Consider the following 72,089-nt stretch of genomic DNA (forward strand, 5'->3'; position numbering starts at 1 on the left):
CCTGCTAATTTCCATTGTGGGGGGGGGTGGCCTTCCGTGTTGTCCAGAGGCCGCCCATCACTTATCTTCGGATGTGCTTGAGCGGCTGACTGGCCCCACCCTCCAGTCCTTGGACCAGAAAAATCTCCACCATGCTGTCTGACTCCAGGGTTGGGGCGGGCCAAAGGCAGCAGTGAGAACTGACTCATTTCGTTTTTCCCTAAGGCCCAGCGTGGTTTCTTCCTTCCTAAATGATCTGTTTGGGATCGAGCCACAGTTGAGCTGTGAATTTATTCAGCGGAGTACCTGAGGTCCAGCCGGAAACTCAGAAATATATACCTGTGGCTGGTGATGGATAATTTGATAGGATGCACAGTTTTAAAATTATTGTATCCAAAGAAAAACTCGACATTGCAATACTGTTATTCTGTTACACATGTATGAGGGTGAGATTCAAAATAATGCCTATGAGCAGTCTAAGTGGACCCTGCAGCCAATCAGGATGGATGCCCGTGTAAACAACTGGACAATCAGGATAGCTGTAGCCATGGTGGGCTGGTGCATATTTAACAACTGACTACCACCCCCCTCCCCCGCAACATAAAATGAACCCACCTCCTAAGCCCTGACTCATAATGCATGCCGATTTATGGGGTGTAAATACTCCCACCATAGTCAATTTCAAGATACCAAGATATGTCCATTGGCTTGCACAATGCCTGCAGGTTTAATATTTAATAGTTAGCTGTTGCAGAGCCAGTCCAAGCCGGGTGCAGCACAGGACTGTCTGAAGCAGGTTCATACCGGTTTGATGTTATCCCTGCACACACATGCACACGGATATGCCTGCATCCGATAGATACTTTTCTGTCTCCCCAAAACGTGAAGTTGGAGACGACGCAGAGGGACAAGTCAGCTGGGAATGACGTGTCTGGAGGTGTTACCCGATGAGCCATCAGGGCTGTCAGGAGGAGAGCTGCAGTTTGATGGGTTTCTGCTTCTCCATTGTAGTGAAGCCACCACTCAAGCTTCGTTTTCAAAATGCATTTCTCACCAAAAAATCTTTTTAATGCATTTTGTCTGAGGGGAGCAAATACTTCTGTGCCCTGGCCAGCAGTGAAGCCAGCTCAAAAGTCACTGACTTTAAAGAACTGTGTTCAGATTTGGTATGTGGACGAAATAAGCAGAGCCTGTAATCAGGAACTTTGCTTAAGAGCAAATGGATTTGAGCTGGTTTTAACGCGGTGGGTAACGAATTCTATCACATTGCAGTGGGAATAATTCCTTGCAAGGCTTCTTGGGGCGGCTATGTTCTAAAAATGGTTGATGTGTCTATTAGGTCAGTGTTCTCTATTAATCCACGATCTATTTTAGAAGGAAAAACAATCCTATGTAGCCGGTGAGACTTTTGATTTGAGCACCTTGGTCAGAGGCCGATTATTTCTCTTTTATGAACAAGTCCAGAGTTGCTCCTTGCAAGTACAGTCCTTACAAAGAATTCTAATAGGCATCCTGCTGGGCGTTGTCTGTTCTTAAAGTCTCTTTTCATTTGAATTGGAGAGAAATAGCAGTCAGTTGAAATACTGGTCTCTTTGGCAGTGACCTTTGCAGAACGAAACAATACAAACCAACGTCCATCATTGCACATTACGACTAAATCATCTCAGTCAAGTTGCATGTAGCAGACGGGTGGTGATGTTTGTACTGTACAGCTTCTGACAAATATTTTCCCATCTATCCATAAACATCTCTATTGGTGCCTCTCTGGGTTCTGGAAAAGTGGTTCTGGCAAGGCACTGCTGTGAAGAAATTAAAGCCAGAGAAAACTTGTATTGTCCTTTTTGTCTTGATTTCTTTACGTGTGGAGATTACTTTCTGATTCCCACTTGGGAGAAAATAATACAGAAGCTCCGAGTGGAAAACCTGTCTTCAGTTATATTTAGCAGGGAAATGAGTCAAACTGTTGAGGGACTGCCAGCCCCCTCACTGTAGGATTACGCATTCTAATGGGACAGGAGGAGATCGAAGGCCTTCGGGCTGGACTGGTGCGTCACACAGGTTTTTTTCCCCCGAGTGTTTGGAGGCCTGAAACCTACCTAGGTTTTTTAAAGCCAGGTTGTGGGGTGACCTCTGTTTCTTCTTGCGTCGTTTTAGTCACTTGATCCTTCTTGCACTGCATCGTTTAGGATGAGAGAATCAACACCAGCAAATTCAATTCGAAGAGCACCTCTATTTTGGAAGCCTGACATGATGACTTAGCAGAGAAATGAATTTCCTCTTCTTTGGAGCTTGCTTAGATAATTCAGACTTGCACAAGGAGGAGTCGGGCTCTCTGTCTGGCAGCTCTTCGTTAGTACAGCTGGGATCAGGTCAGAGATCGCAGAGAGCCTGCCTGTGTTCATGGTCGTGTAAGGCTGATTTCCCAGAACTGCTGAAATGATGCTGTGATTTCGGGGGACTCACATTCTGAAAACTGATCTTGCTTGTACAAGTGCAATTTTTTTTTTGGAGGTCAAATTAACAAACAGGTATTCAGAAGTCTGTGACCTAGCTTTTATAGTTGTCTGTATGTCTTTCTTTGGGCTAAAATCTGTAAATGTGGGTGGCCCCTGGAGGGTGCTGAGGGGCTTTTTCATGTAGAGACTGCCCATGTTCTCAGGGGCCTTTCTGAGTGGTTTTTGTTTTTTTTGCAGGGGAGACATCTGTTTGCTGGCTTGGGCCTCAAAACCCATCTCTCCATTTTTGTATAAGGGTGTTTCCAAAGGACGTTCATTCCCTGGCAAAATATTTTTATTTTCAAGCTTCTAATGCTTAACTTATTTATATTTGAGAAATGTCAAAAAGAGTGAAAACGAAGTCTTCATTCCCAATGCATTGCCGTATGGACAAAGGATAAGGGAGAGGGGGTCCCTACCCCGACTCATACTGAATGCTAAGATTGTTTACTTTCCTGGGCCCTTACCGAGGAAAAAGGCAGTCTAGTGGGGTAGCGTCTGTGAACCATATTACTAATGGCATTGCATTTATTTTCTGTGAGGAAACTGTATTATTTATTCTAGAATAAAAAAAGGTGCGACTTTTTTCCCCTTTCCTCCTTCATGGGATGTGAAACAGAAGATAGAAGATGATCTTAGAAAACATTGCTGAAACCCGCAGGGAGGAAAAGCCCTTAAGAAAGTTTCAGAGAGGCCCTGGCAATGGTTCACAGGAAATAAATTTTTCCGAGGGAATTAAGTTCGCCAAAGAAATTCGCCCTAGTGTTCCTGTAGCTGGTGCCTTCCCCTGGTGGCTGCACAGTTCCGTGTTAGTTGTTCCAGTTGTTTTCTATCGATGTTTCCTGGAGGCCCTGTCTTAGAGTGACGTGAGACACAGCCTGTCTGGAACGACTCTTACAGAGCAGTTGTCTTTCTTTTTGATGAGCCACCTTTTTGGGCCACAAACATGAAGTAACTATAAAAAAGAAAAGAAATTACTATGAAATCAGAGACATCCCTGTGGATAGAAATAAGCACTTTAGAGAAAAGTAACGTATCCTCATAGTGCATTCAACTCATTCTGCAGCAATTTAATGGGAGGAAAACACTTTTTCTTGACCCCAAATGTCTGCCTTGAGTTATGAGTATCAATAACATTAGCCATAACAGCAGATAGAACTGTTACTTGTATGAACATATAATTCCATTAAAAATAAAGCTCACTAAGCTAATTGGAGCGAGTATCTATAGCAGCAAATTCCATAAGCTAATTGGGTTATGTTCAAAGCACTTCCTCAACCCATTTATTTTTTTCCTCTCTTTAATTTCATGGAGTGTTTCCTTGGTCTTGCATTGTGGCACCAGGTAACTACGAGTATCCATCTGGCATATTCATGAACCCTCATTTATTAATTACTTCATCTGTACTTTTTATCTTTCTTGACACCTCTCTGTTTTCTCAATGAAGTAACCCCGTCCCTGGGCAAACTGGGTCTTTTCTCAAATATGTGACCTCATCTCTGTTCTCTTTACTTTTCTGTTCCTCCTTTTTTAAAAAAAAAAAATCTGGAGTAATTTCTGTTCCTCTTCATCCATGGAAATCGTATTTAGCCTTACAGGTGGTGCTTACTTACATGCTACCTTGTCTGGGAAGTTCTTCAGCCTCTATCGGCTGGGTCATTTAATCTGGCCGAACCAGCAAATGCTTATTTCTTTTGTGTTTGTGAGTTCACTGACCAGATTGCGTATTCTCCGGAAAAAGGATTCAGAGTCTGCCCAAAGGACACACACTTGGCTTAATCAGTATTTGTTGTTTGAGTTGGTAAAGACCATTCTGATAACTTCGGAGACAGAGATAGGACATAAGGCTAATATAGGCCATAGCCTAATGATACATTTCTGTGTATTCTTCAGGGCTTTACAAAATTGCTGCCCAGGGTTTATTGGCACTTTTGATGGAGCCAGACTAAGGGTAGGTGTGCTCCTGAAGCTGTCCCCTGGAATGCTTACAGCTTTCCCTGAAGAAATGATCGCTTTTTCTGAACAAATTGAGACACAAAAATGGCAGGGAGAAAAGGTCTTTTGTTTTCTTTTTTTTTTTTGCTGTTTCTGATGCTTCCTTTCATCATGGATTGCTCAGTTTTATTAATTGTCTGATCCTTCTGGTTCAACCTCAAGTTCTAGCTGGAGAGGTGGAGCTGTTTTCACGAGGCCTAGGAGCCCTTAGACCAGTCTAGTGTAATCCCATGACGTCACAGGTAGAGAAAGCCAGGCCCAGGGGGTGGGGCCAGGCCCACTAACACTCCATCAGTCTACCAGGCACTCTCCTGTCATTAGCTACCTGCATTTTCCTACTTACTGTACTTCATTTGACGAATCATTAAAAATAGATAGCACAACACTTGTCTCAGGACTACTCTGAGCCGCCCCATTATTATTAGCTTCCCATGTGGAGAATGGGCCATTATTCCTGTGCTTTGTTCCCTCCTTCCCTAAGAAGCCTTTAATCAGGACAGAACTTGACCTTTCACCCTGCCATTCCGAATTGCCTGCCTGGCCTTAATAGCTTCCTACCAGAGAGACCTTCTCAACAGCCTTTAGAAAGAAAGTCCAAATGAATTTTGCCCACAGATTCCTTTTTATCTGCTGCTTTTAGCGCATGATTTTCACAAACACAAATTCAGGCTGGGGCACACGTTCGTCCCCGTAGGCACTTTGATAGGCTTTTCTGTGGACGGTGTTCTGTCCTCGGGCTTGAGTAGGGACAGATGTTCATCTGTGACTGGGCCTGGGCCGTGGCGTGCCGTGGCCAGCTTCAGAGTGAGAAACCCACCCACACCACGGGTCTCTCCATCTACAAGATGCCATGTAGCCAGTCTGACTGTGTGCTTTTTTAGAGATGGCCATTTTTGCGTTTGTGGTCACCGCTTCTTGTTTACGTCCTGTGAAAACTGGACTCCCCAAAGGCACCTCTGGTAGGAACCCTTTTCGGACGTCCATTTTTGTGTCTCTTTTCCTTCTTCACTCCCCGAAGCAAGTAGGAAGGAACTCGTCTACTTGGGGTTTCCCTCTACAACCTTTCACCATGGAGCCCAGCACTTTTGACATTCTTTTGTTGACCTAATGGGTTCACACCACCGGACACCGTACTTTCCTGCTGAGTGTGGAACCCAGCACCATGGCTCACATGCAGTGAGCACTCAGTCCATCCCTGCTGAATGGATGACTTCTGTATCCCCGGTGTCCAGCCTAGAGTTTGACTATAGCCAGACTTCCACAAACATTTAACATATGAATGAACAAATCAGTGAATCGCCGAGTGGCCATGGTTGAAGAAGGCATGGTTCCCAGCCAGTTGAGTGACCATAACTTACTTCCCTAACCTGTTCAAGCCTCATTTTTTGCATCTGTATAATGGGAATAATCATATTACCTACCTCATAGGATGATGGTGAGGATGTAGCTATAGGTGCTTAACATTTTGAGTTCACAGCTACAGTTTTTGAGATCTTTTAAATTTTTACTTGTGAATAGAAATGAATAGGCTTTCTTCTCTTCCCACGTGTGCACTCTGCAGAAATGAACGTGGGCTCTGCGGGAGGGTGGTGGAAACGGTAGGGACGTTTGTAGCCATAGCTGTATAGAACTAGCCCATGACGTGATGGCTTAATGAGTGCCTACTTTTTTCAGGTGACTATTAAAAATTAATTTCTAATTTCTGAGTTCTTGTAATGGGCCAGGCAAGTTGTACATGTGATCTCACTGAATTCTCAATGCCAGTCGTTAACGGTGGGCATTATTATTCCTGTTTCACAGATGATGAGATGGGAGCTCGAGCAGTCAAAGGCGAGATCCAGCATGAGTCAATGGCAGAGCCAGCGTGGACTTAATGTCTCGCCATGGTCCCCGTGGGCCAGTACGATCGGCTCCGCCTGATTTAAAAGACTCTGTTACAAAAACTGACATGGGAGGTTTTTTAAAAGTATTCTTAGATGAGTATTTGAGGACCAAGTTCATTTGCAGCGAAGGCCCCTCAACAGTCTAATGGTGCCTCTTTATTTTTGCTTCAAGAGGGGGCTAAGACTACTGGTTGTTGAAGGGACAGCCCATTAAGTGGCCATAAAAGTAAAGCATGCAGACTTGGCTAACTGGTTTAGAATCTTGATGCAGACCCCCTACTGGCTCAGCAGCTGCAGAAACGTGGTTGGCTCCTTTGGCACAGGTGCCTGTTTCTCTGTAGCCATGGCATGGCTGCCTCTGCCTATCCTAGACAGACCCCACTGTGGCAGATACATTCACAAGTGTCGTCACTTTGGCTGGGCCTGCGTGTCAGGAGAAACTGTGGTCTTCCAGAGCAAGACTGTTGAGAGCGTAATGATCCTGAGAATCATTCTGGAGTCTATGAAAAGAGGCAAGTTGAGCGGAGCCCCCAGCCCGCAAAAGTCGGAATGAAAAGGTTCAGAAGCTACTCCCTTGGCCAGGCCTCATGCTGGTCGGTGGCTCTCCACGTAGGCTAGAGTCCTTGGGTGTGAAGTGTCGTTTCCGAAGCTCAGGTGCAGAATGGATCCTTTCTGTCTGTCTCACACGGTCCAGTTTCCTCTGACCATGAGTGCCCAGGAAGGCCCCTGGCAGCCTAACCCACCAGTGAGCCGAACCTCAGGGAGGAGTCTCTGAGGTACTGTAGGCATTTTGGGCAGAACGATTCCTTGGGAGGCTGCCCTGTCCATTGCACTGTAGGATGTTCACCAGGATCCCTGGTATCTACCCACTAGATGCCAATAGTATGGCCTTAGTTGTGACAGCCTAAGTGTCTCTGACATCACTTAGTGTCCCCTGAGCAGACTCAGCCATGGGGGAGGCAGGGAACCCGTGCTGCAGGGTCACTGGCATGGGAAGCCTTGGTTTGGGCAGAGCCAGGCTGTGGAGACTTGGTATATGGACACACCTCACATCCCAGGTGAACTTCTGAATGTTCTGCAGCTAATGCGCGGTGCTCCTCTTGGACGGAGTTCTGCAGGACATTGGGAACCTCATGGCATGTCACGCCATGCATTTGCACTTTTGGGAATCAGAGGAGGCCATTTTCTTCAAGTGGCTACGCCTGGGATAGCAGATGCAGTCTGCCTGCCTCCTAATCCATGGTTTTGCTTTCCGTGGTTTTGATGGCTTGCTGTCAAATGCAGTCTGGAAATATTCAGTGAAAAATTACAGAAATAATTCACAAGTTTTAAACTGTGTGCTGTTCTGAGTAGCGTGATGATATCTCATGCCATCCTGCTCCGTCCTGCCTGGGACGTAAATCATTCCTTCGTCCAGCATCTCCATGGAGGTATTTTGAGAGAGAGAGACTACATTCACATACTCATGTAACTTTTATTAAAGTATATTGTTATAGTTGACCTATTTTATTATTAGTTACTGTTAGTATCTTACTGTGCTTCATTTATGAGTTAAACTTCATCATAGGTATGTATGTATGAGAAAAAATTATAGACTCCATAGGGTTTGGTACTATCTGTGGTTTCAGGCATCCGCCGAGGGTCTTGGAACCTCCAGTGGTTCCATGGATGAGGCTTATGGATGGGGGGGGGGGTGACTGCATGTGGTTCATAGACCCCCTGTCCCCCACACCTGCGCTCATGGCAGACATTGCAAATCCACCATGGCAGTCTCTACCCCTAACCTTAGTGACTTCTGCATGCTTTCAACATGGAAATAGCAAGCAAGACGTAATGTGTTCATCGTTTCTGGGCTTGACCCTCTGAGAGAAATTCAGAAGGAACTGCCAAAGGTAAAGACACTGGTGGGAAAAGGTCTTCTTGACATAGGAGGGCCCGAACCCTTGACTTTTAGTTTGATCCTATTTCTTTTCTTTCCTTTACACCCAAGGCCTCAGTTGTTCATTTTATAAACTGGAGTCAAACTTCACTGGCAGAGAAAGGAATGCAGTAGGAGGTGTTAATTATTCTTTGTGGATTCTTGGTGGTGGAATGGCAGGAGCCTTAGGGGTGGAAAGGATGCTGTCCACGGCATCATCATGTAAGTTAGCCGAGGAGACTGTTACTGCCACCACCCTGGGTTTCTAAGGTGAATTTTGAGGTTGGTTAATAATGGCTCTTGGTACATTTCATGGTAATCAGCTTAATAAACTTATGCTTTGTACCCAGGTAATGGACACACTTTTTCCTTGGAAATTAAAAACAAATAAAAAAATAAAGTATTATAACAGAAACTCTATTACCACCATCCAGAATGGATAATTGCTAATATTTTATCATATTTTCCTCAAATCTTTTTTTAATTAGAGAAGTAGATCTTCACAGATAGAATGAATTATTTAATCAGTCTCTCGTTTCACGTCCCTTGCAGTCGTTCCAGAGACACGTCTGCTACACATCTTACTGCTGTGTCGTTCACTCTGTCTCTGTCTATTTGGGGTCTGGCAAAAGTAACACCTGCTTCAGTGCGCTTGGTAGGGTTGTAATATGGGTGTGATAATTTATAGTTTTCATTTGAACATTTCACCTAAAATGTCATATGGTGTGCTTGAGTATGATATTGTTAGTGTTAGAGAATTACATGCTTATGATTTTGTAATAAAAGATTTTGTAATAAAAAGGGGGCATTATTTGTGCCCGATCCTGTATATATATGAATATGAGAAAGTATGTTCTATTGTTTTTTTAGGTGTTATTTAAAAATTTGTACACAAATTTTGTCATACTACTTGTACCCTTCTGGTCAACGTTCCCTGTTCACTCAGTATTATGCAGATTGATACGTACAGATCTAGTTAATCAGGAGTAGAAAATGTCCATTTGTATTTCATTGTATGAAAACATTTACTTACCCATAACTCTATTTATGAACAATTCTGTTTCCCATTTTCACCACTAGAAATAATCTTGCAATGAACAATCTTGCGATTTCTCCCAGAATTGCTTTAGTGTGTGTACCTAGCAGTGAACTTGGTGGTTTGTTTGGCGGACACATTTTGAAATTTACCACGTCGCAGATATTCTGTGAGGCTGGTGGCACCAGTGCGTACTCCCGCCCACACATTCTCAGATGGGCTGGATCGAAGCTGCCGTCTCTTGTTTGACTTCTGATTGACCAGTCCATTGGGTTGAAACATACCGGCTGGATCTTTTGCAATATGGGGATTCTTCTACTATAGAAACTGAGTAAACGTTCCAACTATGGGAGAATGTAACTTGTTTTCCAGTTCGCCACAGCAGGAAGCCCTTTAAACGGCAAATAACTGGGAAGGCTGTAAGGAATCCGAGATTACAGGCATCCTGTGCGCCCGGTTCTCTGGGGAGTGCCTCCTGCTTAGGCTGGAACGTGGCAGCGCCTTTGCGCGCTGTTTCATTGACTCGCCGTTCCCTTTGATGTCTCAATCTGAGCCGGGCCTCTCTTTCACATAATAAGGTTTTCCTCCCTTTCCTCTACTGCCTTATTCTCCGGTGTGAAAACTGATGTAAATACATTATTTAGTTTCCCTGCAATCTCCTTATCCTTTTGAATATCTCTTTTGTGCACTGCTTGTCTCGCCGATTCACTGATCCCTGGGCGGCAGTCTTATTTCTGATGTACTTAAAGAATTTAATATTATTTGTTGTGTTATCATTGGCTGTTTTCAAACACCATATTTAATCCTCTCTAATCTTCACTTTACATCTCACCTGCTAAAGTTTATTCTTCTATAAGCCTCGCACTGGAATGAATTTCAATTTTTTGGAAAGATTCTTTTTCTTTGGTCTCAATAAACTTCTGAATCTTGCTGGTTTTGCCACTGTTTTAATTTTTTGTTCCGATGTGACTTCTGTTCTGATTACAGATTAAAATTTAGAATTCCTGTTTTTCAGAGGACTTTTCATGATAGAATTTCTGGAAGAATGTGATGCATGGTTTTATTTTTGAGATAAAAGAGCAAACAAACTTAAAAAATATCCCAGGAGAGTAAATTTCCTTATGTTTTCACAAATCACTGTACTTCATACTGTCGTTTAAGTTCCAGTAAAAAAGTTAAGCTAGAGGTATTGATAGTGGGTCAACGAGGGACTTTTGCCTACTAAAAAAAAAAAATAAAGTTGCAACTCATTGGTGGCTGAATTTGTAAGAATAAGAGAAAGAGCAAAACCAAATATCAAAGCTGATTTTCTGATGAATGAGAAAATTAAAAGGATGTCTTCTATGTTGATTCTTTTTTCTGTGGAAACCCTTGTGTGCTACAGTGCTCTCGGGCACAGTCCTCGAACCCTTCCTCTTCTTTGTCTCCCTGGATGGTCTTATCTAGCATTTCTAATTATACACATGTTCCGTGTTTTGATATTGTCTCATAGGTCACCGAGGCCGTATTCATTTTTTTCTCTGTTCTTTAGATTGTATATTACCTATTGATCTATATTCAAGGTCATGGAATCATTCCTGTGTCATCTCTATTCTGCTGTTAAGCCCATCCAATGATAAAAAACAATCAGATATTCTATTTTTAGCTCCAGAAATTCCATTTGGTTTGTTTTTCTGTAGCATTATTTTTCTTCATGAAACATTGTATTTTGTAATTCATTACAAGTGTGTTTTTGTTGACCTCACTGAGCACATTTCTAGTAGTTGCCCTAAAATTATAATCCGTTGACTCCAGCACCTGGGTCGCCTTGTGGTTGTGCTCCATCAACTGTCTTCACTTTGATCCAACATCACACTGGCCTAGGTTTTTGTTGAGTAATTTTTGATCGTATCTCAGACGTTACATGTTTTATGCCATGGAGATTCTGGATCCTGTTGGTGTCCTCAACGAGTGCTGATAGTGTTTGTTTGAGTAATCAGTTAAATATGGTTGTACTCAGACAGAATAATCCATTTCTTGGGTGCCGGCAGCAGAAAACACAGGTCAGGTCTTTTATCTTTAGCGGAGCCTCTTTCAGTTGGCCCCATGCAAGGCTGGTTCAGGACCACGAAGATTTGCTGTCCTCTAATTCTGCAGGCCAAAAACATAGCGCTCCCCAAATACACTACAAATGATAAACTCACCTACACTGTCTTTTCCCAAATACTAATTTATTTCCAAAATATGCCTGCTTTTATTTATTTTCAGAGCCTTCATGGAGTTGCTTCGGTATTCTGTTTGGCGTTCACAGCTGTTATCTATGGGCCGGCAGTCTGATGGAAGCATCTTCCCAAGTCCGGGTTTTTCAATCCCATCTCCACACTTAGGGATCGCCATCTCCACATTTAAATCCCATTGCCACATTTTCAGCTGCAGCCCTGAGCACTGTCTCAAGCTCCATGTGTGTATTAATATGGAACCAGAGGCCTACTCATCATCGCCATTTGGATGCCCAACAGACATCTTAATAACAATATACCTAAAATGAATTCTTTTGGTTTCTCTTTGCAAAATATTCCTCCATTACTCTCAGTAGATGGAATAGCTTCCTCCCAGACGTGCACCTAGGAGTCACTCTTGACACTTTCCTCTCTCCTCCTCGTTCAGTCCATCAGCAAATCCTATTGGCTTCCCATGCAACATGTCTGTGTCTCTCCATCTCTATCATTACCACCTTTACCACTGTGATCTCTTTTCTGGCTAATGCAAAGGCCTTTCAATATTGGTCTTCATTTCATCTACCCTCCAACCCCTATAACCTAGTCATCATACACCAGCCAGAGTATTCTTCAAATATAAATCAGATTCTATGATTCTCTGGCTAAAAACTCTTCAGTGATTTATATTCTTTGCTCTTAGAGTAAAATCTCTTTTTAAAAAATAAATCATGTTTGTGGTAGCCATCTGTGGTCTGGTTCCTATTTACCTTTCTAGCCTCACCTTAGTCGCTTTCTCCGTAGGGCTCCAGCCACACTGTCCCCCTTTCTGTTTCTTGAATAGCTCCCAATTTTTCTTCCTTTTAAAAAAGTATTTTAATTTAATTTAATTTTTTTGGATTTTAGAGAGAGGGCAAGGCAGGGAGAAAGAGAGAAATGTCCATGTGAAAGAGAAACATGGACTGACTGCCTTCTGTAGGTCCATATGTGCCCCAACTGGGGACAGAGCCTTCAACCCAGGCATGTGCTCTGACTGGGAATCGAACCGGTGACCTTTTGGTTTCTGGGATGATGCCCAACCAGCCGAGCCACACCAACCAGGGCAGATCCTCATCTTTCTTGCTGGTGGGATTTTGTACTTAGAGTCCTTTTTTATCTGGAATCCTCGCCCTACTGCTTTTGCATGACTGGCTTCTTTTCTTTCTTCTGGTTAAATTCAAATGACATTTCCTTAATATGACTTTTCTGCGGCCGTCTTTAGAGTTACTTCCTATGTCACTACCTTATTTCCCTCATGGTGTGCATCACATCTATAATTATTTTGATTATTTATCAATTTGTAATCTTTCTTTTTCTTCCACATTGGAGTGTAAGCTCCTGGACAGCAAATTCCTTTCCTATCTTGATTGCTGTGCTCCTCAGTGCTTGGCATCGCATCTGGTATCTAAAAGGTACTCAGGGATGTTTGTTGAATGAATGAATGAAATCGGGAGTACTGAAAACATTAAGGAAATGTTCCTTTCCTTAATATACCAAACTCCTCAACTCACCTAAACCTTTTTCCTTTTCTTACAGTTTGTGCTCGAAGGTAGAAAGAAATCACTGATATGGCTGATTCTTTTTTCTATTTGTATCAATTTCCTTTGAGATTTTACTCTCATTCCACTGCCAGTTAGCTGGATGACCCTGGGTAAGTCTCCTGTCTCCTTGGGGCTCCATTATTTCCGTATGTGAAATGAGAAAGTAAAACGAGAATCAGTAGTTTACATTATGTTTTGTGAGGTTGTGAGAAAGAAAAAGCAGGAGGAGACCTTCCCCTCTTTTATTTTCCATGGAGTTTTATGCAGAACCTCCCATCACCCCCTACAACGTGAGGTGGAAGGCCCATAACCTTCTGCTCACTCTCACACTTCACCCCTGAGACATTGTGTGTTCAGCTCAAGCAGCCTCTGACTGTGTGTAACACAGTGAGTTTTTCTTAGATGAACTCCAGGTAAATAAATCCCTCCCTGTCCATGGGGTAAAGAGTATAATTAATCCCTGTGCACTACCTACATCAAAAAAACATGTGCACTTGTTAGAAAATTGAAGCAAGAAAATGTGACTCCAAACCCAGCAGACCAAGTAAAAGTTAACCTAATTTAAAGGTACTTCAGACAAGACATGCCTTCAGAGCTCCCTTCCTTTTTTTTTCTTCCTGAGGGAATAGCTGTACCCGCTCCTAGTTGGGAAAGGTAAGGGTTTGGGCATCAGAGCTCTGCAGGGAGGGTCTGTGTCCTCTCCTGCTCTGTAAAGCACGTTGCCCCGGAGAGCTACCTCCGTGGAGCTGCCTCGGGGTGTTCATTCCAGCAGGCAGTGCAGGCCAGTGGAAAGGACGGAGACTGGACCTGAGGGTGGCTTCCTGAGTCAGCTGGACTCTGGGTGTGTTAGTTAATGATCGACTTTGTCTTCTGAAGTGTCTCCTCTGCTGGCACTAAGTCAAGACTTCCTCATCCTCTTATTATACATACCTGCGCTTCTCAGATTATCCACCTTCACCAGCTTGTGCTACCTTTTTAGTCTTTAAAGTGCATCCCACAAACTCTTAACCTGCTCATTCTTTTGAACCAGGTCCAGGAGCAACATTGAATTGGTTGTAGCTTCTTGCTCGCCTCCCCTTATTTGCGGGGAGAGTGTAAGCTTCTTGAGGTCAAGTTGGGATATTATTAATAAAATTGCCTGAAATTCATGACAGTGCCTGGCACAACAACGCCAGGCAAACATCATATGCCTTTGACATTGTTCAATTCAAACAAATCTTTAGAAAAGTATATTTTCCTCTATGTGAAAGAATTACATATTTATGATAAAAAATTTAGTATAAGCAGAAAGGAAGTAGTGTATCCAAATGTCTGCTGGGAAGAGCTGCCTCCAAGGTCCAGACAGATGGGTTGAAACCCACTACACAACCTAGTGGTGACCCGACACCCTTTCCTGGCACCACTGCCTTTGGGCCATGGTGAGGCCTCATGGGTGTCTTTCTGCTTTGGACTGTGGAGACCTGGACATGAACCTTTTGTTCCCTGACTTGGTTTTCTCTCCTCCTTTTGGCAAGCAATTAAGTAAGTAGACAACCAGACCCACACCCATGCATGCAAGGCACTTGTATATATAGCAAACTTTACCAAACTTTTAAGGTTTGGGTGATGGAAGAGACTTAAGTGAGAACAAAACAAGTCACCCCAAATTGAATGTTATGTGCCTGTTCCTAAGAGCCATTTAAAAACCTTGCATTTTGCTTGGCCATTTTCTTTTTTCTTCTCTATCTAGTCCTACCCTCCTATTTTTCTCTTCCATGTGCCCAAATTTCTGTTTTTCCAATACAGAGTACATTGAACTAGTTTTCTTCCTATGTTCCTTACTATGGGTATGGTCTAAAATGGGTTTTTCAAAATGGAACCCATGAAATAAATTTGAATTATTTTTTGAGGCAGGGTAGGACGTGGATGGATGGCAAGTGTTTTTGAAACTTTTGTTTCAGGTGTGTGTGTGTGTCCCTGGCCACGGTACCGTCAGGACCCCAAGGGGAAACAGTGAGCCTCATTTTTGGGAGGAGCTGGTTCTTAAAAGGAAAAGCAATAGAATTTGAACTCTGGGCCGGCCTCTTGGTTTGCATAAGGATGATGCTGAAAGGACAGACTTATTGCTTGGGGCGGGTAGTGGTCAAAGAGGAAGCTTGTCCCTTCATTTCTGTTTATTTTTGTCATCAGAGGCAGTTACCGTCAAACTAAAACTGGTTGCCTGGTGATGATGGAGTTGGGGTGGGTGACAGGTGTGACCCAGTGACTGCGCCATCTCACGGTGCTGCCAGGTCTTGGGTATGTGTTGGAGGACCATTGCTGCTGTAGGCATACCCCACAGAAATAGAGCCAGGCCAAAGGCCTGGAAATGTACAGGTGACTTAATTTTTTTAAGCAAAAGAATTAAGTGGATTTTGGAACTCCTGCAAACCATCGAATATTCTATCAATGTTCAGAAAAATCCCTATAAAATTCTGGAGAATTAAATAGCTGGTGATTGAATATACAGAAAAAAAAGAAAGATCACTTAAGTCAATGAAAAGGAAGCCAAGCTAACCTCATTTCTTTTCTGGTGGACTGTTAGGCTGATCAATCAGGACATGCTGTAGGTAGTGTGGATATTGATCGCATCACTGTGTTTGACCAAGACCCTGAAGGTTATTTTTCTTTTGGTTGGGAGGTAATGGCTAAGGTGGAGAATGGGAGGGTGATATGTAGAAGAATTTACTGTTGATCAAGAACTATGTCACAGATTGCGATATGTCCAACTTTGGCCCCCAGGTCAAAAGTGGCCCCCAGGTGATCACCCTCACCCCATAAACTGTCTCTGGTTAATGTCATCCTTGTCCTTCTAGATGCTAACACTTAAAACCACAGAGGCATCTTCAGTGCAAGCTTCCTTCGTATTGTCTGCATTAAATCCTGTCAATTCCAGTTCTAAAATGTTTTGACTCTGCACTCTTCCACATCATTGCCACTATTCTGGTTTAGGCCCTGGTTCCTTTTTACCTAGATTAGTAGTCTTCTTGTTTTTAAGGCTGCTTCCCTCCTGTATTAGACTCAAGAGTGTTTTTGCCTTAGTACTGAGTTGATCACATCACACCCTTCCTTGAAAACACTTGCTGGCTTCCCACTCCCTACCATTTGGTTTATGCTCACCTTTCTATTGCTAATGCTAAGTCCTGATGACTCTTTTCTTATTCCTTTTTCCCCATTATTAACCTGAAAATACCAACCACTACTCAAAGTGGCACTACTGTGTGCCTCATCTTTGCATTATCATTCAGTCACTCATTGACTCATTCATTTGCCCATTGAGTTTTACTGAACATTGAATTAGATCTTGGGGAGATAATGATGATAGAATGTAATACTAGTTTCCAGAGATTCTGTAGCCAGATCTTAAATTTATTGACTGCTTTTGTGCTATAACAACAGAGCTGAGTAGTTGCAAGAGACTGTATGGCCCCCAAAGACTATAAACTTTTTACTATCAAGCCCTTTGCAGAAGAGGCTCGCCATCCTCTGGCCTAGACTGACATTCAGAATTTGCAGATAAGGGGACAAACATCTAAGGTTCACTATGTGATCCAAGGTCTTAGGGTCAATCTGTGACCCAGCCAAGAACCCATCGAATGTATTGACCTTGTTCTTTTTTTTTTAAAGCCATCTGTTCCTCTGCATTCTGTTTTCAACTTATGGGCACTATTCCTTACCTCTTCCATTTTTGGTGTCATTTAGATTTGTTTCCCATAGAGTAAGTTCATAGCTCTGATTTTGCTGTGCTCATCTCTTTTAGGCCACCTTCAAATTTTGTGCTACTTCAGGCAGCTAAATATCCTTTACATTTTGTATACCTGTTAGGTTTTGTATCTATCAAGGGCATGAGGACCCAGCCATCTCAATGATGATAATGGCCACGATCTTTTAAGCAGTGTTGAACACTGCGCTAGGCATGTAATGTACATTATCTACAATTCTCACTAACTTTGCATTGAAGATATTATTATTTATATTTTATAGATAGAGAACAGGATACCCACAGGGGTTAATTAATGTGCCTTGAGTCATGCAGATAGTGAGTGGTAAAGGCCAAATTAGAATCCAGTTCTGTTTTCCTCCAACATTCACATTCTTTCCACCCTATTACCCTGCTTCTTAGTGATAGCATAATGTATGTGTATTGCACTTTGGAGAATACATATTCTCTACACATGATTTGTTCCTCAAACAACCATTCTTGTGTATTATACTTAATTTGATTGATTTTAAGCCTCACAACAACCTACTAGAATATAAGCTTCAAGAGGCCAAGAACATTGTCTGACTTGTTCTCAGCCATTATCTTGGCATCGGGCCCAGTGTTTGACAGATAGTGGGTGCTTAATACCATTCTCTTGGTTGAGTGGGTCAGCTTACTCTCCCTCTCTACCCTGTTTTTATGATATTTCATTGATTGTGCTATTATAGTTGTCCCATTTTTTCTCCGCTTTTTTCCTCTTCTCCTTGTATCCCCCCACCCCCCACCTTAGTTCATGACCATGGGCCATGCATATAAGTTCTTTGGCTTTTCCACTTCCCATACTATTCTTAACCTCCCCTGTCTATTTCCTACCTACCATTTATGCTTCTTATTCCCTTCACCTTTCCCCCCCATTTTTCCCTATCCCCCTGTCCACTGATAACCCTCCATGTGACCGCCATTTCTGTGAATCTGCTCTTGTTCTAGTTGTTTGGTTAGTTCGTTTTTGTTTTTGTTTTTTAGGTTCAGTTGTTAATAGTTGTGAGTTTGTTGTCATTTTACTGTTCCTATTTTTTATCTTCCTTTTCTTAGACAAGTCCCTTTAAAAACCAATAACATGTGACTTTTGTGCAGGCCTTGCTTTATTGTTCCAACTCTGTACCATGTACACCTTCTTTACAACTAAGAAGACTCTGTCTCTCCATTTGCCAAGGGCAGTTCCAGGTTGCTTCTGTTGTTTTACCACACTTATTAATAGGACCCCTTTTTACTTTCAGAAGTGTCCTGATTTAGTTGATGAATTATGTGGTCATCCATGTAGAAGAACACTTAAAACATTGCTGAGCCCAGAAGGATCAATTTGGATGTCTCGTGAAGAGATGATTTTAAGTACAGATTCTGGAGTCAGACCCCCTGGGCTTGGATTGCAGCTCAGCCATATACTTGCTGTGCAAGTTGGACGAGTAACTTCACCTCTCTGAGCCTGCATTTCCTTATGAATATCAGGCTAAGACCTATCTCACAGGGTTACTAGTGAGGATTATACAAAGTACTTACAGCTGTGCCTGGGTCCTAGTGAACATCCGAGTTAAGAGCTATCAGGACTACTCTGTTCTTCAACAAGTTATAAAAAAAGTTTGGGGTCCATTATTGGAAATCTTTATTCTTTAACACTCACTAAAAGTTAAACAAAATGTATAAAGCTCCCCTCTCAAAAGGCTGCCCCATTGCAACAGAAACCGATAACCAGCAAGCATTTATTAGATAAAAATACCCTCACGCAGACATGAGCATTGTACAATACTTCAAGCTCTCCCGTCATTCCTGATAAGTCAGCTTGTCCTCTGGTTGATAGAATCTTCCAGAACAGAAACGTGTCTTTCCAGGTCCTCCTTCTATTTCAAGGGAGTTGGGATGGGAGCCTGTGGGAAGGTGTCCCATTTGAAGGTCTGCTAGTATAACTGATGGGTGTTCCCTATGCACATTTCATGTTGGGACTAACCCCACAACAAAAAGAATTTTGCGTGTGCATTTCCGCCCCCTGTCTGACATTTGCTTTTAAAGTGAAAGCATCTGAACAATATAGAATTCAGTTAAGCCTGAGTGAGGAGTCTCTGCTTTCAAAGGCCCCAGAAATGAACAGCAGCCAATTTCGGCCTTTTCCCCCTTCTTCTGTACAAGACTGTTTATTAGACCAGATGATGTACTCAACTCCAAAACATTCATATGGGGAAAAATGGTAGAATTGTGATTAAAATTGATTTTTTCCCCTTTGGGAAGTTGGAATCAAAAATGGTTACCTGCTCATTTATGAAACAGATTTATTCTGTTGACATGGAGGCTTGTTTGAAATGTAATTGAATTTCTGTTACCTAATGGAAAGTGACAGTTAACAGTATTTATTTTCCATTTGTGTCTCAGCAGATAACATAACACAATTTTGATTTGTAGTTAGCTTCGGAATTTGAGATTGTTCTATCTCTGTAATTGAAAAGATGGGAGTGTGATGGCCCCAATACAATCCTTTTTTGTTTTTGTACAACCGGTAAAGGTAGCCTGAATACAGTAAACAGCCTCTCTTCCATGATGCTAATGGTTATATTCAGATGTTCTGCGTGCAGCCTCGCTTTCTTATTAGGTTCCAACACATCTTTCGACGTTGATAATCTCTCCATTTAGAGTCACTTTTTTTCTTCTTTGTAACTAATTTCTGTAAATAACTCCTCCTCTGTCTTCTCCTCCTCCCTTTTGGGCAAAAAATAACTTCCGTCTCGGAAGCAAAGTGAAGATTCTCTGGGAGGATCTCAACTCCTGTCTAGCTGACATTCTGGTGGCCTGCGTGTGGGAGACAGCAGTTGTGGGGAAGGGAAGCTTTGGAATGCGGTGGTAGTTGAACACCGGGTGCAGGTGTTCCCGTGAGGGAACAGGACGCTCCCTCGAACTGGATGCTACCCTTTTTCTTTATCTGAGTCCAGGCCGAGGTACGAGAACATAATGACGTTCCAGGTAGACTGAAAGTGGGGAAGAATGTTCATTACGGTGGTTTTCTTCTTCAGTTAGAGAAGCTGAATTTGGGCGTTGAGCCTTTCTCCCCTGGCACAGATTCATTTGTCTCCCTCTAACTTTATTCCTCAGACCCTACTTTTCCAGAACCCTCTTTGGGTGGATAATTTCTGAGTGCCATCTGAGAAACACTGAGTATATATGACAAATGGTAGAAATGGAGGTTTCATGGCCACTGGACTCAATTGTGGGGTGCCCTGCTTGGCCCTTGGCTTTCTAAGTGACCACAGGAAGTCACTTCATTTGCCTGCTATAGATGAGGACCTCAAAGGCCTTCACGAGTGGGTGAATGAAAGGTCTTCACGGAAGCTACAGTGTTTGAATTCAATAAAACTAGTTCTCTGCCTCAGGGTCACCTCCATCAAACATCCTGTCACCGCGCCTGAGTTTAAGACAAATAGCCAAGATGGCCTTGGGGGCAGGGCCCAAGACAGAGTCTACCAGAGGCTGGCCATCTCCAGCAACAGCCTGACAGGGGAGGGCAGACATGGCAGCCCTCACTAAGTTAAAAGTTGCCCATCAGTCTTTGTGGGCAGTGGCGCCCTCCTCTTGAGATAGAACATTCCAGCAAAGAGATCACTGGGAACAATTTTCTTTTTTTGGTATATGATGTTTTGTAAACAGTTAGGCAGGCATGAAATCAAACCTTTTGGACATCAGCTATTAGAACCATCAGTTATTATTCTATTATCAAACTATCTTGTTGCTCATTCTGCAAATAAATCAGGAAGGAAGGTGGATTTTGGGAGGTGGCTTCAAGCTAAGAGTGCCAAGGAACTCGTGAGAGTGCTGGGTCTCTGTCCCAAGACGGACAGCTTTGTGGGGGAATGAAGAGAATCGGCCGTGACTGCTCCTAAGCAGGAGTACTGTTTCTTCAAAGTGAATGTTTAATTTCAGGAGCAGCGTGACCTATAGGATGATTTTAGAAAGTGGCTATTCAGTTGGTAAACATGTATTGGGCACCTATTCCCTGCCCAGCCCTGTGCCAAGCTAGGGGGCAAATGCTAAAAACACACCAGGCAGAATCTTTGTCTCTGAGGGAGCCAGAGGCTCTGAGAAGCAAAACACCTCAACTGCCTGCTTCAGAACACATGCACGCACCCTTTTTTTTGATGTGTGTGGGGAGGGTGCATTATAAGCTTTTCTTTAAATGCCGATCCTTAACAATCCTCTTGGATCGCCTTAGACTAACTGCTACTTCCTTCAGTGGGTATTGTTCTGCACTACATACACCCCAGGCCACTTACTGACTTGATGGCTCAGTTTCTCTGTTGATGAAGTTATGTCAGTAATTTTACTTGCCCCATAAGGCTCGATACAAATTTTAGGGATGAAAGGCTCTAAGTCACTACTGGTGTTGTTATTTACTTAACAGCTAGACCTCAGATCTCATCAACATGAACCTCATTAACCCTGGGCTTGGATGGCTTTGCCAGAGAAAACCCTTCAAATCATGGGGTCTGAAAACTCTTGTGCTCCTTTTTATGATAAATATTGAAGAAAAAATAAAGTTTTATTAGGGTAAAATCTAAATCGTGTTTATTTATTCACCATGAATGGGATTGTAAATGATTATTTTGACCTTTGATGTGGTATCCTTTATACATACTGAACTAGGTAGCAATTACACAAATTAGGGTTTTTCTCTTTTCCTCTCTATAAATGAAGACCAGTAATAGTCCCTTTAACACTGGTATAGTTGTTCCAAAATTTTGTTGGGATCCGGGTTTCTTCTTTTTCCCCCTGTGTTTCTTTTCTTTCGTTTGTGGTGGATGGGCCCTCATCTAAGGGATGAAACACAGTTGCTGATTCTTCAGCTGTAACTTCCGTGTTTCCGGTAGGAAGAGGAGGGGCAAGGGGCAACATGGGTGGAGTTCCAGTCTTCTGTCACCTCTGAAGGAGTTTCTGGGACATCCCAGTCAGTGACTTCTGCCTGCATTTCATTGGCAAGAATGTACCTCTCCAGACACAGCTGCGAGGGAAGCTATGAAATGCAGGCGCCGCTGGGCTCACTGGTGCTCCAGGTGAAATTGGGGCTTCGTTACTGAGGAGAATGTTAAGAATGCATTTTAGGTAGGCAGCCTCTCTAATAGGTATTGGGTAGACATTCTCTGTGGCATACAAGTACCAGTTTATAAGCCAATGGATCAATCGAATAAGTTTTATTGCAGATGTCAGCTTACTGCTAGATGCCGAAGGTAAACCAGTGCTTCTAACTGGAAATTCATGTTTTACATTTGTACTGATGTGGGTGTGTATACACATAGTTGCTTTTACACAATCATGTGTTTTGATATATGCTCATGTAGTACTTTATCACATAAGTATGCTTATATATCAGTACATCTAGATCGTGTAAGTTTCTAACTTACGTAAAATGCTATATTTTGGAAAACTACTATTGCTTAGAGGAAAAGGAAGCATAAAAGCAGTCATAAAAAAGCTTTGCCTTATTACCTTAATGAGGTCTTATATGTCAAGATATGGCAAACTGAACAATGGCAGAAAAATATGAGGAAGACACAGGTAATCGATGCGCACTGTTCCTGTAAAGGCAGCTGAGAGTAGACACTGTAGGCGGGAGTGCCACAGTCTTCACGTTTATTTCCTGCTGTTCCCACCTAATCAGACCTGACCTTTAAAAGGCCTCCATGCATGGGACCCTTATCAGATTGGAAATGATGAATTAAGTCAAAGCTGAAATTGCAAATATGGAAATGTTTAGTTTGCACATCACAAATAAAAAGCCACACAATTTTTAGATTTTTGATGCAGACTATAATTTCAACACACATGGTTCTTACAGGTGAGGTTGACTAATAGGCAATTAAAATATAAAGATTTTGAATTCTTGCCTGGACTTCCTGACCTGGACTTTGCCTCTAGTGATGCTATTCATATTTTGATGTCAGATGGGGCTGTCCAGAAGGATCTAAATAGCCTAGTTAAATAGGCTCGTGATAGTTCAGACAGAAGTGCTTATGAATGAGGGTTGGGGTGTCCTTAGCTTGTCATAGTCTGTGTCGTAGAGGTTTGATTGGCCAAAGGTAGCTTGTCCATGTCCAAGTGACACCATTTAACCGACTCATATTTTGACTTATTTGGGGAAGGACCAGATTATAACCCACCTTTCCCAGACTCAAAACACTCAGCTGATTCTTCAACTCCACCAGGGCTGAGCAACATGGCTGACCATTTCCACCCCCTGAAGAGGCTTAATTTGTTGTTTATTATTTATTTGTTATTTATTTATTTTGTTAACTTATTTATAAGTTACTGTCCAGGGCATGCTACCACTTAAAAAGCCCATATACTTACTTCTGTGGATAACCCTACACTCCAGATGGAACTGAGTCCCTTATGGCACAACTGTTTAGGCAATAATACCCATGCACAAAACAGACTTTTACCATTGCAATGTGAATATATTTTCTATTACGCTGAAAACTGTGGCTTTAGAGAATATTTTTTAATGGCCAAAGTGCCATTCATCAAGCATGTTCTGCAGTTGGCTGACAAATGAGGAAATCAGTGACTGAATTTAAAGTCAGGTCCTTAGAGAAGTTGTGTCGTAAAGAGCATAAAAACTTCACCACAGCTGTTCTTTGTGTTCACACTGTGTATTTGGCTGTGACTTTTGGCAGTGTGTGTGCATTGGTTTTGGTATAGAATATTTTATCTCCTTCATGGTAACGAGACCTATGGATTTAGTTGACTCAATTCTGTACTTCTTTTTAGTGCTCAGTCCACCAGTGGCCTGTTAGCTGTTTTATTACTGTAGCAAGAGGAGTTGTTTAGGTTCTTATCATTAAACATTTAGTGAGCACATTTATTAAACACATATGTTGTATAAATGCTATTTTACAGAAGGGAGGTATAGGTGCTTCTAGATGTTCATCTTTTGAGAAGAGTAAATTTGTACAACAGATCCCAGCAAAGCCCAAGTACTCTATAGGAACGGTGTCTCTTGGACATCTGCTTCTGGCTTTGCTTTGGTGTGGAACTGAGCACAGTAAATGGCATGTTTTATACAAACTTTACCTTTTCTACTACATTTTAGGCTCAGACAGTGTGTTTTCACTGCCTTAACCAGAACCTAGCACTGTTTGGTGTGTATTAGTTGAAATGAACTAAACCACCAGGAAGGTAAAATACCTTGTTAGTCAGGATAAGATAGGTTATGCAGCACTGACAAACAATCCCCGAATTGTGGTGGGCAATAGCAATCGTGGGCACCAATGATAGTGATTGAGTAGTTACACGAAGTAAACACTATTCTAATGAGTTTTCATGGATTGGCTCTTAACCTTCAGAACAACTAAATTAGATGTCGGCCATTCTCACTGCCATTTTACAGTGAAAGAAACAGAAGGACATAGTAGTTAACATTATCCAATGTTACATAGTTAGTAAGTCTCAGTGTCCAAATTGTAGCCTTGAAGTCTGGTTTCAGTGTCCAAGCTTATGACCACTGTACAGTATTTTTTGTAATCATTTAATACTTTTGTCTGCTGGAGCCTCTATCCTCCCCACCCTCTAGTTTTTTTTTTTTAAATATCACATGAATTTAGCTTTTCCCACCAACTGACTGTGGGATTAAAGCCAGGCCAATCAGAATTTGTCTCCCAGGAGTCAGGATATTGAGTATAATTGGAGCCAAAATATGTCTCCATGGAGGTGGCTGATAAGAAGATCTATCAGTTCTTGTTGTCTAGGGCCCTCCTCTTTCTGCAGCCTGACTCCACAGCCTTTCCTTCGGTACTGTGGGTTACTACGGGGCCCCTCATTTCCTCTTTGTAAAAAATTGTCTGGGCTTCTGTTAGCTGAAGATGATTTCTGTTGCTTAGAACCAAAGAACCCTGATTGACCCAGAGCACAGATGACAGGAGGGTGGTTACACCTTGGCGACGCATTTCTGTTTTGTCCCTACCTTCTGGGGGTGGAGCAATGGAGCCTTTGGATGCAGGCAAACCTGGCTATTTTGCCACTTTTTCCCCTGTGTCCACACGGATACTCCCTCAATGGTGACTGAATTGAATCAAGTTGTCAGGGGATCTCATTTCCTCTACTTCCCTCAAAGCTCACAGTAAGCTCAGCTGTTAGTTATTTTCTGACTCCTGGGATGGAAGAAAAAAGAAACCAGTTGAGATTGGCCTTTTTGACCTTATGGTAATAAATCCTTTTTTTTTTTTTTGGCAGTGACTCTTTTTTTCTCTAGATACAAAGATTACTCATGTATGAATGAAATCTATTTGTTTGTGTTTATGGAGTCTTTGACATCCCCATGGTGGCTTGGGAAGGCAAACTGTGTGTTGGTATTTTGAGGCGAGCTGAAGACCGCCACAAGCTCATGCACAGAAGAGAGATGCTCTTCAAGTGCACTTCTGAGGAGACCATGTATTAAAGCATCGCAGCCCCGTGGTTGAGAGTGTGCCTGGCTTTGCGGGAGAGGCACCATAGGGGTGTGGGTTAGATTCTCCCGGTGCTGTGACTTGGCGTCTCTGGGAAGTGACTTCACCTCTGCCTCAATTCCCCATTTGTCCTGGTAAGGTTGTAATGGCCTAGTAAGGTTGGCCTCTCTTGTGCCTGTTTATCAAATGATAAAGCAACTGTTTATCAAATGATGTTCATTATTAGTAATATTGATTGTGATACCCGAGACCCCTTCTAGTTTCAAGTGAGTCACTTTGACACTTCTCTCTTTCCTTGTTGTACTTCAATGCCTTTGTTTTGTCTCCTTAAGGATACTCAAGTCCCTTGTCTTTTGTTTTCTCCACACCCCCGTCACCCGGAATCAATCCCCAGTGTCTAACACAGTCTCCCGCACATTGCACACTTGGTGAGATACGCCCCAAGTACGGTGAGAGGGAAGGGTATACACTTGGGGGTAGGACAGGCTTTGCTCTCCCTCCTGGCACCTCCATTTTACTGGCCATGTGACCTTGACCGGGTTTCTGCGACGTGTCAGGTGAAGGATAAACCAGCTTCACAGAGAAGGGGTTAGATGGGCTGGAGTTAGAAAGGCCAAGCACAGAGGCTGGGCACAACATCCAAACACTCGTGATGATGTCATTTTGTGTGTGAAATGTGCAACTGTGAAGTATGTACCACAGGGACACGTGGCTAGGAATGCCGAAAGGGTGAAGTTTACAAATGCCATGGCTACCGAACATGTTACCATGAAGGCTAGGTCCTGAATTTGTAAAGAATTTCAGCAAATTCCCTACCAGCCTCATTGATTTGGATGAAGAGGCTGGCCTCTGAGTGAGTTTGCCAATGTGACTTCACTCCTTGTTTTCTCAGAATCAACTTAAATTCTTGAGGGTAGGGTTGACAGGTAAAATCCAGGAAAAGCAGTTAATTTAAATTTCAGATAAATTTGGCATTCAAAAAATTTTTTATATTTTATTTCTTTTTTTATTTTTAGAGAGAGGGGAAGGGAAGGAGAAAGAGAGGGAGAGAAACATCAATGTGTGGATGCTTCTCACATGGCCCCCCACTGGGGACCTGGCCCACAACCCAGGCATGTGCCCTGACTGGGAATCGAACTGCAACCCTTTGGTTCACAGCCCGTGGTCAATCCACTGAGCTACATCAGCCAGGGCCTTGGCATTCAAATTTAATTGGATGTCATCTATTTTTATTTTCTAAATTTGACAACTCTTGCTAATCGAGTCACTGACAGACCTTTAGGATAATGTTGAGTTTGTCTCTCCTCTGGTTGGTGCCCTGGATTCTAGCACAAGGCTCTTTCTGATGTTTTCCCCACAAACTCCAACAGAACCCTGTTTTACCTTAATTTTATGTTCATCTATTTTAATCTATCTCATCAGATGAACAGCATTAAGTTGTCCTATTTATATATAATCTATTTATAAGCACTGAAAAAGAGAGGGTATATTTGGCAGGAAATTCAACTCCTATTTAGCAATTGGCAAACGTCGAGAGAGGTTTTGGCTTCGATCAACATCTCTAAAAGTTGTGTTGGAGGGAAAGAGATTATTACCATCCTCTTCCTTTTAGGGTAAACTTTAAAAAATGAAAACAAACACACCAAAACATCTCATGATAAGAAATGGAAAGAGGTTTTCTTTTATCCTTATGGAATAGTCTTTGAGGCTGTTTCTCCGTCCCAGCTCTCAAGGCACTAACTAAACAGCTTTGCATTAATTGGAGAAACAGCTGGGTTGAAAGCCGAATATGATGCCTCCGATTGGCCACCGCGTGGCCAGTCGCCCACAAAACAGCCTCCCTGGAAGCCTTCCCATGGGCTTACTGGTGCGGGAGGGGCCCGAAGGGTCTTGGGTTGTGCTGTTTTCCTGCATAGACTTTGTAGCCAGCGTTGCTACCTCAGACAGCCTGATGGCCATTGTCCTAGAGCTACAGCTGTGATTGGTGCCGAAGAGCTAGGGACGCCAATCGCCTTGTCATTGCTTCTTTGTGAGATCCTGGGGAAAAAACAAACATAAAAGGGAATTCTTTACTTGGTTTCTTATCTTTCAAAGCAGGAGATTAAAATTTGACTGCATAGTGATTTGGTATCCGTGGATGAAGAGACCCATGCAAATGCTGACTCTTGTTAGAAATCTCCAAATCTCATGATTCTCTCCCCACAGAAAGCTTGTTTGGTGGGGGTCGCGGGAGGTTTAGACCTCATTAGCCTTTCTTGGTGGCAACTCAGCTGGTTTATGCTCATTCTTCCTTATTCTTTTATTTGTGACCCAACTTATACTTCTGAGTTGCTCCCTATTTATTTTAGAAAAATGAGAATTTGTAGCAATAGACATGAAATATTTATTTCCAGAGAGAGACTTTAGAAATATAAGTTCATAAAAATTAATCCTTCCATAAAAGTTAAGCTATATTATGCATTTTAGGGACATTAACTGTGTATTCATGGACATTGAAGCATCGCTCAAGTCATATTTTCTGAGTGTCAACTATGTACCAGGCAAGGCGCTCTAGCTATTAACATAGTAATAATAATAACTAACAGTTATATAGGCTTTCTACCTGCCAAGGCATATTCTAAAAGTTTTATACATTTATATATTTATCTACCTCCTCATTCACTCCATAGAAGTGGCCTCAGTTCTAGTCCAGGCCTTCTCTGAGAAAATGCGTAAGGGAAGAAACAGAGAAAATGTCATTTCTATACTGCAAGATCTGGATTTAAGTACAAAAAAGAAGGCATTTGTACCCTCAACAATCAGAAAAACAATTTAGGGTGACTTCCTAGACTAGAATTCGCAGCAAGGGGAAGATATGTGGGAATGAGATTGGAGGAAAACTCTCATCCTTGATTTAGGCCTTGAAGAAAAGTTGGGCCTTGAAGCGATGAGGAGGGCTGAAGAACACAGGTACCTGGGGGGTGGGGGTGGGGAGAGCAGACCTTGGTAGGGGAGCAAGGCGGGTATGACAGGGTGACATTTCGGAAGTTTCTCTGGGAAAGGGCATCCGGGAGATGGGGCAGCTTGACCACCTGCTTATTTGTAATTGACATTTTCCATAGACTTGTGGAGAGCAGTCCTGATCTCTTATCTCTTCAAAGCCCGTCCTTTCTCAAAAGTAACCAGAATGGACAGAATCAGGCCATTCAAAGCAACTCCTTACATTTCTGTCCTTCAGTGCAGGACGCCTTTGTTGAGTGGCTATTTTGTAACTGGAGGTCTCTATGTGTTTTCCGAGAGTTTCTCTGTAGGAGGGGGTGAGAGTAGGTGAGAGTAGAGGCCGAAGTTGTAGGGCAGTGCCCCCAGAGCAGGGAAGCCTCTGATGGACCTGTCCAGTCTCTCAGCCCTGCATCCTCCTTTGGGCCTGTCTCCCTGCCTTCTCTTTCTCTTTCTTCACCCACGTCTTTCTGTCTCGGTGGAAGCAAGGCTCCTGTCCCCAGTTTTCCTTGCTCGCTGCTGCTGACATCCAAAGTGATAAGCCTCCTGTTCTGCATCCACAGGAGTCCTAGCTATTTTCTTCCAGCGGTTCTAGCTGTTTTCCCTTCAAATTCACTTATATCTCCATTTCTCGCATTCTCCAATGAATTCTCTCTGCAGTCCTTCCACTCTTTACTGATTCTGTGCCAGACGTTTCTCTCTGACTTACTGCTTTCTTCCTGCTCCTTTTCTCTTTTAATTAATTTATTCTTTATGTCTGCTGGTCTCCCCCCCGGCACCCTGCCCTCTGAGTTCAGCTTAAATGTTCAGACCTTGGGATCATCAGGACTTGGGATAAAAGCGACTGCGTCAGTAGCTGTGTGTTTGGTTCATTCTCTGAGCGCCAGGATTCTCATAGTTGAGGATCAACTCTTTATCTCCTAGGCTTTTTGTGAGATTAAACGTGATACTGGAAGGTGTATGTGGGGCTTAGCATCATGCTAGGCAGAAAGCAAGAGCCCAGATAAGTGAGTGGTAGCCATGGCTGTTGTTTAGTGTGTAATGCCGTCCTAGTTCGAATTCAAGGAATCCTTTTTAACACTCGCACGGAACATGCATTGACATAGAATGGCTGCACGTGATCTCTTGTCCAGTACGAAACCAAGATCTGTGAAATGGTGGGAAGAAGTTTATATACTGTGTCATTAAGAGATACTGAGTGTGTGTGAGAGAGTTTTAAATAGGTAGTTTTGTGAAGCCCTGGCTGGTGTAGCTCAGTGGATTGAGCGCGGGCTGTGAACCAAATTGTTGCTGGTTTGATTCCCAGTCAGGGCACATGCCTGGGTTGCAGGCCAGGTCCCCACTTGGGGGCACACAAGAGGCAACCACACATTGATGTTTCTCTCCTTCCCTTCCTCTCTCTCTAAACATAAATAAAAATAAAATTAAAAATATTTATACTTATTAAAAAATAAATAGGTAGTTTTGTAAGGCTCAGGGATTTGAACTTGTCATAAAAAGTGAAGGAGACAAACTTCTTAAACAGAAAAATTATGTGAGGCGTCCATTTCCAGGGGATTCATCTGCCAGTTGGGTGGAATGCTTTAGGGAGATAGAAATTGGAAAACCACTCAGGAGGCCACAGTGATGATGTGTGAGGCAGAAAGTGGGATAAAGACCCAGATTAAAGTGGCAGCAGAGAGGAGGGATGGATGGGACACATGACAGTAGGGGTATAACATGGGAGGCAGAGAGTAAAATGTGGCCCCAGATTTTGTCTGTGGGATATGGTGAAAAGGGTTGTTTCAAACTGATAAAAATGAGCACTTTGCAAACAGGAATCGGTAAGAAAAGAGACACTGAATTAAATGTGAGGCAGACTGTGACTTTAATGTCCTATAAAATGGATCTTAAAATCAAAATCAAATGGTGTCAGAAATAAGGAGCTGTGTTTTGGAATTCCCGGCCCTGAGTCATTAATTGAAATGTTCTTTGTTTTTTTGTTGTTGTTCAAAATATAGTTTGTGGGGGGGGTCTCCCTTGTGCAAGCACAATTCTATGAACTAGAGATATGGGAGTGAACAAAACAAAGTCCCTGCTCTCCTAGAGCTTTCGTTCCAAGTTGGAGCCCAAAATGGGTGTGCAAAGCCATCATGATTATAAATCACACTGACTTGGGGACAGCAACATGCTCAGTACTTTTTGTGGATGATTTATGTTATTTATATCATAAATGACTCACTGAGATAGAGACTATGAAAATCTCTATTTTATAGGTGAGGAAATAGAGGTATAGGAGGCCAGCACAGGAGGATGGCTTAAGACCGAGTTTTGTGGGATAGTGACCAATGAAGCTGGGAGGGACAACAGAGACATGACCAAGAAAGTCAGAGGGTGGGAGAAAAATCAGAAGCAGTTGGTAGCAGCCATCAATGTCAAGTGCTCTGGGAAGTTAAGCTGAATAAGAAATGAGAAAAGACCTCCAGATTTGGCTAGAAAAAAAGATGCTACTGATGACTTCCCAGTGGTCAGTGGTCAGTCTCCCCGAGTAGTACAGTAGGTGCCCGATATCAAATTCCTCTAGATTGAGGCAATGTCTACTGAGAAAATGAACATAGACCATTCATATCAGGGGCTAGAGAGAGAAGGAAGTGAAATAAAACAGTGGTTAACACAAATGACCACATGAAAGTTGTGTTCTACATGGAGACAAGTTCCTGGGAGGGGAAGTGCAGAAGAAAGAATGAGCTGTTGGCCAGGTAAAGAAAAGGAAGGGCCCAGGTGGCTGGAGAAGATGGGGTGGGGAGCAGTGTGGGAGGGGCCAGTATTGATGGAAAGACTCAGTTCTTGAGTGCAGGGAAGGATAAGAAAGGAGATGTATGGAGTGGATTTGCTGAAATGGGGAGAAGCAGGGGGTAAGCGGGACTCTTGCTTCAGACAACGTTTTCTTCATACAGTGAGATTCTGTGTTATCCAGGTACCAGTCTTGGTCAGCAGACCAGATTGGGGACTGCAAAGGGCTTTTTGTACTAGTCTCTTTGGGGAATTCATCGAATAAGACTTACTATTCAGTTGGTTGTATTGTGGATGTCTACTGCTGCTTATTGACTTATTTTGGACTTTTAAAATAGCTGTTCCTCTTATCCTGTTGGCACATGTCTCACTGTTGTAGACAAATGCTGGTGATATTAAAGGAAAATTTGTATTTGCACTTTCGTTAGTCTTTCGTATCCTCTTCCTGTCAACGTTATTAGTGTGAAATGCCATTAATCATTACAGTGTCATAAAACACATTTTACCATAATGCTATTTCCCCCCAAGGTTTATTTCTACCATTCGAAGAGATATTTGTGTTGGAAATAGCTTTCATTTTGAGCCTTTCATCTTGAACTCCATAGTTATTCCTGGGACCATTGCCCCTTAGTTGATAATTGGTTTTGGATGCCTGTTACAGACTTTGTAATCTCCTGAGGGAGCTGTGTGGAGGGATGAGTTAGGCCAATAAAAAGATCCTTAGTTTTGGAACAAAAATCACCATATGGTCTTTCCTGAGGACCAGGTGTTCAAAGCCCAGGTGGTGAGAAACCCAGCTGGGGGTCATCGTAAGGCAGGGGAAGGTCTTTGCCCCTGGCAGGCTGTGCAGACTGGTCAGCTCCTGAAGGATCTGGAGAATGAAAGCGTTCTTGGTGAACTGAGTGGGCTCCTGCGGTTTGGGTTTGGGGCATAACGGTAGGTTTGCCAGAGAACTGGGGTGGGTGGAGGAAGAATCCAGGATTTGCTAGATCTCTCAAGAGTGTTTAATGTCGAGGGTACCCTGAAGAGGTTGGGGGGGGGTATGTGGTGATAAGGCGCTCCAGGATCAGTTGCTTGTCATTCTCCTTTGCTAGACAGTCAACTCTTAAGTCTCCTGGATGTCAGCTACACACTGCGGCAGGCCAGCAGCNTGGGTTTGGGGCATAACGGTAGGTTTGCCAGAGAACCTGGGGTGGGTGGAGGAAGAATCCAGGATTTGCTAGATCTCTCAAGAGTGTTTAATGTCGAGGGTACCCTGAAGAGGTTGGGGGGGGGTATGTGGTGATAAGGCGCTCCAGGATCAGTTGCTTGTCATTCTCCTTTGCTAGACAGTCAACTCTTAAGTCTCCTGGATGTCAGCTACACACTGCGGCAGGCCAGCAGCATTTTGTGAGCAAGGGACATTCACTACATGCTTGAAACAGCTAACTGGTCATTCTTTCTTTTTTTTTTTTTGAAGGGGTAGGCTTTTAAAATTGCTGCCCTTTATATTCTGAATTTTGTGTCTTCATTCAGTGAAAATGCACAAGATGCAGGCAGTTGATATCTTTGCTTTACAAACTGTGTGTATGTGTCATGGGGGGGAGGGGTTGCTGAGTATATTATTGGTCTGAAATGGGAGATATTGGTTCTTTCCCAGAACACAAGTGCTGAGTCATTTCATTGGAAAGCTGGTGCTTTGCTTGACTTCTTACTCAGCACTCTTGAAAGGCAGGAAAAGTAACAGTTATGTTAATAGGTAAAATAAGTGGCTAGTCCCTTTGTTTCAGTTAGGGAGATCATGACTTCAAATAACCAAAGGACCAACGGTAAATGGCTTCAACATTAAAGAAGTTGATTATCTTATAAAGCCAGATAGGGTATGCAGGCTTAGAGATAGCTCCTAGTGGTCTCTGCTTTTCGGCTTTCATGCCTTTGTGTAATCCTCTCCCCCTGGTATGGGCTAGATTTAGTCACTCCACTGGGCGTGATTGTCCCATAGGGGACATTCAACAATGTCTGGTGACTTCTTTTTTTTGGTTGCAATTAGGGGTGGTGGCATCTAGTATGTAGAGGTCAGGTGTGCTGCTGAACATCTTAGAGTTCACAGCCTCATAGCAAAGAATTGCCCAACCTGAAATGTCAAGGCTGTCCAGGTTGAGAACCCCTGTATTAAAAGACTAGAATATAGTAGGAAGTAATAGGGTGCCACTTCTAATATTAAGTTATAAAAAAGGCTGTGGCTTCCATGTTGGGTGCTCCCCCTTGGTCTCTCTTATATTGCCTGCTCTGGGGGAAGCCCATCGTCATGTTGGGAGGCAGCCCTTTGGAGCGGCCTGTGTGACCATCCTCTGAGGCCTGCCAACTGCCACATGAGTGAGTTGGGAGGCAGATCCTTCCACAGCTGAGCCTTGAGATTACTGCAGCCCTGTTCAGTGCCTTGATTGTCGCCTTGTGGAAGACCCTAAATCGGAATGACTCCCCTACACCACTCTCAGATTCCTGACCTGCGGAAGCTGTGAAATGATGTTGTTTTAATCTGCTAAACGTTGGGGTTATTTGTTACACAGCAATAGGTAGTGAATACACAAGAGGTCTGGAGGCCAGGTGGCTAGGATCCTGGATCAGAGATTCAGACATGCTGTCCAGGCCCAGAATCTTTCTGTGACTTCACTCAGCCATCTCTGCATAGTGGCTGGTCCTTGGGCTTTCCCTTTGTGATCCATCACAGGCTGCATTAAGCATCATGTGTTCTAAACCCCAAAGCAAGAAGGCATGTGGCTTCTGGATCCTCTCTTTTTATGAGGGGTGAAAACTTCTCACAGGGGGTACCTTCGGGGCTTTCCCCTCACACTCCTGTGGTCGTGGTTAAGACATACACCAATCTCCTCGATTAAGGTGGTTTGGGAAAGTAAATACCAGGCCGGGGGCCAGAGTAGGTTTACAGTTGTTTTGATGGAAAAAGACATGCAGTTTATGCTTATTACAGTACCTTTATAGACTCGAAAGGATGTCACAATGCAACTGTAAACCTGCTTTTGCCAACTCCTGTATTAGGCATTTTGTCTTCTATGCAGGCAAGTGACGTCTATCAGAAAAAAAAAAAAGAGAGAGAGAGAGAGAGAGGGGAAAGAAAGAGGAGCAAGGCTGCAAAGCAGACAATTCTATACCTTTTCCCCTGGGAGTACAAGCCTGTAGCTTTGGGCAGATTTCCTGTAGTGGCAATAGCCATATCCCAAGTCCAGGACTTCAGGTCTCTGGGCACTGACTGCTCAGGCAATTATAGGTCCCATTTATTCCTTCCCTTTTTGTAGCAGATATTTTCCCACTGAGATAGGCTTGCATGCGGGGAATCAGTAAGGAGGGAGAGAAGGCCCGGATTGGCTTAGGTATTTGGCTCTTGGCTGCTGGATGGCTCTTGGGGAACTGCTGCCGTAATGGGGAGCATTGTTTCCATGAAAGTCAGGGCAGGGTTGTTGAAGAGGGATGGCCTGTGCTTTAATAGTTTTGCTTTTCCTTAAGCTTCAGTGCAACCCCTGCTGCTTTGGACTGTGACCATAGCCTTCTGGAAGAGAAATTATGGAGAGAAACAAAATCACATATTTTATCCCCATGACTGCATTGGAAGTGGCGGGGAGATGAGAAATACACAGGAGGGGGGAGAGTTTGTGAACACAGTGACCTGCAAAGGGACGGCTGAGCACAAAGTCGTGGTTAGTGATAGAGGCCCATGGTGGTATCTGAGTGGATGAGCTGGTAGTTTAATAGGGAGAGGCAGAGGGTTTGGAGGTAAGATCATGGGATTCGGAGACAAAAGAGGCCAAATCTCAACTCCGCCCCTAATTAACTGCGTGACCTTGGGAAAATCATTTAAATCCTCTGAGGATCACTGCTATAATCTGTAGTTCATGAAAGCACCCAACATAGAACATGTAAGTACCCTGTTTCTGTCTCTCTCATGGAAAGTCCAATCAAGTTGCTTCTATTTGGTATAATCTTGAAGTTTGGTTTTTTTGTTTCCCTTCCCCCGAAGGGAAACAAATGGGTCTTTTCCAGAGTCCCCTGTCACCCTTTTACTCCTCATTCCTCCCTGAAGACATCCACGTGCCTGTGTATTGGGCCATGTGGGGGAGGGGTCTGAGGAACACCGCCACCAGTGGGGATGGGGATTTAATTTTCACCCATCAGAGGCATACTTGCATTTTGAAAGAGGAAGACCAAATGGGTACAAGCTAAGTACAAAAGTAAAATGAATAGCAGGATGTCAGTGGATAAACATTTTTCTGAGGAAGCTGTGTCTTTCCATGGCCTCTTAAATCACCCTGTTTAGGCAACCAGCACTTCCTCCTCTGCTCAAGGCCAACTTTACGAAGGCCAAGTTCCATTAGAACAAGTCTTTGTACAACAGCAAGTGATGACCTCTTTGTCTCAACGGAGGACCTGATACTTTTTTCTTTCCTTTCTAAGGAATGAAAACTGTGCCCTCACAGCCTGCTTCAAGGCAGGGGTAGACTGGAAGGGCTCATTCATTTTGGTAAAGGGTTGGAGGTGATAAAGCTGAGCTGTCCCCAAGCTGAGTAGCACTTTGGGGAACCTCTTTCTTGCTGGCCCTCTGGAGATACATTCTTACTGTGGCTTTGGAATGCCCTTGTGGGACATTTTCCTCTTCAAAATGTCCAACTTCAGCTGATTTCAAAGGCTAAAGAAGATCATTAGTCCAGAGACTTACAGCTAAAAACTGACCCCAGCAAGAAACTAATAGAGTACTTAAGAACTTGGCCTTGGGAGTTAGACAGCTTGGTTCAACTCCCCATGCTTCTGCTCCACAGTCATAACCTTCAGCATGTCATTTAATTAATCTCCCAAAGCCTCAGTGTGCTGATCTATAAAATTGGCCTAACATTAGTCATAATATACAATGATTGTCTAAGCTTGTATCACGTGCCCAGACCTGTCCTAACACTTTATGGGCATTGATGCATTTAATCCTTCCAGCAACCTTAAGAACTTGGTATCATTATGTCTATTCTGTGTACGGAGCTTAGAGAGGGTCAGCCTAAGTCATTTGCTCAAGGTCCCATAGCTGGTCTGAGAAAGAACTGTGGTATAACCTTAGTAGTAGGGCCCCGAGCCCGTGCTCCTAACCACTCTAGTGCCCTGACTTCGTAGGAAACCTTTTGAGGAGTGAAAGGGATATGATGGCCCTATAGTCTTTATTATTGTGATTGCTATTTTCTAATTATTGGGTTACTTTTTCAGACAAAATCTGAAGTATGTTCTTCAATGTTGGTGAGAGGTATCTATTACTGACCATGAGAAGTTGGTGTGAACAAATTTAATGAAGTCTTTTTCCTTCTTTGGTTCCCTCTTTCAAGTTCAAATGCTAGCAGCTAGAAGGAGAACTTGAACGTTTCAAACATCTGAGGGTAGGGAGGTTGGTTTTGTGACCCTCATTTTAAGCACAAGGAAGGGGCAGCAGCAATAGGCTGGCTCGTGGTGCCATGGGGACTTACTCTCCGGGTTAAGTCCTTGGAGCCTGGCCCCAGAGGGAGGCTGGCCTGGATGTCGTGGGAACGTCACTACCAGGGGAACTCAGTGGTTGAGAACAATTACATCTGGTGTTAGAGTGCCATTATTTTGGCTCCAGTACCAGCACCATGTCTTTGTCACTACCTAACGAGCAGCACAGGAGGGTGACTTGTGGCCGAGTCAGTCATATGTCTTGGCTTTCACAGTGCCGCAAAGGAGAAGTGAAGGCCAATGAGTGAGTTGGTCTGTAAGGACCATGGGAAGTCGCAGCCGTATTATTGAAGCTGACCTGCTGCTTAAACCCGCAGCCATTTCATCAATCACCCACCTTTGGGTCTCCTGAAGGTCAGTCAAATGATTCTGTTAATCGCCTGCTCATTCTCGGGTTCTCGCTTCAGGAGTAATACATTTTTAAAACTTTTTAAAAAATGAGAAGTTGGGTGACAGGTGAGTATGGAAGAAAAATAATCAAAGGGAAGAGCAGTCATTTAGGAGCGAGCGGCGCGAGCAGGTGCAGGGGCAAGGGAAGAGCCCTCCGCAGCCAAGGAAGACCTCGCTGACTCACTGTGCCAGGACCAGAGAGGGGCGACGTCCTTGAGCGACCCTGGGTGTGCCGTCAGCGTCCCTCTCTGCTCTGAATTCCTTGGGATCGAGAGTTTCCACTACCGAGTAAGCAATGCCCAGAGCCCGAGGCAGGGACATTCGTTACAGAATTAACCACACAGACAAGGTCCTCCTCAGTGACAAGCTCTGGTGAACAGGCTCCTTTGAAATCAGAGAGCTGCCTGACCCACTTCTCACTTGTCATCTAAAATACCAGCCTTTCTGTTGTTATACAGCTTCTTGGGGAGAACAAAAAAGACACACGCAGACTTTTAAAGAGGTATGTCTGCTGTACTGTAAACAAGTTTCTTTGTGTGCAAAAAGAGATGCTGTTACTGATAAGGTGGGGGAAATGGTGCCCTGAATGGAAGCCCTGAGCAGGAAGTCGCGTGGTCCTATGGATTAAAGTACCACAGTTGTTTCAAGATCATGGACCTCCATGTCCAAAGAGTTGAGTCCTCATTCTGCACACCGAGCTGTGTGACCTTGGGCAAGTTAATGGGCCACTCTGAGTCTTGGTTTTCTGACTTGTAAATAAGGATAATCACTTTTCCCCCTGGAGGTTGTTGTAATGCTTACATGAGCGCCTTCCCTCACTAAAAATGTTTGTTGGTACAATAAACACCCTACAATAGCAGAAACGTTGAAAGCATAGGTTCCAGGAGCAGAATAGCTGTGTTTGAAGGCCGGTTGCACCGCTCCTTGGACAAGTTTCCTAAGGCCTCGGAGCCTCTCAGTTTTTGCATCTATTAAAAAGTGGGGACAGTAATAGTGTCTGCCTCGCAGCATTGTTGTGAGGATTCGATGAGTTTCTTTATGGACCGCCCTTAGAACAGTGCCTGGTCCCTAGTGAGTGCTCTGGAAGTGTTAGCCATTATTATACGGTAGCAACAATGGCAGACCGAAAGGAAAACAAAAGGAGAAACCACAGAGACAAGATCTTTGCCCTTCATGGAACCTCAGGTTTGTTGGGAGAAGACAAGGCGCATCAAGTGCTGGAGCTCAGAGCCTGGTAAGTATTAATGGTTAGGAGCTAGAAGGACCATCGTTGTTACCGAATTTACTGGGCTTGAGTCACCAGGAGCCAGAGTCTGAAAGGCAGAGATGAGCTGTTTGTCACGTCTAGTCCGTATGTCAGCCTGTACCTCCTTCTGGTTCCTCGTCTGGCGTATGGGATGGATGTATCCTTTGAGATAGGCAAGGAAATAGAGGTGGCTGCCTGACAGCCCACTTATAAAGTCAATTTTTACCCATGGTGACAAATGCTGGGCTTCTCCATCTTTGGTTGGTTGATTCAGTTGTACATTACCTGTACCCAGGAGAGCACAGACTGCCACATGCCAGAGTCTGTTGAGTGATTAACTCCATAATCCTTCAGCAAGGAGTTGCTGTTGAGAAACAAGTCCCAGGAGGCCCAAGGGCCAAGAGCAATAAAGGGCCCACCCAGCGATGTCTTCGTGTATGCAATGGATGCAGGCCTGCGAAGCTGAGGACCAAGGACAAGGCAACTTGCTTCCTCATTAACTTCATTGTACGCTTGGAGATTAAGCCCATTAAAAAATGGACTCCCAAATTTGTAATTTCCATAGAAATGTATACTAGAAGAAATAATAAAGCTATGTATTATCTTCCTAGCCAATATATTCTACTTATTCGTTGGAGGACAAATAATAGGAAAGGTTTTATTTTCCTTCTTTCTGCTTTCCCTTTCCCATCCGCTCCCTTCCTTCCCCCTCATTTTGTCTATCCCTTCCTTCTTGCCTTCCGTTCTTCCTTCCTCTTCCCCTCCCTCCCTCTCTCTCCTTCCTTCTCCTTCCCCCACTTTTGCTCCTTGTTCTCCCCAACCCCCTCTGGTGAAAGAGCATCCCAGACACAGGAGAATGGAGACACACCTAAGCCACCAGGACGCAGCTCCGAAGCAGGCCACGGCATATTTCTGAGAACAAAAACTGTGATCTCCTGCCCCTTCTGCCTCCTGGGAAGTTAGTTTCTTTATTTGGCATTTGTTTAGCATTTATTTACCAAGTTTAGGCAGCAGCTGCGACTTCAGCAGGTACACGGGGAGAAGAGGTAGCAGGTTGCCAAGTTCCACGAGCACAAATCAAGTGTAACGCCACGTTCCGGGAGTTCTTCGTATTATGTGAAATTAAACGTTGGACCATTAAGTGGCTGTACGAGAAGGATGCATCCACTGATCTCTGCAAGCCAGTGGCTGCCATCAAAGATGAGACTCCTGTCTGGCTGAGAGGCATTAGTGCAGTCCTATTTGAAAGGGGGCATGATGTGGGGGGCATTGTTATGGGGGGGGCAGATGGGGGAAGAGCCAGGGGATGGGGTAGTGATTGGCTTTCTAGTTGAATTGGGCTGGACTTCTCTAATAATAGCTCTGGGAGGGAAAGGCCAATTTGCTCTCCTGCTGTTTTCTAGAATGCTTAAATCCCTTTTTCTCCGTGGCCCAGTTATGTACCTTAAGCATATGGGAACTCCAGCAACTATTTGCCCCAAATCACACATCCCGAGCACGTTTCTAACAATGTGCCATTTTGATGGGGTGCAGAGAGAAGGAGAGGGGGAGGTGGAGATGGCCCCCTGGCAGCTGAGACCTGGAGCTGCCTGCCACCCTCACAGAGGGACGGCAGAGGAAGTTGCAGTGCCTTAGGGTGCAGCGGGTGTCAGTGGAGCATTGCCACCATCTGGGGTGGGAGTGGGGAGTGAGGAGACCGTGTGTGAATCAAGGCGGAGCGTGTGCTTGGTTCTGGCTGGTGAGTTTTTTGTTTGTTTGATTTGACTTTTTTTTTTTTTTTTTGGTTTGGAGAGCTAGACACAACAATAACAAGTGCTTGGCCTAACTATTCAGGATTCAAGGTAGAAGAATTTTTTCCTCTCTTCCTGTTTCTTCTTTCTGCGTCACCTGAGCACCTCCCTGTTCCCTTTTTCCAGTTCCTGCCTTCTCTCTTTGTGACTCAAGAATAGGGTTGTGCAAGGACCACTCACTAGATTCATAGTTTTTCTTTCTCAAGGTTCCTGGGAAATCACTAAAACTTGCTTTAGTGATTTAAACATTGCCCAACAATGGGTCAGTTCAAGACTTCTTGGTGAGCTGCACCATATATTTTAGGGGAAAAAGGGAAACTGGCAGTCTATTGGCTCACTCAAGCCGAAGACTGTTTTGTTGTGGAAGCACGTCGGGAGAGCATGGAGCATGGTTGTTGCCACATGGTCAGATCACAGGAGCCTGGAGTTAGAATGCTGCAAAGATCAGATGGGAAAGGTGGCGGCCAGTTCTGCTGGCCAGTCAGTGAGGCAGTGCTAACGCCCACCAAAGGTTTTCTCAGCCTCGTGCGCTGTTCTTTCTGTTCTCAGAACAGTTTCTGTTGGTCATATTTTGCTCTGGGAAAATATATCTGGAACTTCAGCCGCTTAAGCTCAGGGACAGACGAAATTTCTGGTCACTAGGAGCCACCTGGGGGGTGTCCACGGTGAGGCTTCCTGTTCTGCGAGCAGAGTCCCAGAGGGGCCGCTGGATGAGTCTGCGAGCTCACTCTTCTGGTGAGGGAGCGAAGGAAACGATGACTGTGACTTTGTCTCCTGCCTTATAAAGCTCTCAGTCTAGGGGCTTGTCAGTTTGTTGAATCAAAGTGTCAACACAGTGTGGGACCTCAGGGACTGAGCTTCATCCGGGAGCTAAGGAAACCCAGGGGAGAGGCTGGGCTGGACGTCTCAGAGGCGTCTGAGAGGACGGACACACTCGTCACTGTCCGTGGAGGTCACAGGGAACAGAGCCTGTGTGCAGTGTATGTATTTCTGTAAAAAATGTCTAATTTTTTTTCCGCCACCGTTGTTTCTTGGGTGTCACCTTAAGTGTTAGTGCTGTAACCTTTTAAAATTAGAGGTCAAACTGAGACAATTCCTAGCACCTAGAGAAGGCCCAACATATAGTTGGTGCTCAATAAATATCAGGTGAATGAATGAAAATATTTTATAGGTTGTTGCTTTGACTTGTATGGATTTTTTTTGGGGGGGTAGCTAATTATGATCTCTCTTTTTTATTAAAAATAACTTATGTGTAGGGATATGCTGCTCCTAATGTATGCTTGGTACATTACAGTATATTAACACAGCAACCATGCATGGGAGCTCATTATGCTTATTTTAGAGATGACAAGACTGAAGCCCAGAGAGGTAAGTCACTCTGGTGACACAGCTAGTGAGTGAGTGGTGCCAGGAGCACTTGCTGTCCTGTCTGTCTGACCCCAAACCCACTTTCCGTCCCTGCCCCCCTGCCAATCTCCTGTTAGTGTTTACAGCTGATGGGAAAGTCAGTCTTTTAAATAAGGGAATAACTGAAATGAGGAACTTTTATTTCACATCAGATTTCATCTCTCTTAGGGAGGTTTATGTCCCTGGATTGTATTTCCTGGGGCCTTTCTACAAGTTGCCAGATTTATGGGTGGTAATCAGTAGAGGCCAAGCTGGGTTTCTGTCACGTGTATACACTTTTCACAGTGAACAGGGATAATGGATCAGGGAAGAGCTGGTCTTCAAAGTCCCCGAGTGTCCCACCTGAGCTGACACTGACTGGGAGAGTGGGACAGAATCTTCCTGAGGAGAGATGCTCAGGAACTAGAGGGGCCCGGCTCTGTGTCTGGATAAGGCAAACCAGGAGAGGAGCCCCATCTGGCGGGAGAGAGCGTGCACTCACACCAGAGTCTCTGTGTGTCTGTTTTGGAAAGGGTGCACCCACGAAGGACTATGCATTTGGAGCTACGCACGTTCTGGAATGCCCTGGGGACCTGAATATGAATTCCTCTCGATGTCCGACTCTACTCAGCAGAACTAGATGAGCTGGGATGCCTGACCCTGCTACCCATGCACTTTGCGCAGAAGTTGGACGTGCTCACCTAACCCATGTGTGTTTACATGTGCAGAACTGAGTCCATTCCTGCGTCTTGATATCTTCCTTTTGTGGGTCAGATTCTTGCCCATTCCATTTGGGGGCACCTCATTTAATTTCTGCAAGGCTTTAGTATCTGCTAGCATGAGGACTTAAGCTATTCCTTCCCCTAGGTACATCTGAGTTAATTTTAGTACCCTTGGAAACCAGAAAACCTTTAAAAGGCAAAAGAATGAATTGCTAATTATGTGATTCTTGGGTATTGAGAGAACAGTGTTAAAATAATTTCTGGACCAAAGGGCTCCTCCTAGATGCCTTTGAAATATAATCACAAAGGCCACTGGTGCCTACACTTAGAGATGCATCAGAATGACTTGGAGAACTTATTAAAAACACATGAGATCTAGCCCTGGCTGGTGTGGCTCAGTGGATTGAGCTCCAGCCTGTGAACCAAATAGCTGCTGGTTTGATTCCCAGTCACGGCACATGCCTGGGTTGCAGGCCAGGTCCCCAGTAGGGGGCGAGTAAAAGGCAACCACACATTGATGTTTCTCTCCCTCTCTCTCCCCCTTCCCCTCTTTCTAAAAATAAAATTTTAAACATACATACACCCACACGAGGTCTAGATTAGGGTTTATAATCCAGACACTCAGGTTGGTGTAGAACTCAAAGACCTCAGTGTTTGAGATCTTACAATATGGACAGCTGCTTACCCTGCTTTTTCTGTGGGGACTGAAAGTCACTGTTGTGAGCATGGGTATACATGGGTGTGATGTGTGTGTGTGCCCCTGTGTGCACGCATACTTCAGGACCTGGAGTGAGCATGACTGGGCTGCTATCTTAACTACAGACATGGCTTCTCTCTCAAGAAAAAGTGAGTGGTAGACTTTTTCCTATTTACTGGGGGGATTCAGGTGCTGCTGTGTTTTTTCTGAGTCTTGGGAATTCTGCTGTAGATCTGCTTCCACCCCACTCAACTTCCATCAACTTATTTCCGCTTCCTGGATGGCCCGGAGCGTCCAGGGGTAGGATGCAGCTGTCACCTCACAGTGTGTTTGTGTTTATGCTTTCTCTAGCTTTTCTTATTCAGATGCCATAATCTCTTCCTCCACTCCTTTCTTCGGTCCTTCCTTTTCCCCTCTCTTTTTCTGTCTCTCTTCCTCCCTCCCCACTCTCCCCTCCTTCTTCTATTTCCCCCTTCCTTCCTTTCATTTTACGAGAAGGAAATCAGTATGGAACTTAGTATTCTGAGAAGCATCTCTTATAGTCTTTTCCATTCGCCAGGATGTAGTATATATATGCTCATCACTTGCACATTTGGATTGGCAATGCAGGCTTATAAACGCTGCCATAAACTCAGTCCTTCCATCCGGGATGAGAATGGAGTTGTCACAGACAGTTGATGAGGTGGCCTCTGTTGGCCACCAGTTTTACGCTGCAGTAGCTCTGAGCAGATAACATTAATAGGAATCACATTTTAAAGTTGTGAATTTGATGTAAAATACTAAATTTGACAATAATTGCGTTATAAAGCAAAAGCTCTATTTGTTGAAGGGCCCCATCTCTCCTTCGTGTGAGGGGTTCTGGAATTCTTGCTTATACCTGCCCCTAGCAATTATCGTGCCGTCTGTGAAGTTCTGTTTTATTTTTCCATTTTCATAACAACTACATTATGATGTGACATATTTTTCCAGATATTTTGCTTGAATAAATAAATAGGATATTAAATTCGACTGGGGTATTAGATTATAAATTAGTTCTGTAATAGGCGTCATAATGTTATTTAGATTTTCAGTTTACACAGACCTTGTAGCAACTCCCCAGAGCTATGCTACAGAATTAGAAGTAGATAGAAGTTGATGTAAGAAAATTGGTTTTTGTAATATGCTGATGCTGGTAGAGCTGGGCTGTGTGTAAAGGTATTTAAATGGAGCGCTCCTGCTTACTTCATTGTACAGACAAAAGATTGATAATGATTTCACGATTGACTTGTTGGTGCTAATATTGGCCACGTGCAAAGCTAAAATATTCCTTCCCCAAATTAAAGCAGTATTTATGTATGAAGGCTAAAAATTCAGCAGTAAAACATATATCAACTGTTTAGTGGCTGAAAAAAAATTTTTTTAATCTGGATTGTATAATGACATAAACTCACGACTGTTTCTTGGCGACCATGTTAGTGCTGTTAGTTACATTTCACACCAAGAAAGACATACCCACCCAGGAACACTGTGTGATTCCTGAAGCAGCTAGCAAGTTGCATATTAACTCACTGAAGTAATGCCCGACGCATGCCCATGGAAAAGCAAGCACATTTATTAGAAAGTGTGGCTGAGCCAGGTGAGTGCCGACAGCAAGATTTAAAGACAGCATCTTGGGTAGCAAGAGGAACTTTTCTTTGTAGTGAGTGCTGTCCGAACCCTAAACAGGGGGTGGCAACCTGCAGGGTGGTGGGGAGGGGGCACAGATCTCTCCCACTGCCTGTATTTGGATGGCTCCTGAGCTGAGATTGGCTTTTGCATTTTAAAATGGTTGAGTAAAAATTAAAAAAAGAATGACACGTGGGATTTGTATGAAATTCAATTTCGAGGTGCGTAAATACAGTTTTCACCACACGGCCATGGTCGTTGGTTTACGTATTGTCCGTGGCTCCTTGCACACCACGGGGTTGAGTTGTTCAGACAGAGACGAAATGGCCTGCAAAGCCTAAAATAGTTCCTCCCTGGCCCTTTACAGAAAAGGTTGGCTGACTCCTGCTTTAAACCCAGACCAGGGCGAGCTGCTGTGTTCTGGTCTCTCAGAAAGTCCCGTTCTGGGGAGGGTTTGGGTAGGAGGCTCTGGGTCCCAGTGAACAGTGGTGAGTGGCACTTTACTTAAAAGGGAGAATGTGAGTTACCAGATGAGAAGAACTGTACTCCTGCGCCTTGGTGCATAAAATGCCCAGTGCAAAACTAATCCAACTAACTGCTGTAGCATTAAAACTATCCCTCTTAAGATAAGCCCCCTTCCCAGGTTTGTGGAACTTTTATCTGAACACCAGAAGTTTGGTGCCCTATGGGACTTACAGCGATGCCCCAACAGGGCGAAGTCTGTTTTAGAGCCCAGTCAGCTGTGTGGTACTAGTGGTCAGGCCAGACCCGGGACTGGCCGTCTCTGCCACTCCCCAGCCCCGACACATTGGAAAAACCTTGTTCTCTCTCAGTCTGTTCATCTGTACGCCGATGAGTTGTTGTCTCAATGACCTCGGGTGCCCACTTGGTTCTGAGAGGACCTGGTATCGCAGATAATGGGAAACCGTCACCAGCATAAGAAGGTCCCAGGGCTAGGCAAAGATCCTCGTGTTTGTGGCTTCTTTCGTAGCTTCCTCTTGCCTCTAAAATGCTGCATTTCATTAAAGGTTCACAAGTCTTGACATGTTTGTAAAGAAAGACGGGGCAGGAATTCATATGCCTTGCCTTATAACAAACATGTTGTAACTAATCTATATTTGGAATACAATTTGTCATAAGGATGCAGGCTGTGTTTTAAGTGAGAGCAGCTTCTGCAATGCAAGGCTTTATTCGTCCCAGGCAGGTCCCTGGAGGTCTTCACTTTGCACCTTGGAGGGAGTCCTTATTGGAGAAGCTGCTCCCCATTTCCGAGGAATGGGAACATTTGCATTAAAAGATGCAAGAAATACCATTGTCATTTCCCCGAGAATTACCCTTTCCGATGAATGTTAGATGAAGAATCAAGTAAAATCCCTTGGAAGTGGCTGGAAGATAAATTAGAGCCGAGCTGCAGTTAGGTAGAACTAAATTTTATTCCTTCCCTTTAAAATGGTTTTTAATTGATTTGGCATACTTTTTAAGTTAATAATGAATACTGTACCTGAGTCTGCATGGTCACTCCTGTGAATTTGATCTATTGCATTTGAAACAGCTTTCCCTTACAGAGGACAGTGATTTTAATGAAGAATCTTTGCTTATTGCACCGATGGAAATGTGGTGCATGGTGGTTTCAGACAGTTCTCTAATTAGCAGTCCGGTCTGTTCCCCTCGATATTTTACCTGAAACAGTTCGAAAATGTAGGCAGGGAAGGTGCTTTGTCATAATGCTGGGAGCTCTTCCCCACTTTGCGGGAGACCACATAAATGCAAGGAGATCTTGGGGCTGGGAGAGCCCCGCAAAGGCGGTGCAAGACCAGAGATCTTTTAAATTTATCTTTCATGTCAGATGAATCCAGAGATCTTTAAAAGGGGGCAGAAATAGGTGACTGAGTACACAAATGGTTTTTATGTTAGAATAACAAATTTCACTTTTGGGGGTAGGTAAGGAGGAGGGTGGGGAGAGGGGCATTACAACCCTAAATTAGGGCCTGGTGACCAGGTAAGCTGTAACATGGGTGGAGGTGGGAGTCTCCTGGCTCCTCGACTCCCCTGTGGGGTTGGCATTTCTCAGTGTTACTGTTAATGGAGCATGCAGTGTGTGCTGGACTATGTTTAGAGGCCACGGTCAAAACCAACCTGGAGATAGAAGCCAAAAAAGGATGAGCCAAACAAAGCCAGACGTTCCTGAGAGGTCAAAATATAAAGAGCAGCGTCTTTCCCTTGACTCTCAACACTGAGCAAGTGAGAAATGGAGAAAACAGGAGAGGAGAGGAGAAAGGAGAAATTGAATTGTGAAGAATAAAGTGCCCTGAGAGCTAGAAGCTAACATTCAGCACATTTCTACTTTAAATACGGTATTTGGTTACTCTTATTAAGACCATGGTCTTAAAAGTTCGGGAAAATGATCGATCAGCTTTATCTTAATGCAAAATGATAGTAACAACCGTTGATACGGATGGAAGACACTGTGTTCCCAGTGCTAGGGCGAGTATGATCTTATTCAGCTGCTGTTAGCACCCCCTGGGGGAGGTAGGGACTCCAGGGTTTCTGTTTCAAAGACAAGAAAACTGAGGCACAGAGAAGTTACTGTGAGCCAAGTGCACATGGCCAAGACGTAATAGAATAAGGATTTGAACCCTGGGAGAACGGTTGCAAACCTTGGGATAACACTGATTCTGCAGGGCAAACTGGGTTCACCATTTCCAGGTGGAGGAGGAACAGTGCATTTCCCGACCTTGGATAATGGGAGTCAGAGCCAGGGCTGCAGACCTGCTGGTTCCCATAATGCACTTGGAGCTGTAGGCTGCTGTGTGTGCTCTCACTATCCAACTGTAATTAAAATTATCATACAGTATAATGATCTGTAATACACTTCAGAACAAATCACCATCTTATATCTGACATGTTGTTAATGTTTACTACCATAATTATTAATTTGAAATATAAGGCAGCAATTTTTATTAGTGTTTAGTTATGTATAATTATGTCAAATATGAGACCACAATTTAGAATGAACTGTATTAGCAGTGATCATACACAATTATTACAGTGTATAATACTTGATACCCTGGATATTTTATGCCTCTATGGATATTTTTTCCCTGTAAACTGTAAAGAATTATTTAAAGATCTCCTACAAGTTATTTACAATGCTTTTCATTTAAAGGGTTTTAGACTATGGGGATACACATACTAAAAATGGAATCTTCTGAGTCATGGTTTGACAGAGAGGAATGGGGGGCCCCTGTTAGCGTCTGATTCACTGATTCCCCTGACAGGGAACACACCCTCTCCCGGGTACCTTGCACATCTGATATTTCATCCTTACAAGGAGCATTCTATTTCCCCCATTTTCCTGACTAGATAACTGTGGCAGGAGAATTTCAGAGATGTTACCCATCTAGTGAATAGTGGAGCTGGCATTCAAATTCATAATCTTTCTGGAAATTTTTATCCTGGGTTGTTAAGGAAGAGGCCATTTTTATGCTAGACTTGTCAAAATGCGCACTTCTGTAAAATTGGCAGCATTCTGTATTTACTGTATTTGTTAACTAAGTTCTATTAGACCCATTTTAGAGCTGGGAAAGCAGAGACAGAAGTTGAGGAGTTTTCTCTAAGGTTGTACATGCTAAAGTGAGAAGTGCTAGCTAGCACTCTGAATTAATTCTAAGGTGTGCCCAAGAAAGACTGTTACCAGCTTCCCTTGCAGTTAGAGCCAGGATCTTCTGAAGCGGCCCTTTATTACAGTAGACCTCGAGTTCTTTTTGTGGTGATGATGATGTACTGTGGTGATGATGTGGGGTGGTGATGAAGGCAGCTACTAGTGACCACGGACTACATGCTAAGCTAAGCTATTTGCATATTTATTATACTCATTTAATTATTGTGATATGCCCCCTAAGAGACAGGAAAAACAGGGCGTGGAGAGATCCTCACTGCACGGTGGGAGAGCCAAGACTTGAAAGTAGAACTTCTGCTTCCAGAGTTTATATGTTCATTTCCCACAGAGGTATTAATCAAATTACTTCTTGCGTTAAATGACCCTGATTCCTTATCCTTCCCCAAGAAAACCTATTTTCTACTCCTGAGTAGGTTTTTTGTTATGTTTTCCTGAACACTGTTTTCTTAAAATATTAAAAAAAATTCAGTGACCAAAATTCTTTCAAATGTCAACAGTTCAGTGCATAATATTTCAGAAAAGAAACCAATAAAAAGCAAATACAAAAACAAAGATATAGAAAGATTACTTCCTGATCCTGGTGTATAATCAAATTATTTCGAGGAAATAAATGTTTTACATTTTAAAAGCAATAAAACTTTATTAGAGAGAGGGAATTAGAATAGTTATATATCTTAGTTCAATCACTAATATGATTTGATGACATTCCAGTCGATGGTACATTTACACATACTTTTTGAAAAATTTTTTATTATGATTTTGTCTTACCATTTATACCCTTTATGCCACCGCTCCCAGCTCAGTCACCACCCTGTTGTCCATGTCCATGAATCCTTATTCCCCTTTGCTGGGTCCCTCCGCCCCCTAACCTCCTCCCACCCCTTAGCTGTCAGCCTGTTCTCTATCTATGAGTCTGTCTCTATGTTGCTGGGTAGTTTAGTTTGTTCATTAGATTCCACATATGAGTGAAATTATATGGTACTTCTTTCTCTAACTGGTTTATTACACTTAGCATAATGTTCTCTATGTCACAAAGAGTAAAATTTTCTTCTTCTTTTTTTAATGGCCCAGTAGTTTTCCATTGTGTAAATGTCCCATAGTTGTTTTATCCACTCATCTGCTGATGGGCACTTGGGCAGCTTCCATATCTTGGTGATTGTAAATAATGCTATTGAGAACACAGGAGTGCTTACATTCTTTCAAATTAATGTTTTGAGTTTCTTCAGATATATTCTCAGAAGGTGGATCGCTGGGTCCAAAGGCAGTTCCACTTTTAATTTTTTGAGGAATCTCCATATTGTTTTCCACAGAGGCTGCACCAGTCTGCAATCCCAACAACAGTGCACAAGGGTCCCCTTTCTCTACATCCACGCCAGCACCTGTTTGTTGATTTATTAATGATGGCCATTGTGACTGGTGTGAGGCAATATCCCATTGTGGTTGCAGTTTGCATTTCTCCAACGATTAGTGACATTGAGCATCTTTTCATATGTGTACTGGCCATCTGTATGTCCTCTTTGGAGAAGTGTCTATTCAGGTCCTTTGTCCATTTTTCCACTGGATTTTTTTTTGGTATTGAGTTTTATAAATTCTTTATACATTTTGGATATTAACCCCTTATCAGATATAGTGACAAATGTGTTCCTCCATTCTGTGGGTTGTCTTTGTATTTTGTTGATTGTTTCCTTTGTTGTTCTAACCCTTTTTAGTTTGATGTAGTCCCATTTGTTTATTTTTTTCTTTGGTTTCCCTTGCCTGAGGAGATACATCACATAACATATTGCTAGGAGCAATGTCCAAGATTTTACTGCCCATGGTTTCTTGTAGGATTTTTATGGCTTTGGGCCTAAGATTTAAGTCATTAATCTGTTTTGAATTTGTTCTTGTGTATGATCGCGGGTTGTATGGGAGGCAACCAATCGATGTCTCTCTTTATCCCACCCCGCCTTCCTCTTTTCCTTTGTCCATGTTCACACATTCCTGCCATATACCAAGTATTAGGTTTACTTGCATTAAGTATCAGGCACAATGAACAAAAACACCTATAGTCCCTGTCTACGTGGTGCTTACTTTCTTTTTTCAAAAATATGTGTATGAACATGTACAAATTAAAGAATCGATCAATGAAATGGAAATATTAATTTTTATTTTTGCTTTTGTGTTTTGTTGGTTAGTACACCTTTTACATTTTTAATCACAATTCTTTTAAATGTTGCTTAAAATTAAATTTACAAAGTAATTGATTATTACTGGAGACATTTATATCCTAACCAAGAGTGAGATTTTTGTCTTTGATGCTCTCAAACTGCATCTTCCTCTTTTGGAATGACTCAAAGCTGAAGTAACATACCTTTGCAAAACCAAAGACTGCTCTCTCTCTGAGGTCCTATTTGATAGTCACCAAAACCCTTTGTAAAAAATATTATTGTTAGTTTTTTAATCTTCACCCAAGGATATATTTATTGATTTTAGAGGAGGGAGGGGAGAGAGAGAGGGAGAGAGAGAGAAAGAAAGAGAGAGAGATTAATCAGTTGCTTCCTGTACAACCTTGGATCAAACCCATATCCTAGGTATGTGTCCTGACTGGGGATTGAACCTGCAGCCTTTTGTTATACGGGACAATGCTCAACAGAGCCACCTGATTAGGGCTCACTGAAACCCTTAAAACAAATATCTCCCTGTACCTGTGTTTTGTCATTCATCTATGAAGTGTGTGCCCAATAAAGGAGTCTATTATGAGTCTCTACTCCATCAGTGGTAAGGGGATTGCTGGCTCATCCTCACCAGCTTGACTGGTCCTCATGGGCCAATGACTTGCCCTGGCAAGGCCAGCATTAGGAACTGCACAAGGCAGGGCTTGATCATGTGTCAAAACCGAGTGAGTGGGCTGGATCCTGATTAAATCCATAGCCATGACCTTGGCTCATCCTGGGTTCCTTCTGAGCCATACGGCACTGAATCAGATCACATTGAAAATTAATTTGCTCTTTCAGCCACAATAAAGTAAAAGAAAATCTTTTGTATATGATTATTTTTATGGACTTTATACTGGACACTCATTCTGCTTGATTACAAAATGTACAAGTCAGGATCCAGAACCTTACCTTTTTAATAAATCAAAATTACATTTTGTTGTTGTTGTTTTTGTTTTTCTGTTGCAAGTGCTTCCAATGTCACAGAGATGTATGAACAAGTCCTTGTAAGGTTTATCATGAAAAACAGACTTATAAATCCTTTAACCCAGTTCCAAAATTGATCCCCTAAGAAAAGTTAAATATCACCGCTGTTTGTAGATTGCTAGATCACCACAAAGATAATTCTTTTATAAATACAGATGGTTTCCTTATGGAAATTACATGACAGTAAGTAGATGCCAATAGAAAAAAAAAAGACACGTTGATTAGCTAATAAAATGGTGTTCAGCAGAACGATGCTTCTTTGTCTAATTTATGGCTTATTTGAACTTACAATGCCCTGTTTTCATCTCAGCCTTTAGGAAGTGTTCCTTTAAAAACTTTAAAAATGTAAAATAATGTGAATTTGATTGTCTTGAGCATAAAATGCTAATTATCGATTAGCAGTGAATCAAAGTTATAAAGCTTCCACCTCCTCACCCCTCTTCTCACGCCAAGACATTCTTATGAATTGATGAGGCCGAATCAATTGGCAGCTGAAAACCCAGCACCGGAGTGACAGTTAAAAAATGAGCCAATGAATATGTTATCGGCAAATTATTGATATACAAATCAATACTCAGGGCTCTGGCATGCAAGGGGAGAGGGCAATGGGGAGGGAACCCGTATTTGCCGAGTGCCTAGAGTGTGTCGGATCATAGGATCAGCCTTACGTTTGGGCCCCGGCTGATGCCTTTTTTCTCTTATTTTCTCTGAGCTGTGTTGTACCGAATGAGCCCCCTCCCCCCTCTCCCCCAACACTTTGCATTGGTTAACGAGAAGTGGTGAGGAATTTCTTCATGGGATCACACCTTGGAGGGCATTTGACTATTAGCATTACATTTTCCGCTTTCACTACTCTGTTTGTTGGTGGGTGGAACGCTGAGAAATGTTGCCCAACCTTTTCCAAATGGCACGTGAATAATCCTGTAATCAGTGTAATGTATTCTGTTATGGGAGTAATCAAGTCATTCAGCTTTGAAGTAAGACCCAATTTTTTAAGAAGTGCCTGATGAATGCAGTTGCAGGTAGTTAGAGGAGGCTGATGTACCTGGGCTATTTGGGTCTTCTGGTAGAACTGGAAAAAAGTACTTGAGGGAACTGAAGTGGACTGTTCTAAAAATATCTGAGTTTCAGGATATATTTTCCTAGCAAGGTAAAGTGCACCGTTTTAGATTTTAAAATTAAACATGGCTGTGTGCTTTTGAATCTAGTATTGTCAAAGCTTAGTTGATTAGAGGTGAGACCCAGGAAGATGGCGGCTTGCCCTACATCTCTTTGCAGGGTGGGGCGCTTCTCATTATTCCAACGGTAGCTTAAATACTGTTGCCTCAGGGATGCCTGCCCTGGGCTCATTTTGCCTGCCCTGGGGCCACAGTCTCCCTGTTCCCTCTTTCTCTTTTGCTTTTCCTGAGGGCTCTTACCACAGAGAGAAATTCTTGGTGCTCGGCTGGTGTCCTCCTTTCCAGGGGAATGTAGAACTCCTTGTGAGCAGGGACCTTATGTTCACCAAGGTATTCATAAGACCCCAAACAGTTCCCGATGTGTTGGAGGCACTCATGAAAGACTGAGTGAAAGAACAAATGCTTGATTCTGAACCCAGAAGGTTGCCCTCTATGTGCATCGTTTGCATGACTAAAGGAGTCCGCGGAGCCAGCCCCCCATTCTGCTCAATACAATACCACCAACCCACTCTTCAGTGGCACGTCTAAGGAGGGGTTAAAGCTCACCTCGTGGGGCCTGCCCCCGGTGGGAGGCTGCTGCTAATTGGGCAGCTCCGGTTCCCAGCCAAGCCACAAGGCAGCAGCAGGCATGCAGAATGCTTGGAGTACCTGGTAGTTAAGCTTCACATGATTTACAACTATTTCAAAACTGACTCCAGCATCTATGGCAGCGGTGTCAAACTTATTTTCACGGGGGGCCACATCAGCCTTGAGGTTGCCGTCAAATGGCTGGGTATAATTTAGGACTGTATAAATGTAACCACTCCTTAACAGTTAAGCAAGAGCTTGGCGCTGCTGCCAGGTAGAAACAAGGTGCTGGACCAGATAAAACAAGGTGGAGGGCTGGGTTTGGCCTGCAGGCCTTGTGTTTTCCATCTGTGGTCTATGGTTACATTCTGCACTCAATGCTCAAGGCTTTAGAAGTCCAAAGCCCATTCATGGCAGAGACCTTGCATGAAGTCTTTGGTATTGACTTGGGACAACTTAATCTGTGGGTTTGTGCTCCCTGCCCCTCACCTTATACTTCTCAACAACTTTCCTGTTTACCCCTCACTAGTTTTCTCCCTCCCTCCCTCCCCTCCCCTCCCCCCTCCCCTCCCCTCCCTCCCCTCCCCCCTCCCCTCCCCCCCCCTCCCCTTCCCTTCCNCCCCTCCCCCCCCCCCCTCCCCTCCCCTCCCCTCCCCTCCCCTCCCTCCTCATATCCCTACGCCTTACCTCCCTCTCACTATTGAATTCGAAGCATGTGAGGGACAGTCTTGGCCCAGTTTCCTCCTCATCTGCTCCTCACTCTTCAGATGTATCTAGTGTCCTAATATTAAGTAGGATCTTCATGAAAAGCACCAAGTATAACAATTTTCATGTACAAGTAGGTAATTTTGGAGCTAATCATTGGTGTATCAATACCTCCCTATAGAATGTTTTTTTTCCTTCCCAGCATTGATATTCTGTTTATCAAACGGAGGCACACATACCTCGCACTGCAAAGCATTTTGATGATAAAAAAGACCCAGAGTGACTTTAAGCAGCAGGTTTCCCCAGTGTAGCCAGAAGAGGATTCGGCTTTAAAGAGAATAATTAACAAAACTCGTTTTAAGAGCCCATTTATTGCAGAAAATAGGGGAATTACCTGTCTGAGAGAATGAGAAGTGTTCAGATGCTGCCGATACTTTCCCCGAATGTACTGTGGTCCCAGAATAACGGCTTCTTTTATGGGAAAAGGGGGAGATGTTGCCATAGTTCAGTGGGCAGGAGACCCTACTAGTAGGCTTTGTTGGTTTGCAGAAAATGTGCCCAAGTCAGCCTTTTCACAGAGGGCCACCGGACCAGGTCAGAGCCAAATAGGGTATGTATTCCTGGCCCTTTGATTCATTTGTTCCCGCAAATGAATCAAACTCACGTTTCCCAAATCAACAGCCATCTGGTAGGACTTTCCATGCCAAAGGGCTCCCCAGTCAAATAGGGCGGGGAGCGCTCATGCCATTGTTCACACTGGCAGATGAAGGAAGAGGAAGGCTTCAGATAAAGAGACCTGGGCAACTTCATTTCCTTGGTTGTTTCTAAAATGCATTTGACTGTGGATTTCTCAAAAGTAGTCTGCTAATATTCTCTAGAACTATTTAGCCACAAAACTAAGAAAACAAATAAGTAAAAGCAGGTGTTGTATACAGTTGATCCTTGAACGACAGGAGTTTGAACTCTGCAGGGCCACTTGTATGCAGATTTTTTTTTTTTTTCAGTAAATGCAGAGGGGCCTTGACATCCTCAGGTTTTGCATGCCAGATTCCACCCACTGATAACTGGAAACAGTATTTTCACATTCCCAACTGTGATGTCCCGACCTTGATGGAAAATACCGGTTTTGATCCAGGATTGGTTGAATCTGTGAATGTAAAGGGCAACTATAGAGCCAAAAGTTATACCCAGATTTTCCACTGAGGAGGTCAGCGACCCTAACCCCTGCATTGTTCAAGGGTCAAGTGTACTTATTCTGGGTGCCTTGTCTTATGGTTGGCGCTTTTGAATTTCTGGTGTCTTTTCTTTACCCCTGGATAGGAAGACAAATGGGGCAAGGGCTCAGTCTTCAATTCCTTAGTTCCAGGCACTGTGCAGGGCACTTTCCTGGCGTGGTTGCCTTTGAACCCACAGCAGGCTGTGATCCTAGATTCATAGACGGGATCTGAAAGCTCAAAGTGGCCATGGAGCTTGCTTACAGCCACTCAGTGGGGCGAGAGGTGAAGCTGTTCGAGGACCCAGCTACTGACTCCACGCTCCACTTGTCTGATGCTCAGTGCTCCCGGCAGTCACGCCCTTCACTCGCAGACACAGACCCCACTTCACCTGTCCCACTTCTGGGGCCCCTGTGGGGCATTCATTGGTTGCCATCTAAAAGAAACTGCTGTCAGGAGTGCACTGTCGCACAAGAGCCTTCTGGTGAAGACTGCATACCCTTCACATGTAATAACCGGAAATCAAGCATGTGATGAGTATATACACCCATATCCATACTGGTTCATCCAGCCATCCATGTTATCTGTACCTAATTATACCTACATATATCACCTATGTCCACATCTATATAACCTACATCTATATCTATCACCTATATCTATACATCTACATCTAAGCTACATCTATATCATCTATATCTATATATGTACATCCAATCACCACCTCCGCCTCCATCTATATCTATATCTATATCTATTGTAGTTTCCCTAGAACCTATTCCAGGGCCAGAAACAGGGTAGGAGCTTGGTGATGAAAAAACTGTGGCATCAAATGGAAAAACACAAGGTACAAAAGTGTGAGTTCATGCCCTTGTTATACTCCCTAGTCTCCCTGCCTTGTTTTCTCCATAGCAGTTATCTCCACCAGACATGTATTTACTCATTCACTGCTTTACATTTATTTATTTTGCTTGCACTTGGATGTGAGATTTTGGGGGGAAAGTCTTTCAGGTCATTTAGTCACTGTCCTGAACCTAGAGTAGGTGCTCAGTAAGTATCTAGTGAAAGAATAAGTGTTCAAAGCAAGTTTTTATCTTACTTTTACTTTCCCCAAACTCCTCAAATTGCTTTCTTTATTCGTCCACTTCTGTCTCAGGAGTAGTTGAAGTCTACTTAGGGCTGGCGGTAAAGGAAGTCTCTGTCCTAGCAATTCCAGTGTAGTAAGTGCTGCTGGGCTCTGGGCTAACCGCGCAGGGCTGTCTGGAGACCTGGCTGGCATACAGGGAGGAGTGTAGCCCTGGGACCAGGACGCACAGCCACCGCCTCACGCTTTGTGTCACAGCCCGTCACTGTCACGGCGCAGATCTCTCCGGCAGGAACCCCAAGTTTTCATTTAGGAAGTCCAGACAGCAGCTCTGCTTCCCAGCCTCTAAGACCACACCCCGCCGGGCTTCTTAACTTGGGATGGAAAAGAATTTCAATACAATTAATCTCCTTGGCAATCCTTTAAAACCCATTCTTCTTAGAAGGGGGTACACAGATTCATCAGACAGCCAAAAGGATCTGGAAAAGATAAGGACTCCCGAGCAGTGTGGACTAATACAGACTGGGTGGAATATTTTACTTGGTGCTGAGGTGTGCTGAAGGATTGAAAAATGGGTTTCCTTTCATCTTGGAAGTTAAAAAAATTCTGTGTGCTTGTTCAGTATTTGCCCATTCCCCCCCCTCCACCACCACACACACATTAACACACGTGCACGTGCACACACAGGCACACTTCATTCCTTTATGGCAGAAGTACCTCCAATATCCTGGGGTCAGGAAGGCAGGTGAGGTGTTACTGCCCAGTCAGGGCGCTCCTGCCCCCCCACCTCTGCAAAGCATCGGAAATGAGCTCAGGATGGTGCTGAATGCAGAGTGCCGTGGAAAGGCGTTCTGTCAAAACGTTTCAGGACTGAAGCCCACCCAGTCCTGATGGGATTACCACGGCCCCAGAAAGCACTTTAATCTCAACTGCTGCTTCTCAGGGTGGGGAGGGCAGGGGGCAGGGCGGAGAGGCACTGACTGAGGTGTGGGCTGTGATCAATTCTATCCAAAGGCACAAAATGAGGGTAAGCCAGCCTTTCTACTTGCGTGAGGCTCACAGTCCACGTATAAGGAAAGGTGTCCTGTAATTAGAGGTGAATGTGTTGGCCAGGACAGTCACCCGATGACCCAGCAAGGCTGGGAGAGGAGCTGAGAGCTGAGAGACATGTGGGTCTGGGGATCCCAGGCTCTGAAGGTTGAGCCATTTACACTTTGGGCTGAGGGAGAAGAACAGCCAGGGGCAAGGATTCAGGAATGTGGTCCCAAGAAGGTAAAGATTTGCCTGGCTCTGGCTTTCCAGACGGGTGTGGTGAGGAGAGAAGGAGGCCAGCAAGGGTAGCAATGGAAATATTCTCTATTACTCAGAGACTCGCCCAGTGGGGTGAAAAAAATGTGTTTGGGGGGGAGAATGTGGGTTTCTGGAATGATATTTGCAAAAACAGGTCAGGAAAACTGACAAGAAGACACACATTGAGCTCCATGCAATAGGAACGTCCCTGTCTTCCTGTATAAGGGGGAGTAGGAACCCCTGTGTGTGCAAGTAAGTGGCAAAACCTACTGGGGCAGCCTCAAGGTGGAAATTCATAGCTATCATTTTTGAGGCCTCTGGCTACAAAAGCTAACAGGTGACGGTAGTCTAGAGACCCTAAGTGAGAAAAAAATGACATTCTAACATTTTTTGTCAGGTAGGCAATTTAAAAATATCCTTGAATTTAACATATACCATTAATGCTAAAGGTGGTATGATAACGATGCAAAAATGCCTTCTTTTCAATAGCTGTTAAAAAAAGAAGTTTGTTGGAAGGGGCTAGATCCTCATAGAGAAGAGGCCGTGATGGCGGCCCCCTGAAGCTGTGGCAACGTACCGTGAGCTTGCCCTCCAGAATTAACTAACACCACAACCTGTGTCAGGGACTCACTGTTATCTGAATACCAGCTTTTGGATTCTGTCCAGTGCCATTAGCGATTCCCATGTCGATTGCCCTGTTATTCATGAATGTTAATTGCTTCTAAATCTCTTCGGATGTTCAGATGCTTGGGGAAAAAAAATTCTGACTGGTGATGCTTGGGGAAAAATATTCTGACTGGCGAAGGTGTGAGTTTTATTAATGTGCAAGTAAACAAGAAATCTGTTTCGAGACTCCAGTGAAGTGTCTGTGATTCAGGATGTTTGGAGACAGTTGATGCTGCATCTTTCTTTGCATGTCTGTCGTGTGTTGGTGGTGTGATAGCAGGGATGGGAAGGTTTTCAGTGATATCTGTGGTGTTTGTCCAAAACTGGCATGCTTGTGGGTATGATTAGATAACCAAACCATCCCCTCTGGGGTTCCAACCTGCTTACTATGAAGTGACCTGGCTACATTTGCCAGAAGCTTATACTTTCATGCTATCAAATCAGAAGATGTAGACATATGAGTGTAATTTGGTCCATCACCTATATGTGGCTCTTCATCGTTTCTGGACCAGAAGGGACCTTGGAAATAAGCTTTGTAACCTTCCTTATTTTGCCACTGGGATCAAAGCCTCGGAGGAGTAAGGAAGAGGTCAGGGCCACAGGGCAACTCACAAGAGAAACAGGCAGAGAGTGAGGTCATGGGGCTCTTGGCCCATGGCTCCAGCAATCAAGAGAAGGGAAAGGAATAAAAACTGGTGTTGACTGTATTTTCAGAAACACTACAATCAGTGTTTGTGGCGTTCCCCCCACCCCCATGGGTGGGAAAATCTCTTATGATTTAGTACTGAATTTCATTTATTTGTAGTTATCACAGTATGCCAGTGAGAATAAAGGAGATTCAGGAAAGGGGCAGAGCACCCAGCTCAGCAGGGTGATTGCCTCATCCGGCCAGTGTTTATGGAGCGCCTGGACCCCGGCGTTTAGCAGTGAACACAAAAGTTCCTGCTTTTATGGAGTGTAGGTCCTAGTTGAGGCAGGGGGGTCATAGGAAAAGAGGTAGGGAGAAGAAGAAAGAGGAAGAGCAGTCAGGGGGCTGAGCGTGGTGAGCTCTTTTAGGCGAGCGCTCAGGGGAGACCTCACTGGAGAGGCGCGTAAGCAGCGATCACGGGGATGCCAGCAGCAGGGGTGTCACAAGGAAAGGGGACGACTGGAAGGAGAAAAGGTCCCGAGGTGGGAATGTGCCTGGGGTTTTGAGACAAGCCAAGAGGTCAGTGTGGCTGCGGCTGAGAAGATAGCGGGAGATCATGACCCTCAAGTCATGGCCTTTGGGGAGGCTCTGGGTCAGGCATTTTGAAGAAGAACCATCTTCCTACATTACTGCAATGGCAAATAGTGTGACTTGTAAACAGAGCCCCAATTCCCCTTTTCGGAAGGTGAGTATTTTCTGAAGGTGCTGTCCTTCTGGGACTGGTATCACTAACTCGCCAGGAGTGTCCAGAAAATGTTAGTTCTTTCTGGAGAATTTTATTTTTTATTTTTTTGAAATGTTTTATTGTTTATGTTATTACGGTTGTCCCATTTTTCCGCCTTTGCCTGCCCCCACCTAGCCCGCCCCCCATTGTCACGGTCAATCCCCACACCACTGTTCGTGTCCCTGGGTCACGTGCATGGGTTNATAGTGTGACTCGTAAACAGAGCCCCAATTCCCCTTTTCTGAAGGTGAGTATTTTCTGAAGGTGCTGTCCTTCTGGGACTGGTTATCACTAACTCGCCAGGAGTGTCCAGAAAATGTTAGTTCTTTCTGGAGAATTTTATTTTTTATTTTTTTGAAATGTTTTATTGTTTATGTTATTACGGTTGTCCCATTTTTCCGCCTTTGCCTGCCCCCACCTAGCCCGCCCCCCATTGTCACGGTCAATCCCCACACCACTGTTCATGTCCCTGGGTCACGTGCATGGGTTTGTTGACCATTCCCTTCACCTTCTTTCTGGAGGGTTTTCGATCAGAGTGGTTCTCACTGTGCTCACATCATTGAACCACAAGATGACAGATTTCTTGGTGACAGGATTTGTGTCACACACATTTTTGTATCTTCCAAGAAGCCACTTGGAGTGCAAATCTTAGATGTAGTAAGAACCCAGGGAATATTGATTATTTGGTCAATGCGTGAATCAGTGGGAAAGGGTGGGGTCTCTTACAAAGGGTTGTTCAAATACACCCTTCTGGAGATGTTGTTGGCGAGATTACTTCTGAAGCTTTCTGACTTCCTTGGAATACTGTTTAAAGACGAGTCCATATACCGACAGGTGAACATAAGTGTATAACAAACCGAACAGTAGTAACATTATTTTCAGGCCAAGTTTTAGTTGGATTGGTTGTATTTTGTCAATCTCAGTTTTCTGCCATGTTTACAACCTTTTCTCTGGTATGAAAGGAATGTGGGTATCTGGGCTCATTCGACCAAGGGGTCACATTCGGCACTGTCTGTGCTCTGGGTAAAAAGTGTTGAATGGGTGGAAACGGTGGTGGAAGTTAAGTGGGAAATATCAGTCCCCACGGAAAAGGTGGGTGATCGAGTTGCACTGTGATGGGGAAGAGGAAGATTGTCACTCTTGTGCTCCTGTTACTGGATTCTCTCACTGCGATGGTCCAATAATGTATTTGCCTATTGCATTTCAATATCCCCATCTGTGAAGTGGGGGTAACACAAACTTACCCTCTGCCTTTCAGGTTTTTTGCGAAAATCAGTGAACTAATATTGGTAGAATTGGAGCCCCATGGATGAAGGGTACTTTGTAAGTATGATGCATTATTGTCATGTTATGTTCTGTTACTCCAAAGTGCAAATAAATATCAGATGTCTTTTCTTGCCATATTCGGAAATAAGTAACATCAAGTTTCATACCCAGATATCAATAACCTGACTCCCTTTGAGGAATTTAATATTTCTGAACTCTCTCATGGTTTGTCAGTATGTTGGATATAGAGAAACCTGATCCCCTGTCCCCTACCCCCCAATATTCGGGCAATGTTTACTAGATAATTTAGAAGAATACATGTCTGTGTAGCATGTAAAATGCTGATATGAACCCTGGATATGAATGCAAGCTGTATTGACTTTTCTTGCCCTACCTTTTTGTTATTTATTTGTTTATTTATTTATTTATTTGACTTGCATTTCAACTCTGTGTCTTGAGCACTCAGTTTGTGTCTTAAAGAAATGCTGGGTTTCAGGGAGAAACTGAATGTTTCACTAGGTCAGCAATGTTTTGTTAATGATGAAACTAAATGAGACATCCCTTAGACAACTTGCTAAGCATTGTGTTTCCAGACTTCGGGTGAAGGAGGAGGCCACCTAGAATGGTGAGCTAAATGTGGATCATTCTTCTTTGGCCATGTTACTGTCCAGATGGCTTGGGAGTGGTCTTGTCCACAGAATGGCCATGGGCTGTAAGCCACAAAGTCAGAGAACAGGCAGAAACTGCACAATCCCAAAGCAGTGGCTTCAATGGATTTCCCCTGCTGAATGGGGTATCTTTTTCTTTTGCTAGGTCAACCAAGGCCCTGGCATTGTGTAGACAACCACAGACTGGCTGGCGACATACCCAGTGCTTAACACATAGTATTTAAAAAAAAATTTTAAGGTGGTTGTTACCTTTTAAAAACTCTTAATATGGGGAAATATAAAAAGTGTCATGACTGCTTATTGAAGCCCATTGTTGTGAGTTGCCCGAGACTCATGGGATGGTAGGATCTTACATCTGGAGGGGGCTACATGTCTCATCTAGTGCTGTTTCTTGGCCGATTTGAAGGTTCATCTGATGGGTGCCTGGAATCTACTGCCTCCAGAGGTGCCTTTTTGTAGTTGCGGCCTTCTTTCTTGAGTTGAACCCAAATCCACCTTCTATGTTTCCTCCATTCTCCAGTCCTAATTTCATTTTTCATAGCTACAGAGAACAAGTTTTCCTCTTCCAAAGTGACACACTGTCAAGTGTTTGGTGGCACCGATTGGGTCCCTCCTAGAGTGGTCTCTTTGTCAGTTTCAGTTCCCCGAACCACTGGAACTTGTATGCCATGACTTCCAACTCCTGTACCCCTCTGGGAAGGTTCTCATTTGTCTGTATCTTTCTTAGCAAGCAGCCCCGAGACTCTGCCTTCTCCAGGCTCCACTCTGCATCTCAGAGTCGAGAGATCTAATGAAAGGCACGGAAGAGAATGACCTCGAGGAAACCAACGGGAGTCACCTGCGCCCATGGATTGGTTTGCGTAATAAGACAGCAGAGCCCACATCCCTCTGCAAATGATTGACAGGGAGAAAGTTGTTTTGGTTAATAATACAATCTGCTTGCCTCCTGCAGACACAGCAGCAGCCTACTAATTTGTTAGAAGTGAATTAAGGTTGTTTACCAGTATTTTAGAGTAACTGCCAGAGTGAAAAGAAAAGACTTTGTACTAGAGGAGACCACTCACCTACTTCGGAGTTGCTGATTATTTTAAACTGAGGGCATAAATAATATATCGAGATATGCAAGGTGATTTGAAGCGTTTGAACACGAAGCCTCCTGTTTACTAACTGTCATTGGGCTGAAGAGAATTTACACAGCACTGAATCTTTTTGTCTGTGAATGCAAGGCATGAAATTAACTTTCATTTCATAGTTAGCAGAAATCATGATTAAGGTAGTCTTGTTGATGTGTCTTCTGATGATCTGGGTCTTTTTTGCTATGCAAGACAAGCCTTGGCAACAGAATGCTTCTCTTGTCTCCATTGAAACAAGCCCCCTGTCCCTGTCCCCCGTGTCCCCCCCCCCCCAGGGTTTGTCTGGGTCACTGAGTCAGTTTGCTCTGGATAGAAAGGAAGTCAGTGGAAGGATATTCGACCTGGTTCCTGGGGCTGTGGTCCTGACTGTCAGGAGCCCTCTCTGCGTCTCTCTGTGCTTGCCTGTTGAATGAGGGCGGTGGCATCTGCTTCCACTACTATACAGGAAGATGGAGAGACCCCAATGAGGTCATCATTGTGAAATGGCTCTGACAGGTATCAGGTGTCATTTCTGGAGGGGACAAGGCTGTCTTCTGAGTGATTTACAAATACCGACTCATTTAGTCTGCCTGACAACCCAATGGGATAGGTACTGTTATTGTCCCAGTTTTATCGCTGCAAAAACTGAAGCCCAGAGAAGTGAGGAGACTTGCCCCATCACCTCACAGATAATGGTGCAAATGGGATCCAAATGCCAGGCAATTTGGGGCCAGAGTTTGTGTTCTTAACTTTTACTTACTTGGGAGAAGAAGCCAGCTTTTCCTGCAAATGGTTGTGCCTCCTGGTCATGCTGAAGGAAATGAAAGATCATTCCTGGTAGCCTGGACCCAGGTTACCCGAGAAAATGCAGGTATGGCTTCCCTGTGAGTGATTATCAGCAAGGAGGAATCTTGCTGGATAGGGAGGAAGCCAACTGTATGGAGTAATTATGTTTTATGTGTGGAGAGCCAGGCGATTCCTAGATGAAAAGCCCTAAGTGAAAAGATCTATTACTTGTAATGCATTCAGAAACAAGGAATTTGATTCACTTTTTCTCCCTGTAAACTTGAAAGTGTGATAGCCTATTTTGGAGTATGGGGAGAGCGTTAGAGAATGAATAGAAAATGTATGGGATGTTTAATTTTGCATGATTACATTTCATATTTGCCTAGGTAACTGTAGCAAATAGAAATGCATAACAACATCACAGCATATCTATTTTAGATGTTTTGATGAAATACTCTGGGTTTTACAGTCTGATACATGAACCCTTTGGGATAAGTCTTTATTATGCAAATGAACAAGAATGTATTTGTGTTTGCATCATTGAAAATATGTAACTTGTATAACTGCTTTTTTATTTATATTTACATTATATTTATTTGAATTTCAAAAGAGGTAAGAGCCTGAAGTGATTAATGAAAACAAAAATGATGGGAATTTGCAGATATTCCCCCCTGAAATAGGCTCAGTCTGTAGTGAGGTCATACCTAAAAGTTGGAGTGGTAAGACTGGGGTCTGATGTGCTTTGGATTTCTCAATTGAGCAGTTCAAAAATAGGGTCATTTGCATAATCCTAGAAAAATGGACGGACTCATGAGAAGTAATCAGCTGAAGGGGAAGGATAAACCCTGCAATTTCAAATGGCCAAAATCTCAGCAATTGCTGCTGTGCCCTAGCACTTGTTACTACAATAAGGTAATTGCATAACTGAATACATGATGGAATTCCAATAATCGGGCACTTAGTTTTCCCATCACAATACGCAGCTTGCTGGTGTTGAAAAGCGTCAGGGTCTCTGAGGAGGAGGCCAGCCAGGTTCCTTCTTTCACAGCACGTCCTCCGCAGCCTTCTGCAGCTCCTCTGGCCATTCAGACACACTTCCCTTTCAAGTTATTTTTAGTGGGTTATATTTAGACAAGGTGAAGTTAAGCAGGAAGTCCCCCGAAGTCTGACTTGCCTGCCCAGCTGTAAGAGTCGAGGATCATTTTGCTGAAAGTGTCCCTGGTGCCCTCTAGATCTTTCTAGGTAATAGTGGGGGAAATGCAGGCTGGAGAGGAGTGCTGTTTGGGGCCGGGCAGTACCTCTTTGGGTCCTAATTCTGAGATGGCTTAGTGCAGGAGCGGAGAGGACAGACTTCAGAGCTGGGCTCCTGGGGGCAAACCCTGGTGTGGCCTCTTCCACGCTGTGCAACCCTGGGAAAGAAACTCAGTCTCCCTTGTTTGCTTATGTGTGAAAGGCCAGCCTCAGTGTCGGTGTGAAGCTTCACTGAGTTAATGTGCGGAAAGAGCTCAGGAAATACTAGGCAGCTTGTGCACCCAGCAAATGTTAGCTAGTATTATTAGGCAATCTGGGGAACAGTTTCTTATTCCACTGAATGTGGCAAATCTTTGAGGAAGACCAAATAAATAGATTTATGGTTTCATCCTTTCAAGAAATATTTATTGAGCATTTGATCTACCACCACTGTGGGTGTCAAAAAACAAAGACGAATAACACCTCTTCCTTGCCTTGGGAATTGAATCGGGAAAATAGACACGTCAACAGCTGATGATGGTGATGATGTTATAAATAATAGCATTACAACAGAGTCTGGCAGATAGTAAGATATTTTAGCAGGGACTGGTCTGTCGTCACAGTGCCCCCAGCATTTAACACACACATGAAGAAACGAATGACAGGAATTTGGTCTAAGGTTATTTTGTCCAAGAGTCCCAGTGGTTTGTCTGCACAGAGAAGGTTCCCGGCTGAGTGATCCCTCAGCGCAGGGCTGGGACTCAGCCTGCGTTTGGAGATTCAGTGAGTTGGTAAATGCGTGGATGAAACGGACGTGGAGCGTCTTCTGTTCTTTATTATTACCATCAGCTGGAGAAAGCAGGTGGTTTTGCTAGTGTTGAATATTAGGTCTGACACTAGGGTGAGGCCGATGAGATGCTCGAGATGCAAAATTTATGGAGGCGCTCAAGCCTGGGGTCCCCCAGAGGTCTCCTTAGATTTTTACACCTTAGAGGCCTCGCTTTCCTCAGCCTGTTCCAGGCCCTGTTGCGTAGGCTCATCTTAACATGTGTGACCATGCTTTGTCTGAATGTTTCCCCCCAGTTTCATTTTGAGAAATTTCAAACCTACAGAAGAGTTGAAAGAACAGTACGAGAAGTACCCTGTACACCCTTTACCTATCTTGAGGAACTGCCAATGTTTGGCCACACTGTCTGTATCCCTCCCTCTGTAGACCTGACTTTGAACCTTGTCCTAATGCACCAGAAGGTCGTGTACCCTCTGTTCAGCATCCTCCCCCCTCTAGTGCACAGAATGTTGAATTTACTTTCTAACTTCTGCATCGCCGAATTATAAATTTTAGAAGAGAAAGTCAAAAAGAACATTAAGAGAACTCGGCTTAATTACTTTTTCAATTTTAAAAACTGCTACTTGAAATTCATTGGTAGACTATTAATACACTAAACTATTTAGAACATGGTCAATTTAAGTTGGCTAAAATTTGGAAGCCCTGAAACTTTTTCTGGTTGCTCTGACATCCTCTTTTACAAAGGAGGTATTTTTGTGGTGGTTGTGGAGAAGGCACGTTCTCTCGACCATTATTTTTCTGAGAGCCTTTCCAAAGTAGACAGTACACCATTACTAACAGAACAACAGCATTATTTTCTGAGTTAAGACCATTCACTGTAAAGGGTAACTTTGCAACTCTGACATTGGGGCTATTTATGCATTTGGTGATATGCTCTCAAATAAAAGGAAATACACATTTGACTTGGGACTACACTGACAAACTTTCTTGAAAACAAGCTGCTCTGATCATTTTGAATGTTTATGAACAATAAGGTGTCACAGTGAAAGTGTGGCAAGATCTGCCAGAAGATTGTGTTATCTCGGTGGTTTTGGAAGGGCGGTCTTCGCTCTTCAAAGCCCCGAGAATCAGGGAAGGAGCTCCTGAGGGGGTGGAGCTGGCCAGAGGGAATGGGAGACCGGCGCTGGAAAACCAGGTGGCTCGTGTTCCATCGCCGTGTCTCTGATAGGAAGTGCTCCGTGCTGTCATTTGCCTACGAATCAGCTTTCAGGAATGTGTTTTAAAGCTAAAAAGAGTTTGGAAACCACCAAACCAGCATCGGTGGCTAGAAGACGAAATAGAAAAACTTCAGGCAGCCATGTGCACAGGGAATGAGAAAGGATAGCTGTCAACTTGCAGGGTGGGAGGGGTCAGAACAAGCACTGACATGCAGGTGTAAGAAAAAAACAGCCCATGGCGGGGGTGTTCAGCAGGGTCAAATGCCCATTCGTAGCTTAGGGTAGGGATCCTGCGATGGAGTGACTGCTGGTCCTTAACTCAGAGATTCTTATTCAATAGATCCAAGTTCGGGAGTCCAGTTTTTTTAAGTCACCCCATACCTCACAGGGCAAAATTGCTCTCAGGTCATGTTAATGCCATAGAACGGTACAGGATTTGGTGTTGCTAAAGATGACTGGCCTTGGGAGCTTGCTGGTTCACTCTTGTCTCCTGCCCTTCCACTGGGAAGGGGTACAATACCCCCCTCTGGCCTGGAAATTCTAAGCAGAGGCCGACTAAGTTCTGGGCTCCTTCAGTTTCTCCTCCCCTCTTCCTCCACCCCCTCCCCTTCCTCTGCCTTCTTCTCTCTCTTCCACCCCTTCACCTTCTCCTTCTTTTTATTGTGCTGAGGACAGATTGCCAAGAGGCCAGGGCCCAAGGATGCAAACGCCTAAGGCACCTCAATAGGAACAAGGCTTTTGATTCTCGACATGGCGCTTTAATTTGCTTTGGCTTTTCAGGATGGCGCTCGTGTCTGCCTGTGTCTCTCCTTTGGATGTTCAGGTAAAGTAATCCATGCTGAGGCTTTTATATTTGCAGCAGACTGATCTTCCTAACAGCTGTTTGAGGCTAATATGAAAATGAGTTTGCATTCCCTGGGCGTACGAGCTTGGGAGTTCGTCTATAAATTGCAGGAAACCAGTGTGCAGCCAGCCGTGCTTGGGCAAGTGACTCTGGGATAATTCCACAGTCCTCCAAACCTAGGGATGGGATGCCTGTCCCAGGGTCTCCAGACCTGGGTCTCATATCTAGAAGCACCATTCTCTTTACCCAGTTTTGTGCATTTCCTTTGTTTTACCTTGAGGACCAGCATCAACATTTGTTCTTAGGACCTCTCTGTTTCCACCATTCAGTGCCGGGTGTGTCCTATGTATTGTGTACCCTGGCATGGGGTATGCATTCAATACAGAACATTTTGTCCATTGGTTAGGGAGTGATATCAGTAATTCAGTATTTCTTGTTGGAGATTGTCTTTTAACAAGTATTTATTGAGCATTTATTGTATGATAGACTTTGTACTAGAGGCTTCTATACTATTTGATTCTCACAACAGCCCTCTTTACCTGTCTACAGTGGGAAACTGAGGCTCAGGGAGACTAAATAATTCAACCAAGACCATACACATGGCTGTGCACAATTCCAGGCCAGATGTCTCTATTTTGAGTTTCACTCCTTTTTTTTTTTTTATGTTCCTTTCCCAGGCCTTGTAAATAGTGAGTAGGTTTCCTCCCCCTTATTAAACTGGAATTTCCTCACAATTGATTCTCCAGGATTTCAATCAACCTGCACAGAAGTACAGTTCCTCCTCCCCTGGACATGGCCAGAGACCCTGAGTGTCCTCGAATGCCACTGCTCACAGGGAGTCCGGGAGCGGACGCCGCTCTGGGAGTTTCCAGCAGGGGTGGTCTGTGAGGAGCCCACCGCCTTAGGCTGGTGTGTGTGTGCCCCACGTGCTGTCTTACAGAATAAAGTAGTTGTCGCAGTGACTAGAAAATTGAATTGGTTAAGCCAGAAGGTTTTAGATTGTTTTTTTGGAGAGTGAGTAACTCTAGGATTTTTACTTGTCACAGGCTAAAAGGGGGGGGGGAAGTAAGAGTGAAACTTCGTAGCTATTTTTCTTCCCTGCATGTTCATAGTGGTTATTTATATCTGGGAAGCTTCTGTTGGGATTTGGTTCAGGGTCTAGACTTGGCAGGGTGGCTTCTGCACTCCGTGGTGACATTTGACAGACTGCAGGCAGGATGGATTTCTAATATCTAGGTGTATGGATTTGAGGGCCAAGTGTTGGGATTGTACTGTATTGTGAAATGGATTTATTGACCTGAATCTAAAAGTGGCCTGTGGCCTGTCAATATCAGATCTGTATCAATATGGTTGATAAATTAGGGTCCCCAACCCTTTGTTTTATTTGCTTTATCAACTCCACTTGGCAGTAACGATAAAAGACTCCAGGTGGTGTATTGCGAATGGCTTATTGCTCTCATCACGAGTATGCGGGACTGAGGGCTGGATTTTGCAATAATGCATATGTTAGACCCACCCCGAAGAGCACCGCTCTGCCTGACATCCTCCCCTGAATCAGACACCCCCCAGAACCCTGCCTTTCAATATCTACCTCGTGCATTAACCTTGAGACGCTGAGCCCATGCTGTAGGTAGAATCTTCATTTTCCAGATGAGGGAATTAAGACACTGTGAGGTGAAATGAGCTGCCCAAGGCCATACGGTAAATCTCTCATGCAGCTGGGACCCAGGCAGAGGTGTCACGGTCCCTGAGTGAGGGCAAGATACTTTTCTTCTCCGTGATTACAAGGTAAGAGGATTTAAATTTGCAAACACTTGCCGGTGATACATTTTCTCTCCAGATGTGGAAAGGCTGCCATCTCATCTCTGAGTGTTTTGGAGAAGAAATCCATGTCCCCGTATGGGAAGCAGAGGGTTGAAAGTGTGGTTTATTTGTTTTCTGTCGCCATAGACTGAGGTTGAGGACTTCCTGTCTCCCATTGCAGGCTGACCCTCATAGGCTGGTTCTTACCGTGACTCGGGAATCTTTCGAGGGCAGTTATATATCCAGTGAGATGTTAGATGATATGAGGGGACAGAGAAACAGAAGGCACAATTCTCCCACTGAAGTGTTCACCTTCTAGTTGGTGGGAATGGTTGAATGCAAGAGATCTTTGGTAAGTGAGATAGGCCCTGTGATAACTTCATTTATGTGGCCACACCCACCACACAGCAGCCAGGAATGACTGCACTGTGCTAGTTCACACATCGCATTCACGCACCCAGCCCGGCCTGGCAATGCCCTGGAAGGAGATTAACAAAGGTGTTTGGAGTTGACTGTCCCTGTGGGTGCCATGTGGAGTTCAGGTGTAATTCTGAAGGAAGAACTGATGTCTTTGGCATACATTAGGTCATTTTTTCACTTTTGAACCTCTTCTGGAACTCTGAATTCAGTCACTTTGCTCTGATATCACAATGAAGGTAAGCTGGGATAGAATACCAAAGAGATATAAAGCAAAACCTCTAAGAATGCTTAGGAGGTAAATGAAGTTTTACCTGGGAAAAACTTTTCCCCTACTCTTTTTGGTTGAAAATTTATTTTTTACAGTGAAAAACAGTATATTATAGAAATAGGCTTGTATCTCTGTTCTCACACCTTTTTCTTTTAGCTGAGCTCCAGGAGTATCATTCTGAAGACCAGGGTATTTTTTGGTAGGTCGAGGGCAATCTATGGCGTTAACCAGCTGATTGCCTTTAGCATGAAATTTTGACATCAGTTTATTTCAGATGCAGTGAGTCAACGAGTGCATTTCCCACAATCTCAATCCCATTTGCATCCCTCATGTCCTGGAAGATTGTCTCTTAGAGTGTTTTTGCGTTCTCACCTCCACCCCTTCAATCCACATTCCCCAAGGCCCAAAGGAGGAGGCCAATTTCACCTGAACACATTGTTAGAGGTACAGATCCCCCAGGAGTTCAGATCTACTTGGTTTGGAATGGCATCCAGGAACCTCCTTTTCTAATAAGCACCCTTCTCTTCTAACAAGGGCTCTAACAAGCTTGTTGGAATCTTGACTTGTACCAACCAGGTGTTCTGAGGGCCACCCTTTGAGAAATGGTGTTAGAAGCAGAGGAGCTGTCTCCTGAGGAGATGCCACAAGGCGTGGGAGAGGGGACATGTGTTAGAGGACAGTGGTCTCACAAATGAGTTGCTGATAGCTTTTAGTCAATGGCCCCCTAGTTAGACAGCCTTGTAGGAAATTTAGACTGTACATCTTACCCCAAAGTGAAGTTCACACACATTTACTGAACACATTCTCTTGGGAATCTCAGGATCCAAATGAGAAATGGTATAATACTGATCACTGGGGAATACATTTATTATGGGAGCTGTTTTTTATTATAGTAGGGAGAATTTATTTCATGCAAAGAATATATTGTCTGATTGATGTTATCAGATCATAGGAAGTCTATGAGAAAAGAAACAATAACACTAGCAAATTATCACATTAGGGTTGTTCACCCAGCCATTTGTATACCATATGAATAAGCACGCTTAGAAATCTTTTGTTATTCTGTCAGATAGAGAAATTATTCATAGAAAACACTTTCATTACTTTCAAAGCAACAACAATAGTATAACTGAGCATAAGGGAGTTTGTGTGTATGTGCATGTGCGTGGCTTGTGGGTGTATATCAGCAAACAAGCCATGAACTAATAATAAAACAACAAATTAGCAACAATTTAATTAAGCACAATTTATGTCAAAGTATCTGAATAGGGAGATGATTGCATAATTATATGTAAAAATTCGAGGGGAAGAATAGACGTTTTTATTCTTATATTCAACTCTGCTTTCCGCCATTGTCCGGCAGCTGTTTTTTCAGCTGCCAAGCTGGGTCACAACTTGGGCCAGACAATTTCCGCAGGAATGGCTTGGGCGAACTGGCGGGCTGTCAAGCTGTGTGGTCTGCGTACCAGCAAATGAGTAAATCAGAGTTATAAGTTGCAAATGTGCCTCAAATTAACTTCCGCATTGTAGGGAATGAGTTTGGCATAATTTAAAGTCCGTCTCAGCGACAGCCTTCTCCCACGGCAGCCAAATCAAGGAGAGGATGGAAAAGGAAGGCGTGGCGGGCCACGGAGCTTCCACAGGGCATGAGCTCAGTGTACTGCACACGAAATGTCACATTCCAGGAGGCCCTGGAATTAGCAGGCTCAGTGTCATATCGCACTGTGGTCTCTGTTCACATGATACAAGCCTTTGCTTATCTGACCGGGCCTAAAATAAGACACTCAGATGCTTTATTTATGAGCTCCGGGCCATCCAGGCCTGTGATGTACGTAACCTTGGGGTACACAGCATTTGATCACTTCAGTTCCCATTAACTACCTCTTTCTAAATGGGGAAGAGCATCTACCCAGCGCACTGCCTTATTCATGAAGACACGAAAGCAGCCTGTTGTGCCGTCACCGGGCTGATTTCCATGCAATGTGACCCAGCTGTTGAGAGCTGCCGTGGAAAGTCCTAACGTCAGTTTTCTCCTTCTCTTCCTCTTTTTCTCCTTCCTTTCTTTTCCCTCCTACTCCTTTATTTTTCATTCTTAAAAAGAACTGGCCAGTTCCAGGCATGGTTAAGCATATGATGGTGTGTCCCGAAGCGATGAGCTGTTCCCTGTTTAACACAGAAAGTCGTGTTGGTGTCATGGGACCGTCCATCTCCTGCGGTTTCTGGATGCGGGCACTGTTCATATTTTGGATCTGATTGGTTTCGTGGTTGTTGTGGGGACTTTCTCTGAATTATAGGGTTTTTGGAACATCCCCGGCC

This window comes from Sturnira hondurensis, unplaced genomic scaffold, assembly GCF_014824575.4.
Source record: "Sturnira hondurensis isolate 20B ecotype Veracruz unplaced genomic scaffold, ASM1482457v3 Scaffold0000780, whole genome shotgun sequence".
NCBI classification, from domain to species: Eukaryota; Metazoa; Chordata; class Mammalia; order Chiroptera; family Phyllostomidae; genus Sturnira; species Sturnira hondurensis.